Source organism: Cupressus sempervirens, chromosome 8, assembly GCF_028749045.1.
Source record: "Cupressus sempervirens isolate cs-2001-9-10 chromosome 8, ASM2874904v1, whole genome shotgun sequence".
In the NCBI taxonomy this organism is placed as follows: domain Eukaryota; kingdom Viridiplantae; phylum Streptophyta; class Pinopsida; order Cupressales; family Cupressaceae; genus Cupressus; species Cupressus sempervirens.
This window is the reverse complement of record NC_143125.1, coordinates 321,040,019-321,112,107: the sequence shown is the minus strand read 5'-3', so window position 1 is coordinate 321,112,107 and position 72,089 is coordinate 321,040,019.

The following is a 72,089-nucleotide window of genomic DNA, read 5'->3' as shown; positions in this document are numbered from 1 at the left end:
TAAATGGGAGACATGCCCATGTATGACATGAAAAACCCTCAAAATTGAGGTAATTTAACACTGTGGTGAAGTTTTCTCATGCAAGGGTACAAGCTCATATGATGTGTAGAGTTTCCTTATGCAAGGATATACTTGATGCACATGAGATTATAAAATCTTGCACCAGATTTTGAACATGTTGGGGTTAGTTAGATATAGAATCACATTTTTTTTTGTCCTACTTTGCATAATTGTAGGTTGTTATATCATGTTTTTAGGATGTACGAATTGTAGTAGTATATGATTGCCATATTTATGTTGAGATTAGATACTAATCATGTTATGTTGTTTTCATGTTCATAGGTTGACTTTCTAGATGTAGAATTTGGGTCACATTATCCTACCATTAGGGTGATGATTAGGTAGCTAGATGCTGTGAACCTTACACATATTAATGCACTTGGTTTCTCTCATCTATGTGATATCCCTTATCTCCGAGTGAATCAAAAATTGTTGATAGCTTTGTTAGAGTGTTTCCATTTGGAGATGAACACTTTTCATTTTCCCCTTGGAGAGATGATGATCACCCTAGAGGACATATAAAAGATACTCTAGATCCCATTTCATGGGCCCTAAATTAAGTAAAACAAAAAATCATGACATGGTATATTGGAACTGAGGATCATCTTCCAAATTGAGATCGTAATGGGCAAGGATATTCCTTGGGAGGATTTGGTGCAATTATATAGGCCTACACATAGATTAGTAGTGGTGCTTGATGCATTCCTTGGATGTTATCTAATGCTTAATAGAGATCAACATGACCTAGAGTGCGGATGGGGTCAGATGTTGTAGAGGATGCTGGAGCAACTAACACACTTTTGTTGGGGTTAGTGCATGATTTTCCATATGTTCCACAAGATGCATGGGAGAACCTAACCTTCATGAGACTGATATGTGAGGACCAGTGTCAGCCTCACAAGCCATATAATTCTAGGTATTATAGGTAGATGACCTTGACTACATTCGATAAGACTAAGAAGTGGTGAGTACAGTTAGATGATCTTATAGCATTCATATGGTGGCCCTAGTGAGAGATAGAGGCATGGGATGATTCTTGAGCACACCTTAGTTATATGTTTACCTCTTGACCACTAATTGGTTGACTGATTTAGGTTATTGAGTAGTTTCATCTGAAAAATGTGTCAAGGTAGTATGGTTTTCTACAAGACCTTTTAAATGAGTATTACACATACACCCTCTTAATGGAGGAGGTGAAGAAGGGGTGGTTAGTGAGATTAACCCTAGCAGGTCGATGATCAATGTGCATGGTATTACACCAACCCATTGAGATTAAATTTGAGTGATAGCAAATGGAGGGGTAACTCCAGAGTATAGGGAGAATTTTGTTAGTCACCCCTTTCTACATTTTAAAGATTAAGTGGGGATGGTAGTACGAGTGCAACTAGCCTAGGCTTCATAAGGACCACATCAGTAGGGTCCTCAATAGAGGACTACATAGATTTTGATCCCTCCACAATAGATGAGAGTGGATTTAGGTGCTAGTGGGAGTGGTTCTAGGCATAAGAGACCATAGGGAGAGATGGGAACCTTGGATTATAGTGGCAGTGAGGTGTAGAATAAGAGATTGGATGACTAGCCTCCATAGTAGGATGAGAAGGGCATAGGTGATGAGGAGATGCCAGATCAGACTTTTCCTAGCCTCCATAGTAGGATGAGAAGGGTGTAGGTGATGAGGAGATGCCAGATCAGACTTTGCCTAAGCCAAAGGGTAGAGACATCCTAGCATATACACAATATTCTCTGAGGAGGTTGAGGGACCAAGTGAAGATAATGCAACAACAAGTTGGAGTTACGAATGTAGGTGGGAGTATGTGATACACACCTAGCAGAGTGAGATTGAGAGATTAGCGAGCTTTGAGAGAAGCTAGAGTGCTAGTGGGATGAGGCCTAAACATAGACAAAAATAGTGGCATATTATTATGTAGCTTATGTTGGCATAGTTCCTGAGGTAGAAAAGAAGGTACCTTATTTCTCAAAGTACACAAGAGCCTCAGAGGGTGCACAACCTCCAACTAGAGAAGATATGCCTCCTCCTCCTCCACCTAGGGCTGAAGGAGAAGGATGTAATTAGTTTACTTTCTTTTTTCTAGTTCTAATCATGTATTCTATGATGTATTAACATCTTTTTGTATCATTTTTGAGATCGATAGTGCTTGAGTAGCACTTAGTTTTGTATCGATGTAAATTTTGACTCCATTAGAGATATACATATAAATACATGCGCACACACACATGAGCTCTTGTTTGTTACCATTTCACATGTCACACTTTGTTTCTCTTATGATTATTAATACATGAGATGTGTAGCTAGATGATGTTGATTAATATAAATGTATATGATGTATGGATACATAGCATAGATAACATGGATGCTATTATGTAAATGTGATTAATGAGATGTGATGTATGCTTATGATATGACATAATGATATATAGACGAATGATATGGTAATGTAAAATGTATATGTACTAACATCTCATGAAGGTTTTATACTTGTTGGCTCATGATAGGTGCTCCAATAAATTCATAAAGATTGACCAAGGAATTGTATGCTTGTGTTGTCAAGATGAAATATGATACATTAAAGAGATTAAAAACCTCTCAAGTTGAAACATTCAAGTAAAGAAGTAACTAGAGTGATTCCCTAATGAAAATTGAGTATGAAATACAATTGTATGCTAGATGCAATCCCTAGGACTAGTTACTAAATCTATGAGATAATTATCATCATAGATCATTTTATTTAGACCCTCAAATAATATATAATTCGCACTAAATTGAAATCATGAGAATATCAATATGAAATGTGTCTTAGTTTTGTTAGGATAAGATGTAAGAATTAAGGCACTAGAAGCCAAAATGACCAAAACTTTTGTCCCTTTTAATATAGCAAGCAAACATAAGCATCAAATCATAAATGCTAGGATGACTAGAATGTTTCTTGCATGCAAACACAAAAACACAAGAGAGATCCTTCTCATACTAAGTAATCAGTAAATATTATGTCCATAACAACCCTTGCATTTGTAACCTAAGACAAAAGTGCACCAAGTATACTTGTAGTGACCCATACATTTAGTTAATAGGATGATTATTAGTACTATAATGTAGCATAGACAATTCAGACAAATACTCAAGGAGAAGAATCAACTTCACTAAAGTGTTCAAATAAAATGAGTTGAGGTACACATGGCTATTTAACATGAGATAGAGGCTCTTATAGTAGACACCCCTTTTATATATATCCTTCAAATCATTGGAACTAAACCATTAAGAAGAAAACCAAGAAAAGATCATGCCCCTAGTCCATTCTTATCTAGTCAAAATAGACACCCTCAATTTTCTCAAAGGGGAATGACAAACAAAAAGAAAAACACAAAAATAAAAGCTCATCATACCTCAATAATTTTAGTATTTGTTAATTCAATTTCAATTTCAATGTATTGATGTCAAGTGTTGATGTTTGGAACATATACGTAAGAAATCTCTTTAGTAGTAGGACAATGGTAGACAAACTTAGTTAGGACAACTAGTGACTGACATGAAAGAGAAATCTTCATTTGAGAAGAATCTTAGTGGGAGACTAAGGGATAGTAGATAGACACAATTAGAACAATAGGTGACTGAAATGAAAGAGATCTTCTTCGAGAGAAATCTTAGTAGTAGAGTAAGGGACAATAGAAAAACACAGTTAGAATAAATAGTGGTTGACACTTAAGAGATTCTCTAAAAAACCATACGGTTTTTCGCCTATATTTATGACCAGATTCAATCCATGTAGATATTAGGAAAAGTCCCAAATGTAGTTGAGAGCATATGCATGAGCAAAAGCAAAAGACTAAAGCATGAAAGCAACTGTATAGTAGTGAGAAGATGCGCTATAGGATTTATCATTTCAAATAAGAGGAGCCTTTTTATGAGGTTTTCTCCTTCTTAGTAGAAATTCTATTTTTTCTACCACGATCCTTGTTTACTAGGTTTTCATCAATGGCACTTTTCTTGCTTTTCAATTTTTTTGTATTTTTGAATTTTTTCTTTTTTTATTATTTTTGACTTTTTATAATATTTTTGGTATTTCCAAGGTGGCTATTGCTAGGTTTTCACTAGGATAATAGCTTTTTTAAGAATTTTTTTTGTAAATTTTAGACTTTTTTTAGGACATTTAGATATGTACAAAGAGCTTCAAAAGCATGTTAGTTGTAGAACCTTTTCAGATGAAGGGTATTAATTGACTCTGTAAGTGATTCTCCTTCAATAGTTGAGAGTTGATAAGCATTAGATCAAAACACTACAATGACTATGTATGCACTGAGCTAGTTGGGTTCAAACTTCTTTTTCAATATTTGTTGTTGTTGATTCTTAGGGTTTTCCCTTAGGATGAGGTCACCCACTTGGAAGTCACATGGTCTAACTTTCTTATTGTATCTTTTGGACATTCACTTTTGATAAGCTCATAGATGATTCAATGCCACTTGCTAATGTTAATCTAGTAGTTCTATCTCTTTTAGCTAAGATATTCTATAGTCATCCTTAGTGATGAAGCCTTTCAAAGAGATTCACAAAGTAGGAATCTCAACCTCAATAGGAAGCACAAAATCCACTCGATATACCTAAACAAAGGGCCTTGTTTTCACAAGAGTTCTAGTACTTGTTCTATAAGCCCATAGAGTTGGATTGAGTTGAAGGTGCCAGTTCCTTCTAGGTTTATTGACTATGTGATGTAGGATCTTGAGAATAGCCTTATTGGATGCTTCCTCTTGTCCATTACCTTGAGGGTAGTAGATGGAGGACCAATGTTGCATGATTCTAAACTTTGAACACAACCTTTTGAGATCCCTTTTTTTAAACTATCCCCCATTATTAGTAATGATGGAGGATGGTACACCATACCTATAGATGATGTAGTTGAGAATGAACAAAGCTAAAGTTCTTCCATTAGCCTTAGAAATGGGCACTTCTTCTACCCATTTTGTAAAGTAGTCTATACCTACGATGATGAACTCGTGTCCATTCAAAGAAGATGGATGAACTTGATCCACTAGATCAAAGGCCCATTGTTGAAATGGAAAAAGTGTGATGAAAGGAATTAGCTCTTTGGCTAAAGCATGAATCATATTTCTATAGAGGTTGCATTGTTTATAGGACTGGGTGCATTTAATTTCCTCTTTCTTTATTTCTAGCCAATAGTAGCCAGCTCTAATAATTTTGTTAGCTAGTGTCAAGACATTTGAGTGTGATCCACAAATTCCTTCATGTACCTCTATTAATGGAAATTTTGACTCATCAGATTCTATAAGAATTTGCCTAAGGGAAAAATTCACCCAAGAACTAAGAACTCAAACACAAGCACACAGTAGACCAAAGAGAGATAGAGTATTATCAAAATGACAATATTCATTCAATAAATGGTTGAGAGTACACTAGGAGTGCTTGAATATAAAGGCCTTAGAGATACATCTAGAATGTCTCATAATCATCACCATGACATGTTATACAACCAAGCACATGTCCACCAGATATGGGTTATGCTCCATTAAGCATGAAAGTAAGTGCGGTGATGAGAGGATAAGCCTACAAGGGTGTGACACACAAATCAGTTTTCTAGACACCATGTGCTTAAATAGAGTTGTGTACTCCTATGTTGTCTACATGACAACTCAAAAAGGTGCGTAAACTCCTAAGTGTCACATAAATAAAAATAATAAAATAATGCAAAAAAAAAAACTAATGCATTAACCTAAGTAAACTTAAGTGTAAATAGTAAAGTACATATTTACACCAACACCCCCCCTTAAGTGCAACATAGGGGAAAGCCCTTAATCTTATGGACTAGGATGAAGATGGATAATGGGTCCCAGCTACTAGGCCATATTAGGTACCCATGTACATAATGATATGCAATCTCCCATAAAGCGAGGAAAGAGGGAAAACCTCATGGGAAAAACCCTCCCCCAAAAAGAGAGATAAATAAGGATGTATTGATGGATGGAGTAATCAAGACCCCCCCATTACGACATACATTTAGTATATACAAAAGAGAATGAGAGAAGGAAGAGAGACAGAATAGGCTTCCCCCCAAAAAGAAGAATGCCAACAAGTGAAAGTTGCTCCAATGAAGAAGCTGGTCCATGAATGTAGAATTATGTTCCTCCCCTTAGGAAGAAAAAATGGAAAAGGTACACTATTGAAGATGTATGGGGGCCCTGAAACCTACTCAAGTATCCCTATATTGATGCTGAAGTCCAACCCTTCCAACCATGCTGAAAAGAACGAATGCAGATCAGTCAAGGATGTCTATTGAACTTGTTCCACTGAACCATATATCTCCTCTATTGATAAAGAGACTTCCACTAATTGTCTTTCATAAGGATCCACAATCACACCAACTTGGGAAGATTTATCCTATAGAGAATGGACATGAGGGTCAGAGTGAACCCTCACAACAACTATAGAAGAATCATCATCAATGAGAAGATGTATGTCCCCAAGTCTATCTCCCAAGTAAACTGCAGCTAGAGCTGGAAGACGAGATGTACCATGATGTGATGAACCTTTCATTATGGAAATGTAAGCATGTGGTCTCGATTGATGTGACTTCTCACTACAACTATCGATAGAACCCCACGTGTCTGAACCTATTGAAGCACTATTGTTGGTGTCACTATCAATTTTCATTGTGTATGATCTGCGAAGAGGAGTAGAGGATAAGCTTGGTGAACTCTCCTCAAAGTGAACATCCTTCTCCACCAAAATCTCATGACTTTCTGGATCCATCAGCCTGTAAGCCTTCACATTGTCTTCATAATCAAAGAAGGTACAAGGTCTAGGTTCCAATGCCTTGCAACTCCTAGAAGATAGGTTTGCCCATGCTAGACAACCGAAGACTCTAAGGTGACTCACAACTGGTTTTCTACTGCACCATGCCTCAAAAGAAGTCTTTCCATCTAAGGCTGGATGAGAAGACCTATTAGGTATGTGAGTAGCATTGATAATGGCTTTAGCTTCAAGTGTAGGATTGAGAGACTTGGCCTTTATCATGCAACTTGCCATGGTCTTGAGAGTCCTAATCCTCATAATTGCAACATGTGTCTTGTGTGGACTGAATGCTGGTAAGTTCTAAAGATCAATCCCCTCAATTTTGCAAAAGTGCTTAAGCCTTTAGTCTACATATTTGTTCTCATTGTCCACTCTAAGTACTTTGATGGCTTTCCTTGACTTGTGTTCAACATGAGTCTTGAAGTATTGAAGCTTATGAACCACTTCCTTCTTGTGATGAAGGAAGAAGACCCAAGTGAATCTCAAAAATTCATCAACAAATGTGAGTATGTAGCGGCCTTGGCTGACTAAAGTCACTGCAAAGGGTCCTGCTAACACCATGTGAACTAGCTAAAGAACAATTGGAGCTTGAGAAGACTTCCTTTTATCATACTTATCCTTGAGATTCATATCCATTGAACAAGATGAACACTCTCCCTTAGAAAAGATAATATTAGGTAGACCTTTGACCATACATTTTGAGCAAAGTAGCTGAAGAGAGCGGAAGTCAAGGTGACCAAACTGCTCATGCCATAAGTTGATGTTTGAAGTAGAGTGAATTAACAAGGCTAGAGAAAGACTCTTAGGCATAAAGTGGGAGAAGGAGTATAACCCCTTGTCATCATTGACTTTCCCCATTGCAACCAATGAAGCATCTTTGAGACTTCACACCATCACTAAATCTGGAAGGAACTCAACCTTATGACCATCTCTAAGGTGAGTGATTTGGTAAACTGATAGGAGATTAGAGCTTAGATTTGGAACATAGAGAACATCTTTGAATTCCCCATTTTCCATTTCTACATGTCCTTTCCCTTTAACTTCCATCTTAGCATCATCTCCCACAAAGATGTGTGGCACCTTTGACTACTTCAATGAAGAAAAATCTTCTTTTGAAGAACCCATGTGATAAGAGGCACCTGAGTCAAGTATCCATTTCGAAAAAGAATTTGTGTTTGCCATAAGTGCTTGACCTTTACCTTTTGAAGAGGTTGGAGTAGAATCCTTGGAAGTACCTGCCACTTGTATCTTGTTCTTCTTGAGTAGAGTTTCTAACTCATTGATTCTTTTTATCTTGCAATGATGTTCATCATGATTTGGCTTTTTGTAATATGCACAAAAGAGTTTTTCCTTCTTTTCATTACTTCCCTTTTTGTTTGAAGAAGAACCACGTTGTTGAGAGGAGTCATGTTGTGTCTCAGATTGTGTTTTCTACTTCCACTACTTCTTCTTATTGTTGCTGTTTTTCCCCCCTTGACTTGATTTGTGATCATCACTAGCCACCAAGGCATTGGTCTTAGATGACTTTAGAAGTCCAAAATCCACCAAGTGAGATTGTTCAACAATCAACATGTCTACAAATCCATCAAAGGAAGGCTTCTAGTAAGTAGATCCCATGGTCAACTTGTGAGTATTAAAACTTGAAACAAAGTTAGCATACTCAGAAGGTTGCCTCTTTAGGATATGATGAATTAACCTATCATCCTTCATGGGATTTCCACAATCTTTAAGAAGTGCCCTATACTCATTGACTTTAATGATGTAATCCTGAATTGTGTCATAATTCTTAGGATCCAAGAGAATTAGATCATCCTCAATTTGAAATCCCTTTTCTTCATCCACTTTACCATACAACTGTTCAAGTTTATCCCAAGCTTCTTTAGATTTTGAACAATTTTTAATGTGGAAGAGAAGATCCCCATGTACACAACTCTTGATAACACCTAAAGCCTATTGGTCTAGTTTTTCCCAATCAATGAGTTCTTTAGCATTAGTAGGTTTGGTAATTGTACCATCAACATATAGACTATATCCTTTTTTCATTAATCTACTCCATGCAATATCTTTCCATGTAGAATAGTTGTGTGAAGTTAACGGAGGACATTTAAAACCCATGATGCATAAATGAAAAGAGCACAAGAGAGAGACACAAAAAACATAGTACACAACCCCCCTTTTCACTCAATCAAAAGACCCCTCCAAAAAAGATGTTGTTGACACTTTATAAGTAGCGCATTTACAATGGGCCACTTATCATAATGAACAAAGTGGACTTTCTAATTTTTCTTTTACAACTACCTTATAAGGCTGAAATCTATCACTTAAGCATTGTAGCTTAGTTTTACAACAATTCTTAAAAAGAATCAAAGCTTTATAGTGAAAAAGAAGGCCTAGTTCTAAAAGTGAGAAATTGGTCCACATAACCCTAGAATTTTACTTTAGATCTAGAAAGTAGATGAAATAACAAAACCTAAAAAAGTGATCAGATGTGCCCATATGGAGCTTCTGAAGTTGCAAAATGCAGGTAGAATCACCCAAAAATGTAATTTTTGCCAAATCCATGCACCAAAAACAAAAAATAACACCACCACTAGAAAATTCAAGAAATTCTACCTAATTTCAAAAAAAATTTCACTTGAATCAGAGTCCGGATGTCCAAGATATGGGCTCGCAAAGTTAGGCTACCAAACTGAAAAGCAATTTGGAGAGGGGTCTAGAAGAGAAACTAGGAGTCTAAATTTGATGGTCAAATGATCGTCACTACACTTATAAAATGCCTAAGAATGACGGTCAAATGATCATCAAATTTAACTTTAGGAAAAGATAACATCAACAAAAAATTAGCAACTGGGGTGACGTGGTAGCTGCGCTGTAATGTCCGTATTGTATGGAGTGACACATGGTAGAATTTGTACTACTAACATTGTAGTGACCGGGTTACACGAGTGACATGGTAGTCCCAAATGAGTTTGCAAAGAATGAATCAATGTGCTAGATGAGGTACAATCCATGTGTCTCAGTTGACGTGTCACAGGTTGTAGAATTTAAAAACTACCATGTGTCTAGGTACTGGTGATTGGGACTCAGCACCGGCGTTGGGCAGGAGTTTTAAAATTTGCATGCCAAATTTTTTTTGAAACCCTTGTTAGAATTGCAGCAAGTCACTAGGAAAAGCACAGAGGGTAGGAAGCTGGGTAGGAGAATGATTGGTTGGGAAAGTTTGCAGTGACATCGAAAACTCTTGAGAGAAACCCTATCACGCGCATGGAAAATGAAGTCTGCAGGTGTAGAGAAATTTGTGGGTAAAGAGAAATCTGTAGGTGGGAGCTCAAAAAATAGGTGCCAGACTTTGTGTATTCGATGTCAAAAAATCTACCAAATGCCAAGATCTGTGTTTTCGCCACCAGATTTTTAAAGGGTGTTAGTCCCACATGCAACATGTAAAGACTTTCCATAGTTTTTAAAAAGCTCTTCCAATAGCCTTAATGTAGACTTAAAGGTGTTAATGGTGGAGAGTGTGGAGGGGGCTGGTGGTTGTGTCGGCTAGAATCAACTATTTGTGATCCAAATTTTTCAAAATGTCATCGGGGTTATATGGAATAGTCCCACATTAGTGGGATGGTAGTCTGCGGAGTGCTTAAAATGTAAAGCCCATGTGAGTTGAAACAAAATACCTATGGCTACTTCGGTGGGAATATTATGTAGCCAAAAATGTTAACCGCAAGTTGGGTTTGTCTCAGCATGTAAAGTTTCCAGTTCGCTTGTAATGTGCCCGCCTTTAAAAATTATTCCCTGCGACCAACCAATAAACCCTCCAAATGGCAGATCTGGGGTGTTCACTGCCTGGGTCTACTAAAAAAATTTTCTCTACTAAGCAAGAAATTTCTATGAAATATACTGATGGGAAAAAATATAGAGAAAAAAAAAAATTTGTAGATTCAAAATTAAACAAATAAATCAACAAAAAAGACCATACCCATACCGCAAATCGGGGCCTTTGGGTTCCAATTTGCAAAAAACATTTGCCTCACGGTTGACTTTGGGCCAAGGTAGCTGAGTTTATAGTCAATTTTCACTGGTTCAACATTTTGAACATAATGGCAAGGTCAGATCTAGCTCTGGATGCTCCCAAATTCACCACTCTAGATGAGAAAGTCTGGCAAGCATGGTCTCAAACGGCTATGTGATGAGAAAGTCTCCAAGTTTCTTTAATACCATGTAATAAATTTCCTAAGGGAAAAATTCACCCAGGAACTAAGAACTCAAACACAAGCACAAAGTAGACCAAAGAGAGACAGAGTATGATCAGAATGACAATATTTATTCAATAACTGGTTGAGAGTACACTAGGAGTGCCTGAATATAAAGGCCTTAGAGATACATCTAGAATGTCTAATAATGAGCACCATGATGTGTCATACAACCAAGAACATGTCCACCAGATATGGGTTATCCTCCATTAAGCACAAATGTAAGTGCGGTGATGAGAGGATAAGCCTACAAGGGTGTGACATGCAAATCAGTGTTGCAGACACCATGTGCTTAAATAGAGTTGTGTACTCCTGTGTTTTCTACATGACAACTCAAAAAGGTGCACAAACTCCTAAGTGTCTCACAAATAAAAATAATAAAATAATGCAAAATAATAAACTAATGCATTAACCTAAGTAAACTTAAGTAAGTGTAAATAGTAAAGTACATATTTACACCAACAGATTCTAAACACCTAAGGATTGTACCACTAAGACCTCTCCTAAACAAGTTGTTAGCAATGATGACATACCATGAAGAATTTCAAATAATGTGACATTTCTCATTCCTAGTTAGATTTTTTAGAATAATTTGGCCACATAGGTAAGAGTAGATATGATGGTAGCAAGATGAATTATGATCTATGATAGAACTTACCATTCAAGATTCAAGTGAATCATAGGAAGGGTAGGATAATATCTTGATTAGGAACTCGTGTCAAAATTCATTTTCTGGCATTTTTAGCATGGAAGCATGAGTGACCATTGTATCAATTGCCTTGTTATTTTCCCAAGGAATTTTCTAAAAAGCGACATGTGCAAAGTACTTTTTTAGATTATCAACCATTCTCTTGTAAGGTGTCAACTTCTCATCCTTTGTCTAATAACTATCATTGACTTGATTAATCACTAATAGTGAGTCACCAAAGATATTGAGTTTATCTACCCTCCATTCAATTATAGTTTTCATGCCATTAATTAAGGCTTCATATTCTACAATATTGTTTGTACAAGGAAATAGTATCTTGTATGCCTTAGGTAAAGGATATTTTTGTGGTGTTATAAATAAAATTCTAGCACTAGATCCTTGTTATTTGAAGGATCCATTAAAGAATATCACCCATGTTTAGTGTGTTGGCAATAAAATAGATTCATTAAGGAATTCAATAGTTAGTGGTAGAAGACTTTGCATTGGTGTTTCTACTCATTGATCACTGATTTCTTGTCCTTTGATAGCTTTCCTATTGACATATTCAATTTCAAATTCACTTAGGATCATAACCCATTTAGCCAACCTTCCTATCAGAGTGGCCTTGCTAAGAAAATACTTTAATGGATCAATTCTTGCAATCAGTCATGTAGTATGAGCAAGCATGTAGTATTTCAAATTTTGGGAAGAAAAAATAATTGTTAAGCAATATTTCTCAATAATTCTATAGTTCATCCCATAGGAGATCAATTTATGACTGAGATAATAAATAGCTCATTTCTTATTGTTGTCTTCTTGAACTAGTAATATACCTAGAGACAAGTTTATTGCAAAGATGTACAAAATGAGTGGATTCACATGAATAGGAGGCATCATATTTGTGGATTAGCAAGATACTACTTGATTAGTGTTAAGCTTTGATCACAATCCATGTTCCAATCATTTTTCACACCTTTATGCAAAGTATCAGTGAAAGGTTGTGATTTATCCACTAACTATAATATGAATTAGTGAATAGATTGACATCTTCCTTGTAGCCCCCTCATTTGACAAATGTTGCCATGTTGATACATTTACATTATAGCTTGAACCTTTTCTAGTTCCACCTTGATTCCTTTTGTAGAGAAAATGTAACCAAGTAGCTTTCCTAATGTGATACTAAAAGTACATTTCTTAGGATTTAATATGAGGATAAAGTTTTTCATGGGATCTAGGATAGGTCCCAAATCTTGAAGATGATTTTTTCACTACATACTCTTGAATAGAGTATCATCATCATAGTCTTCCATCATTTTATGCATTATATCATGAAATATGGTAGTAACCTCTTGTTGATATGTTACACTAGCATTCTTTAAGCCAAATGGCATTACATTCCATAAAAGATACCCAATGCACAAGTGAAAGAAGTTTTCTCTTGGTCTTTTGGTGCAATTTTGATTTGATTATAACCATAAAAATTGTCTATTAGTGAGTACATTTCATATCCTTCTATCATGTCCACTATCATATCAATATTGGGTAGTGGAAAGTCATGCTTGGAACATGCTTTTTTTAGATCTCAACATTCAGTACAAACTCTAATAGAATTGTCATGTTTTGAGATTGGAACTATGTTTGAGATTCATTCAACATAATCAATGGCACAAATGAAACCAGCTTTTAAGATTTTTTCTAGTTCAGCTTTAACAAGTAGTTCCACATGAGGGTGCATCTTCCTAAGTTTCTATTTGATGTGTTTCACCCCTAATCTAATAGAAAAATGATGCATTATAAGACCAAGATCTAAGCCTAGCATATCTGAGTAGGTCCATGAAAAGTTAATCTTCTTTTCCCAAAAGAAAGAAACATATTCTGCTTTTTCCTCTATAGATAAAGAGTGTGCAAGATGTATAATATGAGGGTGTTCCTTAGTTCCTAGACTGATTGGTACATTGGTTCTATCTATAATGATGATTGCTCCTAAAAGTGACTTGGAAGTGCATTGAATATCTCACCCTTAGGTGCCTCAAAGAGATTTTCACCTTCAAATACTATCACAATGTGGTTTTCACCATCGAGACATCTATTTTTTAATTTTGATTGTATGACTATGATATTTTATGTCAGCTTTATTCAAATTAACACTATGTTCACTGATAGAAGACATTATAGATTCATCAATGCATAGATAGAAAGCAAGAGTGTAGTCATTATAGAACATGGCGACTTCACTAGATATAGTATTTGAGTTCCAGTCTATTATCTCTAGATAAGTGAGTGAAATATTAGAGCTAGATTTGATTGCACTTACAATATAGTCAACAAATACATAGAAATGTAAGTTGAGACCTAACATAATTTCGTCCAAAGGTATGTTCAAATTCATTTGAGTTTTAACAACATCAATTGAAGAAACATTGACATTAGTAGGGTGAGACTTATTAGACCAAAACCTAGATTGATCTCCTACTTTGAGTTGATTTTCATATGTGTGAAGTTGATTGACATCCTTATCAAAAGTCTCCTTTGAGAGATAATCAAATTCATATTCTCAAGAATCGGTGCTACATGGAGTCATATTGTAGAATTCCCCAATAGTTATGGGTATGCATTCTCCACTTTCATTATCATTTTGATTTTTTACAAAGTCATTCAACAATGATGGTATGACTAGACTCACCCTATTCCTATTGAATTTAGGGAGTCTTAGTAGTATTCTCAAAGGAATCACTATCAACTTTAGCAGTGCTGACAAGTGGTAGAAAGTTATCTGGTACTAAAAAGAATGTAGAAAGTGGAATACAATAAGGGAAAGTAACCTCATCACAAAACTTTCTACTTGATTGTTAGACACAGTTTGTGACTCATGTTCAGATGAACTATTAGATTTTGGTACAAATTTATTGATCCTTAGATGAAAAGGAACTTTCTTGAAGCCTAGATCTATTGTGTCATAAGACCTTCTAGATGTTTCTTTAATTGGATCAATCAATCCTTTGTTGTTACATCCTATAGGACCATTTTCCTTTAGCCAAGGTGTTTTATTAGTTTAAGACCTAGTCCATACTTTTCAGTAGTTATCTCATGTGATTGGTCTTTGAGATCAGCTAGGACTACTTCTTTGTATAAACATGCAGTTATGGTGGTGTTTTCATCTTCATCTTCTAGAGGTATAGTGGCCTTTACAAAGGCACCATTGAATATAGTCTTAGGTGATAACACAAAAGGTACATTCATTTCAAATGGTCTCCCACAATGACAAGCAGATTTAGGAAGAGATGGCAAAGAAAAAATAGGTTCAAAGAGATATTCACCCATTCTAGTTTCTATTAACAAGGATCACACTAGAAAAATTAGCCTCCTTCATAAAGAAATGCAGATTGATAGACCCAAAGGTCTTGAATCATGAAAAATTATGCAAAAAGGAAGGTGAGTAAAGGAAAAATAGTCAAGTTTTGATTGAATTTGAAGAGATTCTGATAAGTTCTAGCAAATTTTGGATAGAGTACCAACATCATTTATAGTTTTTAGTCAGATGTGGACATTCTTCTAAGATTTTAACACTATTTGGATTGTTTTGGCAAGTAGACAATTGATTTTTAGACAAGGGGATACAAGAAGTAGTCCTAAAAAATCCAACCAAGGAAAAAGAAACTCAGAGGGATGAGGTAGTCTTGATCTTTTTGTTTGTAAAATTGTAGACTCAAAAATGACACTCTTTTATCCCAATAACTAGAACTGGTAGAGGTAGAAAAACCTTTGTCTCACAACTTATGTGCATGTGTTCACCTCACATAGCTATGTTACCCCACTAAACGATGCCCTTCTTTTTGGTGTATTCCAAGGACTTAATAACATATACTCTCAATGATCACCCTATTGGTAGGGGTCAAGGGCATAGACCACCTTCTAGCATCTAGATACATGCCTATGATGAGGATCTAGAGGAGAGGTTATCTTCCCTCCTTGCATAAAGATTATGCCCCCTTTTAGAGATGAACTAGGTACCAACTAGCTATGAAATTTTTAATAGTCTTCTATTCACATTAATCCTCAGTGGCCTTGCGAATGAGGTTAACACTAACAACCCATACCAACACCTAAAAGTGCACACAGTTGACTAACAAGACTAGGGTGTCATTGTCCAATGCAACAAACATAGCATCCTCTTCCTATGCAATATGAGAATCAAGAAGAAGATATTAACATAGCTTTAAATTTTTTGATTCTATAAATCTTCTTTATTATAGTGAGATGGAATCACCAACATTAGGTGTGTACTCACTTGGGTCATTCCTAGAGGTTGGATTTATTTGGCAGGACCTCTAAAGGTTGACTCAGACTATAGCTTAGATTCAAGGGTCCAAGTTTCTTATTTTCCCAAAGGGAAAAGAGCATACTCCTCTACCTCATCACCTTACCCAAACATGCAAAAAATAATCATTGTCAAGCTAGCTTTTCAATCCCAACTTGTCTTTTTCCAAGATTTTGATTTTTCTAAAAGGAAAATAACATCATCCCTTCATAAAAATATTTTCTTCAGAAAAAAAAAACTACCTTTAATGCCTCATTTGGATACCATCTTCCAAAGGTTTCTAGGTTTCTAATTTACTCTTTGACATCACCTCTAAGTAGCAAAGGGCATACTTCCCTATTCCTTTGTCTAGAGCCTGATGAATTTCACAAGCCCTATTAAACTATGCGTATTGAAACTCATGAAAAAAAGCCACATCATTTGAGTAGGTTGAATTTTTTCTTTGACAAGCATCTTGCAATCAAACCATTAGTACCATTTGCATCTTTATTTTAAGGTATCTTCAATAATCATCCTGCAAACCATTGTTAAGTTATTTCATAAATAAAAAATTCATAAAATGAATACTTCAAAAATAAAGGTTAGAAAAAAAAGAAATAAATGACACACTTAAAAAATAAATCTTTCATACTCTATTGTCAAGTCTCACACAAGACTATGCACCATACTATGCGAGGAAATAGTTTGTGCCACATGAGAAAGTACTTTCACTACACGAGCATATGCTATCCCCCATGAGGAAGTATAAATAATGACATAAACTTTTAGATTTCTTGCATGAAAAAACTTCTTTGGACACAAGAATTCACTATTTTGTATGGAAAAAAATTCTAGAATGTAAAAAATGAATAAGAATGAGGCTAGAAAATTGATTTCTCGACCCCATAGTGGGTGCCAGAAATGAAAGTGTTAAATATGAGCCTCTAATTCAACCACACACTTCAACATGATCATTCTTTGTTAGTAACATCTCAAAATGAATATGAGATTATTCATTTGGCATGTCTACACAAGGAAATCTATTGCCTTCTAACTAGATGGGGTTTTACTATATACTCTCAAAATTGAGAGTTTAGTAACTACACCAAACTAGTATAGAGGATTTGAATGAATGCAAATAAAATATTAATATATGTTTTTGATTTTTTTTTATGCAAAGATATGGATTAATCTAGATGATTTTCAAATTAATCTAAGAAAAATCAAAAGAAAATTAAGCTAAATGAGTGCATTGTAATCTAGCTTATGAGCATGTAAAAGCAATAGAAATTCAAATACAAGATGCTTGAGTAATCAATCCACCAATGATTCGATACTCTTCACTTACATCCTCCCAAATGAGAGGTTTTGGTCTCTTTTTATAGAATCTTAAATCCGATCAATGGTCCAGATTAAATTGAGTGTATGGTTTAAATTGAATGTGAGATTGAGTCCTCCATTTTTTATGGAGTTGAATAAGATGAAATAGGGGATAACATTGATCCATTCAAATATGAGCTCATAAATATTATTCTAATTAATTAAACAATTAGTTTCAACAATAATGATGAGCATGTTTACATAAATCAATATATTTAATTCCTTTTTCATATGGGATGAATTAGGAAAGAATATTGATTCCTTTAAACATGAGATCATAATTTAATATTCTAATTAATTAAATAATTAGTTTCAACACTTATGATATATATATATATAATTAAATAAATCTATTTAATTCCTTTTTTATGTGTATTAGCAAAAGAGGGTGGATTTAATTTAGTTAAAATGCTTAGGACTTATAATTAAATTAATTAAATTAGGAGGTTAATTTATCCAATTTCAATCAATATTTAGGAATTAAACAAAGTATGTGATTAATATAGGTTAGGGATTTTTTGCATTTGACACTTACGTCAAGTAAAGATGATAAGAAGTAGAAACACCTAGTACAATAGGACTTAATTGATCAAGAAATAGATGTTGTAAGATTGATGCATTGAAATTGGTTTAGAATGCCAATGTGCCAATTTAGAGGTATTACAATAGTCACATTGTAAATCCTCTAACGAGGTGGCATTTCAAGATTAAACTATTTGAAGACCTCTAACAAGCTGATGCAGGAGCATCTAGAGGTATAAGGGCAATCCTCTGTCACCCAAAAAAAATGTACTTAGACTTAGTTTCTATTTCATGTGTTTTTATTTTTGGACACCAATTTGGGTCAAATAAAGGTTCCAACTCTCACAGTTCCACTATTAGTGTGCTAGTAAATCTTGAAAAAATAGGAGTATGAAATTGGGCCATCATTTTGGTAAACTAGAAGGTTTGAATTGGCCAGATGAATGTAATTGTGATCTAGAGCATTCTAGAAAAAGAATCAGGTCAAAAGGCCCCACGGTTCGAAAGTTATTGCAGTTTTTTGGGTTTTGGAGACCTCCTAAGAATGCTTCAAAGTTAGGTTAGAGGCATTAAATGACCTCAAAAAGGTCCAAAAAATGGGGGACGAGCAAAGCTATCCATAGGGCTATAGAGTACTTTGAGAGCTTTCTGGAAATGTAAACGGTTTGTCAATCGAAGCTACGGTTCAAAAGTTATGCCTCCCGAAAGTTCGTTTACCATTTTTGGATTCTTCTAGATTTGTACCAACTTCTAACATAGCTTTTGAAGCCTTCTATTTGGTTGGTGGATGCCTACTAGCACTTTCTAGAATGTATTCCTAGTCCTTAACCCTTTGAGGTCTATCTAAGGAGATTCCAGGCATTGTAGAAGGCAGTTCGGAGTGGAGTTTGAGAGGAGCTACTGAAGGGAGAAATTATCTCCACATTTATGCTATTGTAAGCCCTTAGGGCATGTTTTGAAGTTTATTTTCTCTATACTAGATGTACTAGCTTATTTTTCCATTAATACAATTTCCCTTTTTCTATTGTGTCCATTCTGTTTTTGGGTTGTGTCCCCATCAACTGGTATCAGAGCTGGTTTTCCTAAGTGTGTAGATAGAGTGCCAACTATGAGGTAGTTTGCACCAGGATTATGTGGTTGTGAGTTTGAGTTAGAAGATGCCTCCATGAAGAGAGTGTGGTAGAAAGGCTAGAGCTATTAATCCTAAGGAGGTTAGAGCCCTCCAAAGGCAGGTACAGGCATTGCAAGAGGAGCTTCGTAGAGGAGAAAATGTTGCCGCAAGTGACGATAGTGAGGATGACAATGAAGAAGAAGAAATGGGACTAGAAGGGTAATTTTACAAGGAAGTTCTAAATCATGCAGAGGAAAGGCTTTTTAAGGCCATTACTAAGTTTGGGAAAAGACCCACAATTGAAGTGGGTGTATTTTCAAGAAATCTGAAACCAAATGAGTTGATCGATTGGATCAATGAACTGGAAGAATACTTTGAGTATGAAGATATCATGGACCCAGATAGGGTTAAGTTTGCAAAGGCCAAACTAAAAGGCCATGCCAAAATCTGGTGGCAAGAGGTTCAATTGGAAAGAAATAGAAGAGGAAAGGAGAAGATCACAAGATGGGATCGCATGGTGGACAAATTGAAGAAGCAATTCATTCCTGTGGACTACAAGCTTGATTTGTTTAAGAAGATGCATGGGTTAAAGCAAGCAGAAAGATTAGTCCAAGAATATACAGAGGAATTTTATCAACTCTTGATTAGAGCGAGGAATGTAGAAGAAAATAAGGAGAAGGTTGCTCATTATATCAGTGGGTTGTGACCTAGCATCGAAGAGGAATTAAGTCTAATAAGAATGAACAACATTAAAGAGGCATACCAGTTTTCCCTACAAGTTGAAGAGAAGCTAAATAAAAGGTTTGAAGGAAGATAAAGAGGGCATGTTCAAGGAGGAAGGGGAAGCAGTAGATCATCTGGAGGCCGCAGTGAAACCCAAAAGAAAAATGAAGATGTGGGTACTAGCAGGAACCAGAGGAATGAGTGGTTCAACTGCTCCCATGAACAAGACCTTGGAAATTAGAGAGGAAGAGGTAGAGGATGTAGACAAGGAAGAGGAGGCTTTCGTGGTACCTATTTCCATTGCAATGAAGAAGGTCATCATGCCTTTGAATGCCCTCAATGACAAGGAAGGACAGATGGGAGAGCTGAGGGCCAAGCTAGTGTTTCTCATGTGGATGAAGATGCACAAACATCACATTTAGAGGATGCAAAAAGAGGAGAGACCTTGGTAAATGAAAGATTCCTACTAAGTGGTGAGATTGAACCAGGACAACGGAGGAGTTTGTTCTATACCAGACGCAAGTGCAAGGATAAATGTTGTGACATGATCATTGATGGTGGTAGCACAGATAACTTGGTATCAGAAGAGATGGGCTCTAAGTTGAAGCTCAAGAGGGAGAAACATCCCTAGCCCTATCAGATTGCTTGGGTAAAAGATGATCATAAGGTCCTAGTAAGTGAACAATGTTTAGTGAAATTCAAAATTGGGAGTTACCATGATGAAGTTCTCTGTGATGTTATTCTGATGGATGTTTGCCATCTATTGTTGGGTAGACCATGGAAGTTTGATAGACATGTAGTACATGATGGACATGCAAACACATACTCTCTGAAAAAGGATGGAGTTCACCACAAATTGAAACCCATGAAAAAGGAAGGTGAAAAGGTATGTAGCAGTGCTAGGATTTGTCTTGTTGATGAAAGGAAGGTTTTAGATGGCATGAAAAATCAACATATGTGCTATGCTTTGATTCCTAGGAAAGATAAAGAAGGTAGTAGTGAAATACCACTTGAAGTCTTAGATTTACTAGGGGAGTTTGGTGATATTATCTCTAATAATGTTCCAGATGGATTGCCACTAGTAAGGAAAATCAGTCATCAGATAGATCTGATTCCAGGAGCTAGTTTGCCTAACAAGGCTGCTCACAGGGTGACTCCTACTGAAACAGAGGAGCTAAATAGATAGGTTCAGGAGTTGTTGAGGAAGGGCTTGATTCGAGAGAGCCTAAGTCCATGTGCAGTACCTATAGTACTCGCACCAAAGAAGGATGGAGAGTGGAGGATGTGTATAGATTCTCAAGCTATAAATAGGATAACCATCAAGTATCGATTTCCTTTGCCAAGGATGGATGATCTTATGGACTGCTTGAGTGGAGCTCAATACTTCACAAAGATAGATCTCAAGAGTGGCTATCATTAGATATAGATTCGAGAACGAGATGAGTGGAAAGCAGCCTTCAAGACCAAGGAGGGTCTTTATAAGTGGTTATTCATGCCCTTTGGATTGACGAATGCCCCAAGCACCTTCATGTGGCTCATAAATGAGGTACTTAAGAAGTTCTTGGGAAATTTGTTATTGTCTATTTGGATGATATTTTAATTTTCAGCAAGACTTTGGAAGAACATTTATTGCATATTTGTAGTGTCCTTGAAAGGCTAAGGGAAGAGAAACTGTTAATTAATCTAAAGAAGTGTATCTTTGCAAAAAGGGAGTTAGTCTATTTGGGGTTTGTTATATCACCCAAAGGTCTCAAAATGGATCCAGAGAAGGTAAAAGCCATCTTGAAATGGCCTACTCCAAGGTCTACTACTGAGGTAAGATCATTTCATGGTCTGGTTAGTTTTTATAGGAAGTTTATTAAGAATTTTAGTGGCACATGTGCACCCCTAACTGATACAATAAGAGGGGAAAGAAAAGAGTTCAAATGGACTATAGTAGCTGCGAGAAGTTTTCAATTGTTGAACAAGAGGGTAATAGAACAACCTGTGTTGGCACTTCCAAATTTTAGAAAGGTTTTCCAAGTGGATTGTGATGCCAGTGACAGTGCTATTAGGGTTGTATTAAGCCAAGAAGGTAAGCCTATTGCATATTTTAGTGAAAAATTGAATGATGAAAAGAAGAAGTATTTTGTTTATGATCAAGAATTCTATGCAATAGTTCAGGCCTGAAAGAAATGGAGGCATTATTTATTGCCAAAGGATTTTTTTTTTTATACTGATCATCAGGCATTACAGTACCTAAATAGCCAAGGTAAATTGAATCAGAGGCATATGAAGTGGGTAGAGTTCTTGCAGAGTTATACATTTGTGTTGAAGCATAGAAGTGGAAAATCTAACAGGGTTGTAGATGCACTAAGTAGGAGACAGTTGTTGCTTACAGTGATGTAGGTTGAAGTAGTTGGGTTTGATGAACTCAAGAATTTGTACCCCAAGGATCCTGATTTTGCTGAAGCATGGAAAGCTTGTAAAGAACCTATTGTTGTAGATAGAACCAAGTGGTTAGACTATTTGATTCAGGATGGCATGTTGTTCAAAGGTAGTCAATTGTGCATTCCAAGGAGTTCCATGAGGAAAAATCAAATTAAGGAGGGAAAATCTGATTAAGGAGAAACACAGTGGAGGGATGGAAGGACATTTTGGTTGAGATAAGACCATTGCCATTCTTAGAGAACATTATTTTTGGCATCAAATTTCACAGGATGTGAAGAAGTTTATACAGAGTTGCCAGGTTTGTCAAGTTGCCAAGGGGTTTAGTCACAATACTGGCCTATATCAGCCATTTCCTGTTCCATCAAGGCCATGGAGGAGATAAGTATGGATTTTGTTCTTGGATTTCCAAGGACACAAAGGGTTAATGACTCAGTATTCATGGTGGTTGATAGGTTCTCCAAAATGGCACATTTCATTCCATGCCACAAAACTCATGATGCTGTCCATATTGCAGACTTGTTTTCCAAAGAGGTGGTAAGACTACATGGTCTTCCAAGGAGCATATTTTTTGACCAAGATACTAAATTTGTGGGGTATTTCTGGAGGACATTATGGAAAAATTTAAGAATCAACTTGAAATTCAGTTCCACACATCACCCACAAACTAATGGCCAAATAGAAGTTTGGGCAATTTGCTGAGATGTTTAGTTGGGGATAAGCCCAAGGGATAAGATTTGATTCTACCACAAGCAGAGTTTGCTTACAATAACTCTATAAATAGGAGTACTGGAAAATCAACATTCCAAATTGTATATGGGAATAGCCCAAGGACTGCACCAGAATTGAGGAAGATAGAGCAAGGGGAGAGGACAAGTGCTGAAGTAGAAGAATTTGTTGAACATATCAAGTGTCTACATGAGGAGGTTTAGGCACACATTACCAAGATGAATCAAGAGTATAAAGCTAGGGCTGATCAAAGGAGAAGACATAAAGAATTTCAAGTAGGGGATCTAGTCATGGTGCACTTACGAAAAGAAAGATTTCTAGCCGGTACTTACAACAAGCTGAAAATGAAGAAATTTGGCCCCTGCAAAGTTTTGAAGAAACATGACTCAAGAAATGCATATGAGGTGGAGCTACTAGATGGTATTCACATTTCTCCCATTTTTAACATTGCAGATTTAACAGAGTATCATGATGATGGTGTAGATGAGGAGCTAGTGTTAGAGCCATGTCCAATTCCTGCTTCTAAGAAGGAGGAGATAGAAGACATTCTAGATCATCATGTGGGTAGGAGTACCAAAAATAGGTAGTATGAAGAGTATTTGGTCAAATGGAAAGGACGACCGATCGAGGACTCAACTTGGCTTTCAACAGTTGATGTTTCCCATTTGGGGTTTCCTCTACCATTCATAAAGTGACAGGGTCACTTTTCAATCTACCTTGGGTGTCTGATGCAGAGCATCCAGAGGTCTAAGGGCAATCCTATGTCACCCAAAAAAAATGTACTTAGACTTAGTTTCTATTTCATGTGTTTTCATTTTTGGACACCCATTTGGGTCAAATAAAGGTTCCAACTCTCACAGTTCCACTATCAGTGTGCTAGTAAATCCTGAAAAAATAGAAGTATAAAATTGGGCCATCATTTTGGTAAACTAGAAGGTGTGAATTGGCTAGATGAATGTAATTGTGATTTAGAGCATTCTAGAAAAAGAATCAGGTCAAAAGGCCCCACGGTTTGAAAGTTATTGCAATTTTTTGGGTTTTGGAGACCTCCTAAGAATGCTTCAAAGTTAGGTTAGGGGCATTAAATGACCTTGAAAAGGGCCAAAAAAATGGGGGATGAGCGAAGCTGGTCCATAGGGCTATAGAGAACTTCGAGAGCTTTTCAAAAATGTAAACAGTTCATCAATCGGAGCTACAGTTCAGAAGTTATGCCTCCCGAAAGTTTGGTTACTATTTTTGGATTCTTCTAGATTTGCACCAACTTCTAACGCAGCTTCTGGAGCCTTCTATTTGGTCGGTGGATGCCTACTAGCACTTTCTAGAATGTATTCCTAGTCCTTAACCCTCTAGGGTCTATTTAAGGAGATTCTGGGCATTGTAGAAGGCAGTTCGGAGTGGAGTTTGAGAGGAGGTACTGAAGGGATAAATTATCTCCACATTTATGCTATTGTAAGCCCTTAGGGCATGTTTTGTAGTTTATTTTCTTTGTACTAAATGTACTAGCTTATTTTTTCGTTAATACAATTTCTTATTTTCTGTTGTGTCCATTCTGTTTTTGGGTTGTGTCCCCATCACAAGCCCACTCATAATAGAGTGATATAAATCCTCTAAAATGGTCATACTTAACAATATTTTTGTAACTTTTAATAGGGTTGACTCCTAATAGGGCTTACTTCATCAAAGTGAAATATATTGTGACTAGTTGCAAGGTTCTTTTTCCAAATTGGGTTTGCATGTTAAATATCAATATCATTTGTGTTTATATTTTTTTCTTATTCTTTATTTTTTTGCAACTAAGTTCCTAAAGGTTAAAATAGATTAATAATAATAAGTTTTTGACTAATCAAGTATCAATAATATTTTAGTGTTAACTGAGTTGGATAGTATTACATGATTAGTGCAAGATGTTGGAATTTTTTAGAATAATTGAGAGGGGATGTGAATCAGTTATTCAAGGTCTAGATGTCCAAATAAAACTTTTACAATTCAGTGAACCCATAAAACTTTCTTAGCCATACATGCATTCATTGTGTGTTAATCAAAATTGATATGTTACTATTAAACTAACATGCAAAAATGTAAAGAATAAAAAACAACACATCCATCAATACACTTGACACAATGATTTAACATGGAAACTCAATTCAGGAAAAACCACTAGTAATATAATACTCCTTTTTTGCTTTTCTGAAGTGATGACATGTTAAAGGCCAACCCTATTAAAGGGTACAACACACACTGTTAAATGTGACCCAATTAAGGGATTTCAATCACCCTATTAAAAGTGAGCCTTGTTAGAGGACTTTAGGTCATTCACTTGGAATGCCACCCTATTAAAATATTTTCAAATGACTATTAAGTCAACCTTTCTCCAAAGGATTTTATCCTAATTTGATACAATTGTTAGAGAGTAATAGTAGAGTTTAATCTGACACAACTTACAACCTTACTTGCAGATTATAGATCACTATTTCATCCTTAACTCTGCTTGGCTTCCTATCTTTGTAGTTCTAATAGCTTGTTCACCCTTCAAGAATTCATCCTTCTCTAGCCTTCTTTCTTAGCTCGCCATTGCAGACTTCTCCTCTTAGGCTACTTGATGAAGCAAACCCTCTTTCTTCATCTTGTTAGATTTTTGCATCCAAAAACTCTTTGACCTCTTACCAACCTTGCTTCATGAATAGACATCCCTACATATTGGGAATTAGAACTCTTTTTCCCACTCATTATCCATCTCAAAAATTAGTGTTTTTGATGGATTAGGTAGGATACAATGTATCTATCCCATATCTTGTCTTCTCTAGAAACTTCTCCTAGAATCCATTTGGATTCACCTCCAAAATGGTTTACATAAGATTTTGTGCCTCTAGCTCATCAATCTTATCCTCCTAATTTACAAGTTCCAAGAAAAAAAACTTGTTAGCTTTTATTTGGCAGATCTTCAATCCTTTTCATAATGTAGCAGCTCGACATTATCAATTTATTAATGCTCAACTCATACTGTGTTACTCAACATCAACTAGATTTTATTGGTGCTTGGAACATATTGAAAATCACTCAGAATCTACTAACTTGCTTGACATCTTTTAGTTTTTGTAGCATCCACTAGAAAATACTTTCACTCAGCTCCAACTAACTTTTTTCTCGACTTGCACTAACTTTTCTTGGCACCTTCTATCAACTCAATCAAGCTTAAAAAATGAACTTTGTCCAACCTTTTTCATCTGATATTTATAAGTGTAGCCAAACATTTTGTAACCCCAAGTAGATTATTAATACATTATGTTATCATTGTCTTAGCTGATTCTTGCACTTCAATAAATAATCATAACTCAACCTTTCCTCTAGGTACTTTTGTTACATCTTGTTGATCAAATCCTCTTCATCAGTCAAGTAAGTGATAGTGCTTGAAACATTTAAGCAATTGTCTTACCAACATATAGCAGGTTTGACATCAGTGACAAAAAAATGATTGAAAACACTTCTTCAACAATAACAACCTTTCTACTTCAAATGATCTTTTTCAATTATATGTCAACAATCTCCCTCTTTGACATTAATGGCAAACCAAACTAATCAACTAGTCAAACAAATGATAAACTAACTAGGTTAAAATAGTAAGGAAACACCAAAAATAAATCTTACATATAAAAATTCTCCCTCTTATTAGCAACTCCTTCTTAGGTTAAAAAATATAGCATTCTTTTCTTCCATGGATCAGCAAAATATCAAAATATCTCCCTCTTTTGTTTTTCTGCTTTATCCCTCTTTCTTTCTTTCAGTCTTCTGATCTTCTGATGATGTATTCTCACTTCATCACTCCTCTTGTGCATGGTACTTTCATTCAATGTGATTTCTCCCTCTAACTTTATTTTATGCTTTGATCATCTTCATCTCTTGAAACATATATACACTTGATCAGTTTACTAAACATTCTACCTCTTTGACAACAATACCAAAGACATGTACTCAACACTTGGTATCTTTATATATGTAGACATAGGCTTTTGTAGGCTCTTCAATTTTCTCCCTCTATTAACTTGCTTGTGACTATTTTCAAATTCTATCTCTATAATTAATTTAGGCAACTTGCTAAAGTAAGATCCATTGCATCAATTTGTATGAAATGAATGTTAGCTTGTTTGATGCAGGGTACTCCCTCTATGTTTTACATAGCCTTTGATAGGGGTATCACCCCTAATTTACCTCTCATATACTCATAAGCATCCTTAGGTAATTCTTTGGTGAAGATATCAACAATTTTCTCCTTTGTGTTAATATATTCCATTTTCACCTCTTTGTCTTGAACCAACTCCCTTACATACTGAAACTTTATTGCAATGTGCTTTATTTTTGTATGCCTAATAGGATTCTTTGATATATTTATAACACTTGTATTATCACAATAAAGTATCATTGGTTCAGTTATTTCTTCTTTCATTCCCTTTAGTAGTTGTTTGATCCATACAATGTTTGTGCAATTGATAGCAATAGCAACATAATCTACTTCAGCAGTAGATTATGAAGTAAAACTTTGCTTCTTGCTTATCCATGTCATAAGTCTTCTACCTAAGTCAAATGCTCCTCCACTGGTGCTTTTTCTATCATCATTATTTCTAGCCCAATCAACATTAGTGTAGGATTTTAGCTCAAAATTTTCATTTTTCTTATAGTATAAGCCATACTCTTCTATTCCTTTCAGGTATTTCACTATCCTTTTCACTGCCATCAAGTGATTCTCTCTAGGGTTAGTATAGAATTTAATAACTATCCCCATAGCTAATGCAATATCAAGTCTATTGTGTACTACATATTTCAATTTTCCAATCATAGATATATAATGTTTGATTAACCTCAGGTAATTCATCATTCTTTGATAGTTTGAGTGTCATTACCATAGGTTTACTTACTAGTTTTGAGTCCTCAAGTCCAAAAGTCTTAAATATCTCCTTGATATATACACCATTCTTCATTTGATATACTTGTAGTCTAACGAAGAATTTGATCTCACCAAACATTGACATTTCAAACTCTTGCTTCATCTGATTTGCAAAATCTTTACATAGAGCATCTTGTCCTCCAAATATTATGTCATCAGCAAAAAATTGTAGATAACAACATACCTTTTTCTTTGTCTATTTTTATGTACAAATTGTTGTTATCATCTATTCTTTCAAATCCAATCTTAACAAGATAAGTATGAAGTCTATCATACCATGTTCTTGGTGCTTGTTTCAATCCATACAGGGCTTTATGTAGTTTGCATACCATGTTTTTATTGTTTTTGTCCATAAATCCTCTTGGTTATTATATGTAGACCTCTTCTTCTAATATTCCATTCAAAAATGCATACTCGACATCCATCTAATAAAATTTGAAACCTTTTTAAGTAGCACAAGAAAGTAGATTTCTTACTCCTTCTATTCTTGCAACAAGGGAAAATGTTTCACCATAGTCAATTCCTTCTTCTTCTGCATACCCTTTGCAACATAGTCTTGCTTTGTTCCTTGTCACTTCACCATTATCATGTAGCTTGTTCCTGAATACCCCTTTTATGCCAATTAAATTTTTGTCTTTTGGTCTAGGAACTAGGGTCCAAGTCTTATTCTTTTCTATCTACTAAATTTCTTCTTCCATAGCATTGTACCAATCATCACCTTCCAATGCATCTCTCACTATCTTAGGTTCCTTCATGCTTAGCAAGCATGTTTTACTTCTCAACCTATTTCTTGTCATTGGCCTTGCATCTCTATCTCTATCTCTATTTCTTATTGTTGAAACTTGTTGTTGACTTGTTACATGATTTTTAAGATCTTCTTTAGTAGGCATTCCTTCATAATATTATGCAAATGTCTTGTAGTCTTCTAGTTCTTTTGTAGGTTTAGCTTCATGTGCTTCTGTAAACTCATCAAAATTCACATTTGTACTCTCCACAATTTTGTTAATATTAGTAATCAAACAATTGTAAGCTTTACTTCTTGTGGAGTAACCAAGGAATATACCTTCTTCACTCTTTGCATCAAAATTTCCACTCCTAACATCTTTGTGAATATAGCATTTGCTTCTAAATACCTTAAAATATTTCACATTAGGTGGATGACCATACCATAGTTCAAAAGATGTTGAGTGAGTACCTTTCTTTACTTGCATATGGTTCAAAGTGTATACTACAATACTTATAGCTTCTCTCCAATATTTTAGGGCAACATTATTCTCCATCATTAGTGTTCTATCATAGTCCATTATTGACCTATTTCTTCTTTCAGCAATTCCATTTGTGGGGGAGTCCTAGGTTTTGATATTTTTCTCTTAATTCCTTTGTCATTGCAAAACACTTCAAATTCATGTAAAGTGAATTCACTTCCTCTATCTGATCTCAAGAATTTCAAGCTCTTACCTATTTCTTTCTCAACTCGTGCCAAGTACCATTAAAATATTTGAAAAGCATCTACTTATTACTTTAGGAACATAACAGTCATCATCCTAGAGTAATCATCAACAAGTAGCATTATATACAAGTCTCCTTTGTAGCTTTGTACTTCAATAGGTCTACACAAGTTAGTATGAACAATTTCAAGTATTTCCTTAGAGTTACAAGCTTTACTTTTAAAGCTTGACTTTATCATCTTGCCTAGTTGACATTGTTTGCACATTATGTTTTTTGGTTTCTTCAACTTAGGCAAACCTCTAACTCTTTTCATGTTACTTAAACTAATTATATTATTAAAGTTAACATGACATAATCTCTTGTGCCAAAGCCATACATTACCAAATTTTGCAATAAGAAAAGTGGCATCTTCTATATCCAAATATAACAGATTACTCCTAGTTTGATCACCTTTTCCAATCAAGTTTCCATTTGTATCATATATCTTGGTTGATTTATTTTCAAACTTGACTTTGCAACCTAGATTATTCAATTGTGTCACACTTAATGAGTTATAATTCAATCCTTCAACATAATAAGCATTGTCACATGAAATCTTATTTGTAATCTTAATAGACCCTTTTCCTTTTATTGAATATGGTGCATCATTACCAAATCTTACACTATTTCCATCATAATAGGTTAAGGTAATGAACTTACTTTTGTCTCCAATCATGTGATATGAGCATCCACTTTCAATGATCCATTTTTCATTCTTGTTCACACAAGTCATAAGTGCACTAGCCTCATCCTCATTTGATTCATCCTTAATTGCAACATATACCACTTACTCATCATTTTCATCTGTGTTATTTTCATTAGCAATGTAGCATAACTTCTTGTCTTTATCTCTGTGTGAATTTACCTTTTCCTTTGTGAAATCTTCTAGCCAGCAACACTTCCAATTGATCAATGTCTTCCTCATCTATACTACTTTTACTAGATGCATACTTTTTCTTTTCTTCTTCTTTGGCTCTACCTCCTTAGAATTCTTGCATCATTTCTTCCTTTACCTAATTTTGCACATCTACATCCTCCATTCCTAGTGTTCTACTTTCAACTTATTACACCTTTCCTCAAACTTTTCAATGTTTTCTCTCTAGTAAAATTGGTAGAAGGCTCTAGTTTTAACAAAATTATCATCAAATAAGAACTCATGACTAGCCAATTCAATTACAGTGTCTAGCTCCTTCCTCTATAATCTGGCACTATTACTTCTAAGCTTGGCATTGGAGGTTCCTATAGATTTACCTCTTCTAATTTAGCTTGTGTAATGAATATTCCCCCTTGGGACCCTAACTGCTCCATCTACTGCTTGGTGAGTTTTTCATCTCCTATCTATAATGGAGACTATGTAGGTGAATATTCCTCAATGGGAGGTATCTATTCCCTTATTATTTTCTACCTCTTGGGTGAGGGCTCATTAGGTCTTTCTTCTAGGACAACACTAGTTGATCCTACTATCTATTTACTTTTATCTACAGTGGCCCTTTTATTTTGAATCACATTATAGCTAGGTCTCTTCTAGACAACCAACTACCCTATTCCCATTGTAGGAGTAAATGCCAATTTTCTCATGACCTCTCTGGATTTTTCTAGAAAAGAGTTACTAAAAAATTGTTTCTTTTCATTCGTGGTCTCCATAATTGTAGGAAAAGTAATCATGAGTTTATTTATTCTGTCTATCTCTATTTTTGCACCATCTAGAGGCTTGCAATCTTTATCTAAACAATGAATAAATTCCAGAATTATAGAGAAAATTCTCCATTTTTCTTTCTTAATCTCTTGTTCTTACAAAGAGAACTCATTTGTTATCATATCCTTAGGGAAATTAGTTTCATGTTTTTTGGAACCAAATTTAGCCCTTAATCTAAAGATATCAAAAAATCCCTCAGAATCACAAAAATGGGGATGAGACACAACCATCTTGTACTGATCCAAAAATTTATACAAAAGAAATCATCAACTTTTTCTAATTATGAAATGTTGGGCTATAGTACATGTGGGGAAAATTGAGCCTCTATTTCTTCTAACCAAATATGTTTCCTCTAACCCTCGTAGCTGCTACAATATCTTTGCTATCCCTACTTTCAAAGGCACTTGGTAGAGTAGTACATGGGGAGTCCCTTGGAAACCATATACCCTAAAGACTATTGAAACAAGGTATGGTATGATATCAACCCAATTATGTGACACTTTTAAATCAGATGAATCATCCATTAGTTTGATAAAATTCATTAATGCCCTAGGGATTCTAGGATTGTCCCTTAATAAGAGGCTTCTTAATTTAGAGGTAAAATATTGATCAAACCTAACAAAACTAGCCTTTTTCTGCATCCTTAGTCATATCTGCACTCCATAATTGGATTGGTAGAGCCTCTCCTTTATCTTCTCTATTCAAAATCATCTCCTTCCTAAAATATATTACTCCCTTAAACAAGAACATATGCATCAACAATGAGTAATGGACAAAATTCTTTTCTACATTACTTTTGGCAATTCCAACTAGCCCTATATGGATTTCTTCTACTATATAGGATGAAAATAAAAAATAATATCAACACCAAAAGAAGAAATTTGATCCATCATATACATAAATTTAATTGGCATAAAACTCTGCTCATCCTTCCCAAGAACTCTACATAAAGTCATATATATTTCTAGGGCTTTCGAAGTGAAAAATTCCTTCATAAAAGGCTCCTTTTTAGATGTTATGACCAATGGAAAATTTCCAATTGACACAAAGTGTGCCCTTAGTGCACCTTGCCTGACCTTATCCTTCTTTGATAAGTATTCCTTTCCTAGTCTTGGTAGGTCAATAGTTATATGGTAATTTTAAAAGGGTTCCAAACCAAAGACCTTTCAAATTTCTTCAACACTTATACTCATCAAGGTCTCCCCATCTAATATTCTTATTACTCTAGCTATAGGGTCATAGTTTTGGGCAATGGTCATAAGTAGGTCAAAATCCATGAATACACTTGGGACTACTAGTTTTCCTAAATCAAAGTTCGAAATGTTTCCATGGGGAGCAAACAAATTTCTCTGTAAAAACCACTTCTTAAAAAGAAAAAGCCATGATTTGGTAGTAGTAGCATCCCTAATCGATTTCCTCTATCATATAAACCATCTACAATCTTGAGCCTAAGGTTTATAGAAATTGACTTCTTCATCTGGGTAGACTCATTTGTAGACTTAAGAAATAATTCAAGAATGTCATCATGTATGTTTCTGCTAGCATAATCTACTTGTCCGAAGAATACTTTCTTTGGAGGCATGATGGATAAAATTTTTAGAATACTAGAAAACTTCTATATATATGGTGAATATAGAAACTTACTTGCCTTTTCACTACTCTTTCACTACAATTCTGCAACACACTATGAATATTATAATTCCTTTTGCACTTTAATCACATAAGGTAGAATTCTTCAATGGCTTTGAGCTCTCTAAAAGTCTAAAATTTGTTTTTGTAGAGAAGAAATGGTTAAATATTTGCAATATACTCTTTTTCTAGTTTGCACAGGGAACCTTCAATCTTCATAAATGAATTGTAAGGAAAAAACAAGGTGGCATCACCTTCTATTTTTAAAGCACACTATTGATTCCCAAAAATCTAATGGTCTGGGGATGAAATCTTGGATGACTAATTTTCCTCTTGCTAGGTTGGTAGTCAATCCAATAAAATCTCTCAATGTAAACCTTTCCCTCTCCTATAAATAACTTGCTTTGGACCCACTAGCCCTCAAGGACACATGTCACACTCTTGCTATGTCACTATGCATAAACATTGAGCAAATTTTGCATGTGATATAGTGACCACCATTGATTCTTCCCTAATCTAATGATGCATATTTCATAAGTTCTTTAATGCAATTATGATGGGTCCTTTTATTTTCCCTTTGGTTGTCATGTCGCTACTTCTAAAGATCAAGTGACTTCTTATAGCGACTTGGCACCCATAGTCGATGCATTTTTGATCTAATAGTTCTAACTAATCATTTGTCTTTCCTCTAACTAGAAATCCACATAGCATATGACACAACATCAATTTGACATGCTAGAAAGGCTTTCATATTAATTAACCTTTTGGCCTTGCCTTTTAAACTTAGGTTCCACCATGTTTTGTTTTCATGGAAAGGCACTATGTCATTACCAGCATGAACCAAGAGTTTTCTGGTTGTGACATGGTGACCACCATATTCTTTGAAGGAATCCAAAAATATTAAATGTACATGTACCCTTTGTTATTACTATATTCAATGCTCTTGATATTCTATAGTGGTCATGTGGGTCACTACTGATAAACAATTTTACAATGCCTATCTTATGTGTTAATCACACCATTTTTTCACTTTTATGGGAAGGCACTATGTCATTACTAGCCAAAATGATGAATTTCTCAGTCATGAAATAGAAACCATCATTGTGAAAAGAAAAATAGGACATTCTTTTTTTGGTTCTTTCTTTACTACGCTTGAGACATCTACCAACTCACCATGTTGGCAGAACTCATTTACAACAGCCAAGATCTCAGCACCATGTCTACTTTTGGGCTTGCCATGTTTCACTTTTGCAGGAGGTCACCATGTTGCTACTAGTGAAACCCTCTCATTTTCTGGCTGTGACATAGTGATCACCATTGATTTTAGAGGATCCAACAACTTAGGTGAAACATATTAAAATTATATTAAATACTAGCTGGGTCCCAGGTGTAACACCATGTTTGGTCACTATGTCGCATTAGATAAAGTGACCAAATTTTTTTGTTCTGATATAGCAACCACCATGGATCTCAAAAAGATCTGATGGTGTAGGATTTTTCAAGAAATTATGGAGTTAAAAAAAAAATCTTAAAAGGTTGCCACAAATTATAACCTTTTTAAAAATGATTTTCTCCCACTCAATTAATAGGTGACAATGTTATGACCTAAGGGGCTCATTTAGGGCACAAATTTTGTTTAGAATAAGGTTCTTTCTAAGGGTTAACCAATATTTGATAATACCAAATCCTAATTTTCATACAAGACCAATAATTCACAGTAGGATATGTTCATGAAGGCATGGGGCAAAAAACATGACCAACAGTGGCTCTGTCTAGGGACAATGAATATGCAAAATTTATATGACAACTTACAGTCCCTAGGAGAAGTAGACCACAAACTTGACCCCAAATCTTACTTGACAACTATGAAGAGAGTGACAATACTACAAAAGGAATATACAAGAACTATACAAAAGACACAAAGGATATACAAATTGTACAAAAACCCTAAAACTATTGTTCATGGAAGAAAGAAGTACTTTTACAAAAATACCCTTCAAGAATTGTCCATAAACTGGTAGTTCAAGAATATTACCTAATAGATCCTTCAAAGTATAAGAGTCCTTTCCCCATGTGGCTTCAATTAGATAAGGGCCTAACCATTTAGGATCAAATTTACCATGTTTTCCCTTATCCTCAATTCTAGCATTCCACATGAGGACCAAATCTTCAATTTCAAATTTCCTATTTACTATTTTTCTATCATAGAGGATTTTGACTTGCAATTGCAACTTCTGATTTTTGAGTGATGCTTCTTTCCTAGTCTTAGTCAGCCCTACCAACTCATCCAACCTTTCTTGTACATCATCAATGATGTCTTCATCATACATTTGAATGTAATCATACAAACCCACTAGGTTGTTCTAAGGAATCGTTGCTTGGATCCCATATACAATGTCAAAAGGTGCCACACCTATGGCTTTCTTCATAGTCACCCTATCAACCCATATTGCTAACTGAAACTTGGAATCCTAGGCCTTCTTGTTATCATCCAAGGTTCTTTTTATTACTTTCAACAAGCTTTTATTTGTGGATTCAGCTTGTTCATTCCCTTGAGGATGATAGGGAGAAGATGTTGATCTTGTTATCCCATACTTATCACAAAACTTTATAAATTCCTTACATCTAAAACACATTACATTATCTGTCACAATTTTTTGTGGGCAACCAAATCTTGAAATGATGTTATTGAGAAGAAAATTGTTAACAACCTTGCTAGTTGCATTTCTTGTTAGAATTTCCTCCACCCACTTTGTGAAGTAATAAGTGGCAGCCAAAATCCATGAATAACTAGTGCTAGACTTACTAGATATTTCACCTATAAAATCCATCCCCCATTTTTGGAATAGTGCTTAAACTTCCACTAGCTTTAATGGAGTGTTACTTGAAAATTTTAGTTTACTCGCAAACCTTTGATAGGCATCACATTTTTGACCATTATATAAGCATCTAAGAAAAGGGAAGGCCACTAGAATCCAACTCTCATTACTTTGTGTGCAGTGGTTTTGGCCATATAATATCCTCCACAGACTCCAACATGCATTTCCTTTAGTATCTCCTTTGATTTCTCTTGATCAACACACTTTAGTATCACTCCTTCAAAGTTTCTCCACCACAAGTTCTTCTCAACAATGATCTATCTAACGGCTTGTAACTTTATGCTTCTTTTCTTATTTTTAGTCAAATGGGAAGGAGCTTCCATATGTTGTAGATAATGTATAATATTAGCATACCACTTACATTGTTTCATATCATATAGATCTAATCATAGGTCATCCATTACTAAATTTGTTTGATTAGCATCCAAGTTGGACTGAGCCACAAGCTTAGCTAACCCTTGACCTTATACTAGTTTTGTGATTTGGATTTCAATGTTAAATTGATGAATCCTATTGACCCATCTACACCTTCTTCTTGACACCTCCTATTGAGAAAATATGTCTTTAACAGCTGCACTAGGTACAAATGCAACAACAATGGATCCTACCAAATAGCACCTAAAGGCCTTAATAGCTTCTACCAAGGCATAAACGTATTTCTCATTTATTTCATTTTTCAATTCAGTAGGTTGCAAGGATTTGCGAAAGAATACAATTGGTTGCTGATATTCTTCTTCATTCTTTTGTAATAAGACTGCAACTATAGTATAAAAGGATGAAAAAGAGAATATGTACATGGGCTTAGTGTAATATGGGGTCCTAAGGAATGGAGCATTCTTTATGGCTATTTTAATGTCTTGGAAAACCTATAAAGTTCACCATCCCAATTAATAGTAGCTCCCTTCTTAAGCATTTTAGAAATAGGCCTACTAATTTCTACAAAATTTGTAACAAGACTCCTTAGAAAATTAACTTTCCCAAAGAAGGATTATATTCCCTTCACATTCTTGGTTTAGGCACCTTCTCAATCACTACCACTCTATCAGGATCTATCTTTACTCCATCCTTTGATACTATATGTCCCAGCAGTCTACCTTTAGTCACCCCAAATGTACATTTCATTGGGTTTAAGGATACTCCATATTCCAAGGCTTTGATGAAAATCTTTTCCAAGTGTCTACAATGGTCTTCAGCCTTCTTGGAATAAGTTGTAAGGTCATCTTGGTATACTACCATAAACTTATTTATCTATTCATGGAAGGCTACATCCATAGCCCTTTGAAAAGTTGCACTAGCATTAATCAACACAAATAGCATTTTGATATACACATATGTACCCCATGGAGTTGTAAAAGCTATTATGAATTTTTCATTCTCTTTCACAATGATTGTACCTTGAGAATCCATCCATCATAGACATCAACTTAGAACTAGTTACCTATTGCAACATAGCCTCCATGTTTGGAAACCCATAATTATCCTTTACAGAAGTTATATTCAGGTTTCTAAAGTCTACGTAATATCTTATCTCCATTCTTTTCTCTAACAAGCACCAAGTTTGAAACCTAAGTAGAATGCCTAATAGGTTTGATTATCCCTCCATCCCTTAGCTTTATCAACTCTTCTTGCATTTTAGGGGCTAAGGTGGGATTTATAGGTCTTTGCTTCTAGCTAAAGAGTTTAACATTATCTTTGAGTGGAATAACATGTTGGAATAGGTCTTAAGATCATCATAAGACCATGTAAAGACATGCCTATATTTTCTAACAAAACAATCAAGGGTTTTCTAATTTTAGCTGACAATTTTTGACCAATATAAACTTTCTTTGGAGCCTCATCAATACCTAGGTTTATCTCTTCAAGTTCTTGAGGCTTATGATCTCTAATTCTAGGAAAACATGGTTATCACACATGTTCTTTAGAACAACCAAACCTTTAGGTACTTTATTAGTCTTCAACTGTATGATCTCTTGACCAAAAATTGTTTCCTTACCATCTATGGTTTCAATTAGATCACTACAATCTAACTCTTGACCATGATACTTGTCTTCACTTAGCATAAAATTCAAAATATCTTTATTATCCTCAAAGACTTTCCAATGTTCAATATTGTTAGGTATTGAAGGCCTATTCTGAACCTCAATCTGTGAAATTCCTACAAATGACATGTCCTCATTCGCCAATAGGTCAGCCATTTTATTCTAAATTCTATCCGTCCATGAAATACCAAATGCATCAAAAAAATCAATCTGATCCCAAAAAACATTTATATACTATTTCGACCTTTTATTTTTTGAGGAATAAGTTTCCTTTATTTGTGAAATAACCAATTCAAAATCACCTAAGACATGCAACTTTTTGATTCCATGATGGCTTGCAACTTTCAATCCTAATAAAAGAGCCTCATATTCTACTATATTGTTGGGACAAGAAAAATTCAAGGTGAATGAATACCTAAAAGTATTCTTTTCAATAGAAATACAAAATACTCCTACCACTGAACCTTCTTTAGAGCTAGTCCCATCAAAGTACATGGTCCACAAAACTAGTGAACTCATACAACATTCAACTTCATGCTCAATTATAGTAGGAAATTTCTCAACTTCTTGAATAATTAGCTCTACCTTAAATGTATTTATGCTAGTTTCAAATAAGAAACAAGTAGAATCTTTGAAAATTTCTTTCCCAAAAAGGTGATTGACCCTTTGCTCTTTGTCTACTTTAAAAACCTTATCTCCTATATGAAAAGTTTCGTAAGATAGATCACATTGTAGATTACCTCCCATAGTAGCACTCCATTTTCTAGAGAGCAACATTCCATAATGTGGAGGAATATCAACTACAAGGATTGACATAGTCAATTCTACCTTAGGTTATGCAACTAGCTTAAGTGGCAATGCATTGATAGTACCAATGATGAGCACTTCCCTAGCATCCATACCTCTACACCTACCTTGTTTTGTATCTACTTTTAGACCTATGACTTCCATTACTTTGAAGTGCATAATGGTATTAGAGGCTCCTAAGTCTATCATGCAATTTTTTAAGGTTTTCCTTTTATAATCAAATTGAGAAAGAATGGGTCAATATCTTCTATATAGGCTATTGATGAATCATCCAAAAAAATTTGAGGAATTTGGGATATAATACCACTATCTTCTATCACCACTGGGATTTGTTGAATGAAACTTTGCTCAATAATATTGCTATTATTTCTTATCCCACCCAACCATAATAAGGCTTTTCTCTTATGTTCATCAATTCTAAATAATTTAGACAAAGGTACTTTGGCAATTATCTATGACAAGATAGAAATCATATCAATAGGTTCAAACATAGTGGGCTTTACAATAATACCTAGAATAGAAGTGTTTTCAACATCAGGCACTATCACTTGCTTGACAGTATCAGATCCTAACCTCTTCTCTTACACAATTGCTTTCATTGTCTCATTTGTTTGGAATTGAACTTTCTTCTTGGATTCATACTTCTTGGTCTAACTATCTTTAACCTTAGCTATCTTTGCATTGGTCTTCTTACTATCATCCTTCATTTTATGTGTAATGTCCTTTATGAATATACCAGAAGGTTTCTTAGTATCATTATTAACTATTCTATTTCTCAAATTATAATTACTATGAACTTGAGAAATCATTTCTACAGTGATTCTATCAATATCCTCTTTAGAAGGCATCTTTAAATTTAGATGGCTAACTTCAAAAGATGTAACGCATATATGATCTTCATCATAACCTTCATTATTTGAGAACACTTGCTGATGATGTAACTGTTAGGAAACTCTCTGATTTGTTATATCATTTTTAGGTTCTTCTAGATTATAATCTAAAAAGTTATCACACATGCTAACCATATTATAGCTTACATCTTCATGCCTTTCTTCTTCTTCTTCTTCCTCATTTTGTGCATTTTGATCTGAAGCAAATGACTGAGCAAACACACAATAATCTGAAGAGTGAGGTGATTGACATATGATGCTCCATGGTACATCATCATTCATATTAATAGAACTTCTTTGTGGAGGATCTGGTGTACCTTTATCCTTTACATTTTGGGTCTAATTTGGAATTGGTTTACCATCCTTCCATTGGGTGGTATAGGGGGTATTTTGCATCCTGGGTTGTCTATTTAAATGGTTGTTATTCACTGGGGCCTTCTCACCAACATTATATTTCTATGTGCTGAAAGTAGTTGGGTTCATCTTTTTCAATAAGTCCAACACTTGACCTATTGTGGGTTCTTCAAGCTTCTTACTTGTAGGAGCTTTATCAATTTCATTTTTATTGTTCTTTGGATTAAACAACTTTGGGTCATCTATCCTCCCAAGCTTACCAGATGCCTTTCTATTATTTTCAATGTTTACTATAATGTTATAAGCATCCCTCAAAGTCTTGGGATCTTTATCTCTCAACTAATAAGCCATATTGCTATTAAAAGCATTAAAATATGTTGTAAGGTAGACATCCTCATTCAATCTCATAACCTGGAACAATTTGTACATTCCCTTTTCAAATATTACATTTAAATCAAATGTAGATTCATTAAGATTTTTCTTGATATTATTGAAATCATTTAACATAAACCCAACATTATTATTGTCTCCATATTGTTCTTTAAACAATTTTTCTAAATCATTCCATGAACTAATGCTATTATCAAGCAGTCTTCTAAACCAATCCCTTGCATCCTTAGTCAATGAGTGAACAAACAAATTCATCACTACATCTTCATGTTCAACTTCAAAAGAATTTAGCATGTCTATGAAAATTCTCAAGTGTTCCTCACCAGTAACAAAATTATTTCCAAAAACATTGACAACTTTATCTCTTAGGTCAAATAATATTGGGTGTGGAGAACCAAGAATAACTAGGAATGACATCTGTCTATATTTCTCCATGTAAATGGGTTTCTTCTAAAAACCAACAACATTTGAGGTGCTTGCCATATCAGCTTCATTATGAAAAACACTTTGAGACTATTGAGCTTGAACATTAAGGATTTGAGGGTTAATAGTAGATGATGAAGTAGGGGCTAACTATGACATAGTTTGATTAGAAACTACTGATCCAAAAGCAAGTATAGAAGTTATAGATTGGGTGGAAAAATTTGGCCATGAGGCTAAGGAAAAATTAGACTTGATGAATTGAATATTTCTATAGCTTGAAATTCATTTTTCAACCTTTTCAAGCTCTTTGGAAAGATCTTTCTCCCATTTCCTGGCTTTTTCTAGGTCTAGATCTAATTTGGACATGGGTGGATTTATAGACTTACTTGACACAACTTGACACTAATTTATTTGGATTTTTATAGCCTTTCCTTTTCCTTTATCTATCTATTTGATATTAGGTTCTACATGATCTATTTGGATAGGCTTATAGGGTTCGATCTAGGATATAACAGGTTCCTACATTTGGCTTAGAGATTTTTCTTGTTCTTGAACCTTGGATCTCAAGCTATCTATGTCCCAAATAAATTATTATGGAGGATGGAATTCCTTTCTTCTAACTTCTTATTTTTTTATTTTTAGGCAGCCATCAAATAAGCACTAGCTTCAAAACCTTAATTGATTTGCCACCCTATTCTAGGGAAAATATAACAATAAAATATCTTTTGTCTTCATGGTAAGGATACAAGATAATATCAAAATATTTGACACATAGAGAAACCAATCACAAAGATTATAAGACTACAATTCTTGCTTGATAGATAAGAGATAAGACACTTCATAGGGGTTGTATATGTCAGTGTACACCTGTGGTACTAGGATTTTTCTTATTTCTTTTTAAATTCTCAAGGTTTTTCACTTAAACAAGTCCACTATAACCATGAGAAGTAATAAAAAGATTTGACAAACATGTATAAACCAAGACCAAAGAAACTATAGTACTTCTTACACATAAGCATGTATTAAGCAACTCCTTAGCAGAGTTGCCATTTTTTTGGTGTTTTTCAACTATTAAGAAAAAAAATGCTTAATATCAAGATAATAAAGAATACAATAAGCTAAGGATCAACTAATTCCTATAAATAGTTACTTGTTCTTCAAATTTGAACCCAACTTCAACAAAATTATAGGAGATTTTCTACTCTTTAGGCTCTGAAAAACCAAAGCGAGTGCACTTGAGGGATAATTTTTTAAAAAAAAAATTTATATTACATACATATTTTATTCATCTCATGAGATTTCAAAATAAAACACATCCCCTAAAGCAAATTTGGTTATAGTTCTTCTTATATTTACAAACAATTCTGGGCAATAACAACTCACTACAACACTAAAATTTGTAAGAATTTGGTATAGCTCTGATACCATGTAAGAATTTGCCTTAGGGAAAAATTCACCCAAGACCAAGAAGCACAATAACTATCAAAAAATTCTAACATAGTATGATTAGAATAACAATATGATATTCAATTCAGTTGTAATTGATATGAAATGTACACTAGAGGTGACTATATATAAAGGCCTCTATGATGCATCTAGAATGTCTAGGAGTTAGCAATATGATAAGCTCCACAACTAAGCACATGTCCACCAGGAATTGGTTATCCTCCATTAAGCACATGATTTAGTGTGATCATGAGAGGATAATCATAAAAAGGTGTGTCATGTAAAATTATATTGTAGACATCATGTACTAAATTGAGAGTGTGAACAACTATGTTGTCTATATGATAGCTCAGTTCATTATGCAAACTCTAGTGATGTAGACACCATGTGTTGAATTAGAGTTGCTTACTCCTATTTTGTCAACATGACAACTCATATGAGTATGAAAAATCCTAGGTGTCTAACCTAAGAAATCATAAAATAATGCATTTATCCTAAGTAAACTTAATTAAAGTGTAAATAATAATTATTGACACTAACACACCCTCAAGTGCAACTAAGGGGAATGCACTTGAGCTCACAAAAGCTATGATGAAATGCATAATGGGTCTTGGCTACTAGGCCATATTAGGTACCCAAGTACAAATGCAATGTCGAAATGTAGTAAAATCTCTCTACAAATGGAGAAAGAGGGAAAACCTCATGGGAAAAAGCCTCCTCCAAAAAGATAGAAAAGTACAATAAAGAAAGATGCATGTATGGATGGAGTAATCAAGACACCCCATTATGACATACATCATGCTTATATAGTAGAGAATACCTCGATGAAATCCACTCCTTATAGAAGGATCTTTGAATGATAAATGTTTGTAGATAGAAAAAAATCCAATATCGACAAACAATGTTTCTCCCTCGAGGAAGAAGATACACCAAGTATAGGTGCAAGTATGCTTCCCACTATGGATAGAAAGATGGAAGAGGGATATATATGTATTATGTGGTGGATGTTGCCTCTAAAGTTTTCTCAAATGTCAACAAGTCCTTGATGAAGGAGGATGCCACAAACCAATCTACTGGATGCCCAAAATACGGTGGTAAAAAAGGTAGTACATCTATGTATGAAGCTAAATCAAACTTCAGAGATAATGAACCATCAAAATAGAAAGATGGAGGAAGAGAAGCAATATCACATCCCCTTAATGATGGATTCACACCCATGATAGAAGCTCTTTGATGACGGAAAAAGTTGCACCATGAAAGCTAAATGATGGTTATCCTTGTAGGAAGAAATGGTGCCATAGGTGTAGTAGAGAATGCTCCCCAACTAATAGGATGAATCCTCAAAAAATATGATGTCTGAGGAAACTAGAATAAAATGTCCATAGATTGATATGTCTCCTCATAAGTGAAAGAGTCCTCCTCCAACTATTGTAAAGAAGCCACAATCATGTTAGAACAATCAAGTGGTTGAGGGTTAGAGTGTTCCTTCTCAATGAGTGAAGAAGTATCCTCAACAAAGAGAAGATTGATGTCATCGATGATGTCTCCCACATTTTCAATGTGAGACTCCATGAACATCCCTACAATGTTTGGAAGGAAGTCATCCCATGAAGCTGAAGTAGGAAGACATGGCAATTTGTACTTCACTAAATTAGGAGCATCTGAGGCTAGAATTGGATCAATAGTGTCAACAAGAGTATCAGGAGGTGGGATCTCATCTAGAGTTGGAGGAACCATAACTGAAGTGACTAAAGATACAATGTCTATTGGAAAGGAAGAATGGATCTCCATATGCTTCCCAGAGACCTATCAAAATGTCAAAAGGATACATGAACTTGTCAATGACTTTATGGAAAGAATGAGTGACACTAAAATAGATGAGGTCCAAAAGTCTTGCAATAGGAGGCTCACTGATAGAAGAGACTATTTCATTGGAACATAAATAAGGAAATACTTCCTTATGTTCTCTCCTTAGATGATCAATGGTTAAGGCACTCTATTTCTAATAGTTCCTCTTTGTCAACCTTGGTCTAAGACCACCTCAACATGGGGACAAAACTCCTTCATGAGATCAATGAATGTATACACCCCCAAAATATAAAAATAATCAATCAACCCACCCTAATGAAACATTTTGGCACTTTATACTTAGTGTGTTTACAATAGCCACTTGCCAATTTGGCCTTAGTGGACTTTTGATTTAATATTTACAACCTCCTTTTAGATTCTAAATCTGAAACTAAGCAATGTACAACAATTTTGAAGCAATACAATGCAAAGAAAGGACCTAATTCTAAAAGTGATATCTATGTCCACACAAGCCTATAATCTAATTGCATATCTAAAAAGAAGACAAAAAAGTATGTACTTTCAAAAAGAACAAAACCTAATTTGGAGTCCAGATGAGCCTGTATGGAGCATTTTAAGTTGCAAAATGCAGGATTGGATAGGTATAGTCACCAAAAATTGAAATTTCTAACAAATCTATGAACCAAAACTAGAAAATAACTACACCACTAAATTTTTTAGAAAATTCTACCCAAAATAAAAAAAATTGCATTTGATTTGGAGCCTGAATGACTGAGATATGGCCTCCCAAAGTTAGACAGTCAAATCAAAAATGAATCTAAAGAGGGGTCTAATAAAAAAATGTGAGGTTAAATTTGATATCCAAATGATAGTCATAGTAACTCAAATTTTCTTCTAGATGATGGTCAGATGACCATCAATTTTAACATAGAAAAATGCTTATATCAACAAAAAATTGGCCTCCCTGTTGATGTGGTAGGTTATGTCAGGATGATGTTACCAAGGTATGGATCCTATGTGTCAAGTATGATTGTATGGAACTAGTGATGAGGATAGTTCTAACATGTTGTATGGTAGGGTCCTCACTATTTTTTGACTATGTCAAGTTCGTGACTTTTTTTGATGTGGCTAGGAGTGCATACATGGTAGGTTGCTACTGTGAGCAACATGTGGTGTCCTATGTGCACCTACATGGCCATAGATGAGTATGCACTATCTAGGGTCCATGTGGAGGTAGTTGAGTCTTTGCTAATGTAGATCTTCACTGACATGGCACTGGAGGCTGGAGGACTATTCAGAGCACAGGCAATTGGGAACTAGAAACTTTTTATGGGCACTATGAATTAGAATGTTGACATCAGAAAGTTATTTCATTTGACAAGAGTCATTAGAAGGCATTGCCAAGTTTTGGAGTTACCGTGGACACTGCTGACAAAATTATTTTCAATGGAAACTATTTGAAATTTCCAGTAGGGGGAGGTGGACTTATTAGTCCCACATGCAAAGAACATAAAAGTTCTACCTTATTTTAAAAAGAGAACCCATTGTGCTTGAAATAAAAGGCAACTATTGGAGTATGGTAGTTGCCCAGACAAAATGTGGTCAAGCTAGCTTGTGGTTTTCATGTGCTAGCTAATACCTAGATGTTATGGGGTGTTTTGTCATGTCCTCTTTTCAAATAATTAAAAAATAATAAACTTTGCTAAGGCAGGTAGGCTCCAAAAAGGTGAAGTTTCAGAAAAAGGGGCTAATCTTTGGAAACTAGTGGACTAATAAATAAAAATTATTATTAAATTATATTTTATTAACCCCTCTTGGATGTGAGTTAGGGTTATGCCCTCTTTTAAGGGGGTTTGGAGGCATTTTGGGCTCATTCCAGAACTTGATTTTTGCTCATTTCTTTGTTGTTCTTCAGAGGCTGCCAAACCTATGGAGAAGGAGACCCAAGAATGGGAGTTTTTAGGTTTCTAGGAAGGATAAGGATGGGAGTTTAAATCCATTCCAAGTGCATGCTCATGCAGAGTTTTCCTTTGTGCTAAATAGTACAGATTTGTGGATTTTTGGGTGTGTTTTTTGCAAGAGTTTGGTGTTTTCGGTTGAGTATTTCATATCAGTTTGGGTTGATGTTGTATATCAAACATTTAGATGTTAAAATAGAGCTGAATATATGTATTTTTTCATGAATAAAATTATATGATAGATTATCAGTGCTTTTGTGGTGTTTCCGGCTATTTTGTGTTGTTTTTGAGAGCTCGATGAGCATTGTTTTTGTCCTCCGTTTGGGAGCTGTTGTGTAAATGTTAGAGAGATCTGGAAATATCATTTTGTAGGCTGTTATGCTACTAAAATTTCTACAGAAAATTTCCACTTTCAGATTTATTAATAATATATGAAGCTTTGAAGTTTTTGGCACTATTTCCGGCATAGCCGATTTGGGGTTTATTGAGAAATTGGTGGATCTTTGAAATATTGGTTGTTTGATCTTAAAGATCTAATTAGTGGCTTGAAATATCATATAAAATCAGAAAAGGAAAATTTCATGTTTGTTAGTTGCTTAGTGCACCAAAATGGGGTGTTCATTGGTTTCTTAGTGTGCCAAAAATGTTGATGAAGTCCACTAAATATGGAAGGAATATTACGCCCACAGGAGCTAGGGTTTGATCGCCTAGTTCTTGCAAACAAAATTTCTCTACAGGCCCTACTAGCCTAAATCTTTTTCCAAAAAATATAGAAATTCAAAAATAATTGCAAAGAAAATTGAATATAGATCTAAAAAATAAAATAAATTATAGATCTAATAGATCAGACTACATTTGTAAATTAGGCCTTCGGGTGCTGGTTTGCAAAAAAAATTTGCCTCAAATTCGACTATTGCCTAATATAGGAAAATTTATAGTTGATTTTCACTAAATCAATGCTTCATATGCAATGGTGAGGTTTTCTTTGACTCTAGAAGCCCCCAATATCTATGGATTCTCTAGATTTGGGTCAAAGTGTCCTTAGAGAGGTGAAGTAAGATTGGTCTCCAATGGCTATGAAATGATGCCTCTATGGCTTTGATACCATGTAAGAATTTGGTATAGCTCTGATACCATGTAAGAATTTGGTATAGCTAAGATACCATGTAATAATTTTTTCTTAGGGAAAAATTCACCCAAGACCAAGAAGCACAATAACTAGCACAAAAGACCAACAAAGTATGATCAGAATAGGAATATGATATTCAATTCAATTGTAATTAATATGAAATGTACACTAAAGGTGGATATATATAAAGGCCTCTATGATGCATCTAGAATGTCTAGGAGTTAGCAATATGATAAACTACACAACTAGGCACATGTCCACCAGGAATGGGTTATCCTCCATTAGGCATAGGAGTTAGTGTGATGATGAGAGGATAATCCTACAAAGGTTTGTCATGTAAAATTATGTTGTAAACACCATGTGCTAAATTGAGAGTGTGAACAACTATGTTGTCTACATGACAACTCAGTTGATTATGAAAACTCTAGTGATGTAGACACCATGTGTTAAATTAGAGTTGCTTATTCCTATGTTGTCAACATGACAAATCATATGAGTATGCAAACTCCTAGGTGTCTAACCTAAGAAATAATAAAATAATGTATTTATCTTGAGTAAAATTAAGGAAAGTGTAAAGAATAATTATTTATACTAATAGAATTAAATGTAAACAAGTGTTGACCAACATTGACATTCTTCAAACAATAAAATAAAATTGATTTCAAATTTAACCTTAATGCTTGTTCATAATCTTTCCATCTGCAGACTAAATAAATAGATTAGTGTCTTATCCACTGGGATTTAGAGTCTATTCAATTTCTAGATGTAATTGATTGCATTACAATCAATACTATCAACAATTCTCACTAAAAATCATTCTTACAAACATCCTTCCTATTAGGATGGAAACCCTATCAACCTCACTGGAGCATTTACTCAACTCATTAAATTAAAAGCAATAGTGAATTGACATACAACTTGATTTAGTTTCATTCAATTGAACAAGCTTTGCTCATACAACTTCAAAATTACCAAGTAATAAAAAAGGGGACAAGATTCAACAAGAACAAATATATGGATAGTTCATCTTTGTATTAATTTCTTTTGAAAATTGTATACAATGGGAACAAAACTTAGAATGACTCAAGATAAGACCTCAAGATCTTGCAAGAACAATGTATTCTTAGATATTTGTAGAGAAAGACATCATAAAGTTTTCATCAAGAAATTGGATCAAACAAACTTATTAAAAACTAATGTTATGCAATAATTCAAACCCTTTCTCTAGCCCTGGAATCTCACTTATATAGGGTGAGATGAAACAAGCTTCAAGCATAGAGAACTAATAGCTATCCTTTATAAATTGGATATTTACATTTATTACTACCATAAAAGACAAAATTTTGTACAAAAAAAAAAAAAAAAAAAACTTGACATCATAATATTCTCTTTTGGTGGTCCTATTTTTTATTATAGTTTCAAATGCTATACATTCCATGATTTGTTTTGTATTATTCTAAATCCTTGAAATATGTAGCCATCAAGTTTGTCAATGATGTGTCTAGCTCTGATCTCTACAAGGTCACTTCAACTAGAGGCTCTGCACTTTCATCATCATGAATTGTTAAAACAATAGTTGTTTCTGAATCCTCGATTGCCACATTAGTAGTTGGGACCATGGTGCTTTCCACTTGGGCTAGTTGTTCTTCTTTGTCTTCTTGTGCATGCACTAAAGTGCCATCTATTTGGTCTTCATTAGGGTCCACATCCTCTTCCTCTATTTCCATTTGTTTTGAACAGACAATATCATCCCTCCATTTGTTGAAGACTATATCATTAGGCCAATCAAAGCTCAAGATTTTGCATTGCCTTTTAAACACCCAATCCCCTAATTCATTTATTTCAAAAAATCCCTTTCTGAGGGAATTGTAAAATAGTTTTACTTTAATAAATTATTCATTTGTCCTTGCCCATAGCACATGCCCTTCCTCATTACTGACTTCATTTACTCTTTTACACAATAAATCATTTAATTATTTTCTCCACTCTTTTTTCTCTTTTATTATATCAATGTTTTTGAGTGCCTAGGGAAAGAGCTCAAATTTCTCCCCTAAATATATTGAGCAACAAATTATTATTCTTTTTTGCACTACCTCCCTCTTATTTTCAAAATCAAATAGACTACGAGTTATATCAAAAGTGTTTTTCTATCTATTCACAAGATAAGTCAATAACTGAAATGCATAAATAGGTGATATCCTTATCTCTTCCATCCCATTTACTTATTATAGGTTTCAAAAACTCCTCAGCATCTTTGATTTCTCTCCACATATCCAATATATTCACCAATTGCTCATAGAATGTTAGCAAATCAATCTTATCTACCAAATATACGATTTCTTTTCTAAGTTTTTCTCTAGACTAATAAGTTAATTCATCTTGCAAGGCCCTCATCTTACCCTTCTCTTCCTCCAACTCCTTAGTAGTATAAAATTCTAGCATTTGTGGAGTATCAAGGATCTCAATGAAGGGAGTGGATCTAGAAGATTCCATTGATGGGCAAGGATAAGTGGTTTGTGGCCTAGTGGATAGTCCTATCACTTTATTCTCTAGTTCAATCCTTCTTTGAACATTTTAATTATGTGTAGCCAAAAGTTTCTCATATCTATCTTGCAATTCCAACCTTGCCTTTTCATCTTTTTCAGCAGTGGCTAAAGTAAAGTGGGTTGTTCCAACACCTAGATGTGTAGCTTCTACATTAGTAGTTTCTTCTACGATGTTCATAATTAGGTTACCTATTAATCCAGCATCATTAGACTATGAAGAGCCAGTCCTAGATCCTTTCCTCAATGACTAAATAACTAATGTAGCCTATTCCTCACTAAAATTGGCACCTTTTATTTCTTTCTTCACTTGATCATCTAAACTCATCTTGTTTGCAATAGAATTAAAAACTAAAGCATCTGTTATATCCCAATTGGATAGCAATAAAACATTAGATGCCTTTACCATTTGTCTCCCCTCTTTAGGGGTCATGCTTTGGAATTCTTGCATCATTTTTTTTATTACCTAATTTTGTACATCTACATCCTCCATTCTTGGATGCTCTGCTTTCATCTTATTAAACCTTTCCTCAAACTTTCCAATGTTTGCTCTCTAGGAAAATTGGTAGAAGGCTCTAGTTTTAACAAAATTGTCATCAGATATGAACTCATGACTAGCCTATTCAATTATAGTGTCAAGATTCTTTCCTCTGTAATCTACCACTATTAACTCTAAGCTTGGCATTGGAAGTTCTTGTAGATTTCCCTCTTCTAATTTAGCTTGTGTAATGAATATTCCCCCTTGGGACCATAACTACTCCATCTGCTCCTTGGTGAGCTATTCATCTCCTATCTATAATGGGAACTATGTAGGTGAATATTCCTCAATGGGAGGTGTTTGTTCCCTTATTATTTTTTGCCTCTTGGGTGAGGGCTCATTAGGGCTTTCTTCTAGGACAACACTGGTTGATCCTACTATCTATTTTCCTTTATCCATAGTGGCCCTTTTATTTTGAATCACATTATAGCTAGGTTTCTTCTGGACAACCAACTACCCTATTCCTACTGTAGGAGTAAATGCTAATCTCCTCATGACCTCTTTGGAATTTTTTGTAAAAGAATTAATAAAAAATTGTTTCTTTTCATTCACGATCTCCATGATTACATGAAAAGTAATCATAAGTTTATTTATTCTATCTACCTCTATTTTTGCATCATCTAGAGCCTTGTAATATTTATGAAAACAATGAATAAATTCTAGAACTCTAGAGAAAACTCCCCATTTTTCTTTCTTAATCTCTCACTCTTGCAAAGAGAACTCATTCCTTATTATATCCTCAGGGAAGTAAGGTTCATGTTTTTTGGAATCAACTTTAGCCCTTAATCTAAAGATATCAAAAAATCCCTTAGAATCACAAAAATAGGGATGAGACATAGCCATCTTGTACTGATCCAAGAATTTATAAAAAAACAACCATCCACCTTTTCTAATTATGAAATGATGGGCTAGAGTACAAGTGGGGAAAATTGATCCTCTATTTCTTCTAACCAAATATGTTTCCTCCAATCCTCCTAGCTACCACACTATCTCAATTATCCCTACTTTCAAAGGAACCTAGTAGGGCAGTGCATGGGAAGTCTCTTGGAAACCATAAACCATAAAGATTGTTGAAACAATGCATGGTATGATATCAGCCCAATTATGTGACACTTTTAAATTAGACAGATTATCCATTGGTCTAAAAAAATTCATTAATGCCCTAGGAATTTCAAGATTGTCCCTTAATAAGAGGCATCTCAATGTAGAGGTAAAATATAAATCAAACCTAACAAAACTGGCCTTTTCTACATCCCCTAGCATATTTGCACTCCATTATTGGACTGGTAGAGCCTCTCCTTCATGTTATTTGCTCAAAACCATCTCCTTCCCAAAATATGTTACCCCCTTAAACAAGAACATATGCAACAACAATGAGTAATGGCCAAAAGTCTTTTCTACCTTAGTTTTGGCAATTCCAACTAGCCCTATATGGATTTCTTCTACTATATAGTATGCAAAATAAAAATATATATCAACACCAAAAGAAGAAATTTGAGTGATCATAAACATGAATTTAACTGGCATAAAACTCTGGTTGTTCTTTGCCAAAAAATCTACATAAAGTCATATATATTTCTAGGGCTCTCGAACTGAAAAATTCCTTCTTAAAAGGCTCCTTTGTAGACATTGTGACCAATGGAAAATTCTTAATTAAGGCTATATGTGCCCTCAACGCACCTTGCCTAACCTTATCCTTCTTTGATAAGTATTCCTTTCTAGTCCTTTCTTCAACACTTATACTCATCAAGGGCTCCCCATCTGATATTCTTACTACTCCAGCTACAGGGTCATGGTTTTTGGCAATGGCCATAAGTAGGTCAACATCCATGAATACACCAGGGACCACTAGTTTTCCTAAATCAAAGTTCCAAATGTTTCCATGGGGAGCAAAAAAATTTCTCTCTAAAAACCACTTCTTAAAAAGAAAAAGCCCTAATTAGCATCCCTAATCCAATTTCCTTTATCATACAAACCATTGACAATCTTGAGCCTAGTGTTTACAAAATCTAACTTCTTCATCTGGGTAGGCTCATTTTTAGACTCAAGAAATAATTGAAGAAGGTCATCATGTATGTTTGTATTAGCATAATCTACTTGTCCCAAGAATACTTTCTTTGGAGGCATGATGGATAAAATTTGTAGAAAACTAGAAAACTTCTATATATATGGTGAACTAAGAAACTTACTTAGCTTTTTGCTACTTGTTCACTACAATTCTACAACACACTGTGAATACTAGAATTCCTTTTACACTTTAATCACATAAGGCACAATTATTCAATGGCTTTGAGCTCTCTGAAATTCTAAAAATTTTTTGTATAGAGAAGAAATGGAAAAATCTTTGCAATATACTCTATTTCTGGTTCGCACGGGGAGCCTTCAATCTTCATAAATGAATTGTAAGGAAGAAAAATAGTGTGGTATCGCCTTCTATTTTTAAAGTACACCATCGATTCCCAAAAAATCCAATGATCTAGGAACAAAATCTTGGATGACTCATTTTCCTCTTGCCAAGTTGGTAGTCAACCCAATAAATTCTCTCCATGTAAACCTTTCCCTTTACTACTAAGAACTTGCTCTAGACCCACTAGCACTTGAGGACACATGTTGCACTCTGACTATGTTGCTATGCATAAACATCAAGAAACTTCTACATGTGACATAGTGACCATCATTGATTCTTCCTTGATTTGATGATGTGTATTTCACAAGTGCTTTAATGCAACTATGGTGGGTCCTTTTTTTTTCCCTTTGGTCACCATGTCACTACCACTAAAGATTTAGCAACTTCTTATAGTGACTTGGCATCCACTGTCAATGCATTTTTGATCTGACAACTCCAACTAATCATGTGTCTTTCCTCTGAGTGCAAATCCATGTAGCATATGACACAACATCACTTTGACATGTTGGCAAGGCTTTTATATTAATTAACCTTTTGGTGTTTCTTTTTAAACTTAGGTTCCACCATGTTTTGTTTCCATAGCGAGGCACTATGTCATTACCAATGTGAACCAAGATTTTTCTAGTCATGACATGGTGACCACCATAGTCTTTGAAGGAATTTGACCATATGAAATGTGCACATGCCCTTTGTTGTTACTATATTCAATGCACCTAACATTCTATAGTAATCACGTGTCTCACTTCTGATAAATTTTTTAATGGTGCTTGTCTTATGTGTTAATCACACCATTTTTTCACTTTTATAAGAAGGAACTATGTCATTACTAGCCAAAAAAATGAATTTCCTGGTCACGACATAGCAACGACCATGATTATATAGAAACCATCATCATGAAAAGGAAAACAACACATTCTTATTTTGGTTCCTTCTTTACTGTGCCTAACACATCTGACAACCCACCACACTAGTAGAACTCATTTGCGATAGGTAAGATCTTGGTAGTTTGTCCACTTTTGGGCCTATCATATTTCACTTTTGCAAGAGGTCACCATGTCACTACCAGCAAAACCCTCCCATTTTTTGGTCACAACATAGTGACCACCATTGATTTTGGAGGATCCAATGGCTCAGGTGAAAAATATTAAAATTATATTAAATACCAACTAGGTCCTAGGTGTAACACCATGTTTGGTCACCATGTCACATTTGATAAAGTGAACAAAAATTTTCATTTTGATATAGCAACCACCATGGATCTTAAAAAGATCTAATGGTGCATGATTTTCTAGAAAATTATGGAGTCACAACAAAAATCTTAAAAGGTTGCCACAAATTATAACCTTTTTAAAATGATTTTCTCTTGCTCAATTAAGAGGTGACAATCTTATGACCTAAAGGGCTCATTTAGGGCACAAATTTTGTTTAGAATAGGGTTCTTTCTTAGGGTCAACCAATATTTGATAAGAAAAAACCCTAATTTGTATAGAAAACTAGTAATTCATAGCAGGATATGTTCATGAAGGCATGGGGGAAAAAATGTGACCAAAAAAAATTAAGATCAAATTTTGATCACTAATTGGAGGAACATAGTCTTAAGTCTAATTATGCCTCGTGATCTTCTCAAAATGATGACTCTCTTGTCACCAAAAGATAAATATGAAATTAATGTTAAGATGACCCTTTTGTACCCCTTATATAGATCTTGACCTAATTTACAACTATCTTTGATTTATAAAAGAATTACAACATTTCTTACTTTCAATTCATTGAATCCATTTTTAATATCAAAATCAAAGTTTAGAATCTTCTTGGTTGTTAGAATCAAAATTTAAAATTCTTCTACTAAAACATAGTTGACGACTCTTCTAAAATGCATCTTTTTCATCAAAATTTGACAAATTCATTTGAAATTATTTCAAATCACTTAATTTGACCAAATATCAATGCCACATGTTAGTTTTTGGTGCCTAATCAAGGAAGTACTATACACTCACCATAATTCTTTGAGAAGATATTTTTGGGGCTATTTTATTGGCTATTTTTTCCAAGGGCTGACATGTTGTAATTGTTCTAGCCTCAATTTTGTAAATAGAAAATATTTTTTAATAAATTGGCCTAAAGTTAGGGATTTCCTAGTCTGTGATGAGATAGCTTCCTCTTGTAGTAATATCAAGTTGTAAGGGAGTACAGATTGTAGTCAAGTTGTAATCACTCGATAATAAAAAAATATTGGACTTGTTTGGTGGACATAGCTTAGGGATTGGGTGAACCATGTTAAATTTTTGTATCTTATGTTCTCTTCTATGAGCATTACTATTTTATGATATTGGATATATTTTCATGTAATTTTTATTTTCTATCTAATAAATCCTAACACTAAATCATTCCAGTCAAACTTGGTCTAGACATGCTCTTCAAATATCTTTGAATTGATTATCAGTCATATTGAACCTTACCTAATCTCAATTTGATCAAATCTTTCTCATTTCTACAATCTACATAGTATAATTTTGATATTAATCCCAAGGGGGTAGGAATAATTTATAAATTGGTCTTTCAAACTACAAATTGATGATGGTATCACAATTAGGAGTATCTCAACTTTAGTGCTTGAAATCAAGTTGATATTCTTCAATCTTTTTCATGAGTGATTTTATCGCATCACATCAAATTTATTGGATTAATCTCACAATTCAACCAGAGGCATATCAATTCTCATCACACCACATCAATTTAGTATTGTTTGATCAATCATATCGGCCCTAATGTTCAATTTCATTGCTTCACATCAAACCGTGTATTCTAAATTTACCTATTGATTATAGTTTAATAAAATTCACTTTGGTGCAATTATTATTTTGTTCAATCCAAGTTTGGAATTAGTGCGATTTAAATTTTTTGACGTAATGTTCAATCAACATCAAAATCAACCAATCTCAATATCCTTCATTCAATCAAGTTCAAAGATAGTATCTATCAACTCAAGCTCACTATGTTATGTCCAATTTGGTTTGGAGTCAATTCTCTTAGAAGAGTTAATAGCTTTATAAAAATGCTTGACATCATCACACACTGATTGAAAGAGGGGCAATCTTATTCTTACATTTTTGGTCTAGTGAACTATAAGACCCCTTTTTAAGTAATTAAATTTAAATACTAAATCACTATTATACATTTAATTAAAATTTTCATAATTAATTAATCAATAATATTTGATCAAATCATCACATAATCATTTATTTGATTTTATCCTAAAGTTTGGCCACTTTATCCTAATTTTATTTTAACAAAGTAACATGTCACCTCTTATCCTAAGTGCACATGAAAAGGAAAATTAAATAAAAGAAAAAGAAACCCGTGCCACTTTAAGTGCACTTTCTAATGAGTGGGATCTTTGACTTTCATAAAAGGCTTTCTTTCTTATTTATCTCTACCACTCTCATTTTTCCTTTTTATCTTTGCCTTTAATTTTTCCTCTTAAGACACAAGCACTTCGATTAACCAATAATCAATATCTATCATTTCTCATTCTTTTCCTCTTAGTCATGATCGTCCACTCATTTCTATATCTTTTTAAAAGTAGGTTCTCTTATCATCATCTCATCCATGCTTACATTGTGCTATTGTTACGTGTTTGTTTGTCATTTGTGTATGTGTTGAATTTGATGTGGTATCTCAGCAATGCTTCAACATAGTCCTTCTATGGTATATTATTCATGAATGAATATTATATTAATCATCATGATAGACCTAGACATGCCAAATTATTTCCTTCTATCTAGTAATATTTTAAATGCTCTTAGAAACACAACATTCAATGGCTAGAGATTGTACTAGAATTGAGGATTTATGAAAATACAATCTAAGCTATCTTTTTCAATGTAATAAGATGAATCTAATCTAAGATGATATGAAAAAAAATTGTTAACCTTTATAATATAAATTTAATCTAAATGTATGATATTGGAAGGGTTAATGGAAAACAATATACTAATTAGGGGGGAGGGTGTGGGGGTGAATAAGGATCTCAAACTTTTACTTCAAAATCAAATTACTGAATTCATACCTAATTCATCTCAAATCTTAGATCTAATATTAAAACTATAATTCTAAAACATAAATTAAATACATCATATCCATGAAATATTAAATGCATAACACTATGATTTGGTAACCTAGAAACACTTCAATGTGAAGGTGAAACTAGAGTGGGGATGAAACCCACAAATATTCACTATTGCACCAATAAAGTTAACCTATTAGGGTTAAAATATTTGATCATAAGATATGATCCACCCTATTAAGGGTCTACCCTATTAGAATATTTAGAGACTATTAAATCGCACCTTGTTAAAGGATTTTATAGTTACAACAAAGTAAGGACTTTGTCAAAAGGTTTACATAGATCTGTTAAGACCACTCTATTAAGAGATTTACCTTGATTAAATTAACTATAATTGATTCAATACCTAGCCCTTAGTTTTCTCTATAAGTTGGTCTTGGGTCTCCTCTTTGTAATGTTTCTGATCTGATCTCCTAATCTGATATCTTTGTGTAGTCCTTCACTATTCTAATTGCTCTTTGTCTAATCTTCTATTAGATTAGTCTTTTCTCTTCACACATGCATACATAAATTCATTCCTTCATTCATGAATATTGATTCTAGGGTTAGAATTCTCCTTAAATATATATTCTATGAAAGTTCTAGATCTTAATCAATAGTTTACAATTCACTATCTTTTGTCATTTCTATCTGATTTTCTAATTTTTTGGAATACATTTCTTGGGATGATTACCTTTTGTAATGATGCATGATCATCTCCTTGCATGGCCCTATAAATATTAAATATCATACAAAAGTCAGCCAAAATGGTTTACATATTTTTTTGTGCCTTTACAAATCCATATGAAAAAAATGATCTGCTCAACACTTGAATGGTCTAACACTCGATCATGTTGACTCATTCACATTGTCGCTCAACTTCTATATACTTACTTTCTCAAAAATTGTTAACTTTTCAATATACTTGATTCCAATTATATTGTTAAATGCGTACATGTGCTTGGTCTCAACTATATTGCTCAGCACATACATGTGCTCAGTCTCAATGGAATACTCAATAATCACTATTCTAATTGGTATAAGCCTTGTATACTCGACCTTTACTAGATGACTCATTCATAGTGATGATCATGTATACCTTCCTAGTAAATGAATAAGTGTTTGGACACTAATAAACAACATAGGCTTAGAGATCAATAATCTCCCTCTTCGACATTAGTGGCAAAAACACTTTGCCATGAATGATCATTTTTGTCAAAATGAACACCCCCTTGAGACCATAATTTGAATCTATAAAATTTGATGCCTAATTCCACAATTTATTCACTGCTTATTTCCTCCTTTTCTTCTTATTTTTTATATCCCCCTTTCTATCACTGATGGCTTGGGGTTGTTGGGGCTAATTTTTTCTTGTCAAAGCATTGTTGATGACTTTCCACAGTATTGGCATAGCCTTTATTTTATCCCTCCTTAACTTGGTTTAGAATTTGGGATTAAATTTGTAGCTTGACAACTAGATCAATAAATTGTGCAATATGTGAAAAATGTGTATCTTTCTTCAACATGTTCTTGGCAATAGATACCTCCTTTTGAATGATTTCCAAATAAGCTAGTAACTGAAGTTGAATCATTCTCAACTTATTCCTAATTTTTGTATCTTTAGCCATGGGAATGACTATCCTCTATTGATAAGATGTCAATTCATTATATAAAGATGATCTTGAACTTGTGTTCTTTCCTAATGAAATTATAACACTTTCTCTCATGTTTGCATTTAGCATTTCTAATGGGAATTTAGTATCCACTATAAAGAAATAAATATCACACAATTTCATATACAATGAATGAATAGTGTGCAAAATTGTTTCCAATTATATGACTAATGTAGAAAGCTTAATTTGTTTATGTACAAGCTCCTATGAGACTTTCTCTAACACTTTATGCTCAACTCTTCTTTCAGACCATTGTAACAATTTATCATTGGTTTCTATATCATCTATCTAAATCTTATCAAAATATACTAACTGATCTAAAATTAGATGCTCATTATTCAAATCTATAATATTAGATGCATCTACAAAAATGTCTTTGAAAGTGTGTAATACTCGCTTCCTCTTCTACTCTCTTCTTAGTTGTTCTTTCTTTACCTTGTAGCTCAACAAAGTTCTTAGCTCTTGCATTTTTTCAAGCGTTAGATTGTTCAAATCATACATGGGTAATGTGATTACCTGGTCAAGACTCATTGAATCGACTACCTCACTTGATTAAGTCACATCTTGAGATTGTGAGGGTGAATCACTTAGTAGTGATAGTTGCAACTATTTTCCCTTGTCATTTGATCTCAATATTGACTACTCCTCTTGACTAGGAATCACCTATTATAAGGGTTTCTTAGTTGTAGTTTCTACAACCTTTGCACTTGAAAATTGAATAAGACCTTGAGTGTCCTCTTTATCTTTGTATGTTACCTATTTTTCTACCAATTCCATGCATGAATCCTTTACAAAATTTTCCTCTACTTAAAAAATAGGCATACAAGTAAGTGGTGTAAATAAAATTAAAGCCTTACCAAGTCTCTCAACACTTGTATCCTCTGTAACTAATGTCACATCAAAAACACTAGTCCTCTTATTGTCAAGCTTTGGATAATCTACAATTTGTATCAAATTTGGGTTAGTGTGGGGCTTTCTTGAATCAGACAATAAACTTTGAATGTCATCTTTAGTTAGTATATTCAAATTCTATGGAGGGGTGTTAGTGTCATGTTCAATTGTGACAATCTCTCTTTGTTCACATTAACTAACTAGTTGTTGAATTTCCTCGATTAGCTTGGAAATTTCTTTCTTGTAGGAATCTTCAAACTCTATTGCATCTCTTCCTTCCCCTACTTCCATAGATGGAGTAAGAAATCCAAATGCTTATTTCCATATCCCAATGCTATCTTTCTTAGGTTCATGAGAATTGTTTTTTTAAATCTTATTTACACTATCTCTTGGCATACACTTCTTTACAAAATCCTTAAGGATATAAACATATGAATCTTCCCCATATCTAGCATATCTTGTGCCAATGTTGTTTCTCTTACTTATTTCTTGATGGCCAGTGCCCACTTCCATTTTGAATAAACTTGTTTACATAAACCCGCTTGGAAATAATCTCCTAATTCCAAGGGTGTACATCTAAACTTGATCATCATGTCAATCATTGCTTCTTCAAGTTTGACTTCATCATTTTTATTCAAAGAATTATAATTAATATCTTTGAATCCTATAATTTTTTTTATTTTCTTAACTTTTTACATCCCTGATATATAGTCCTTAAAGGGAGTCTCTTCAATATTCAAAATTTTCTAGATTCATTACACTCAGTCTATTTATCATCTTCCTCCTTCTCTTATGCTATGATCATTTTCCTCTTCAGCTTCTTAGATGTTACTTGCTTTGGTATTTCAACCGGATTCCTCTTGTTTGATGGAATTCCTCTAAATTTCTTGGCAAGGGACTAAGATGTCTTTGACCTTGTGATAATCACCTTTCCCTTTGTCTCTTAAGGTATCACCATCCCTTCCACATCCTTTGTCAAGTCAACCTCTACCTTAGGCTCAATAATAACAAACTTTGTGTACTTCATTTCCTTAGGCTTTATAACAACAAGTTTTTTTTCTTTTCCTTCCTTTCTCCTTCATCTTTATTATTATCATCGACAATCTTCGTTTTTCATTTCTTCTTTGTTTGGGCATGTTGGATTTAATAGTTAAATGAAAATTCCTATATTATACATGCCAAATTTCTAAGACTTGCATCTATCTCTTCAATGAAAAGTACAATCACTATTGTAGTTACCTCATTTATATTCACTTTTTAATTCATTGGCCTTAGCCATGATACCCTTGGCAAAACTATTTGAGCATAAAAAAAATTTGTATCTACAATATAACATATTTCATCATAATACTTATCTACTAGAAAGACTTCAAAATTCTCATCCCGCTTCTCATCTTTATTTTGAACTCTTCAAAATAGTTATCCATTATTGCTCCAAGATTTTCTTCCAATCTACTAATTAAATCATTTATCTTATCCATTGTTGGTCAATTCCTATCCCATGAAATTGTTCCAATAGTAGGAAAATAATTTTAAACATATTAAAATGTACGAACTAATAGAGATCCAAACTTATAAGATGTATTATTTTCTTTGCTTATTGCCTCTAAATTATTTGTAAGTTGGATAAGTTCTAGCTCAAAAAGGTCATAGGTATGATCCTTCTCCACAATCTTGTAGCCCAAATGCATTACTATACATGGTACAATGTTTAACCTACTAGACTAATAAAAAATTTGTCCAATCACATGAACAAAAAATTTACCTAATGGGTTGTCAATTCTATCAATTGATATTCTTTTACCATTCCACTTACCTTGGTCATATTTTCAATTTTGTTCTTTGTTGTAATTCTTATACTTTTTGGTCAATCCAAAGTAGGGTATCCATTTGCTCTATTAATGAAGACCTTTTTTATCTTTATTGGACCACCTTCTAACCATATTTTCATGTTTTAAATACAGCTAAGAACAATCTTTGTCCATTCAACTTTAAAAGCCTTTAGAAAACCTAGGGCATAGGTAAGCACTTTCTTGGAAATGATCTTGTATTTGTCCTTCAAGACTCCATTAACACATAGCTTCTCATAAGATTCTCTAATTTCAAAGTCTCTAACTTCTCCTACTTTGCATAGATAATAGGATCTTATATCCTAAATAGTCAATGCCCTAGGCATAATTGACAATAAAGCTCCAATATCATCAACAATGTTTTTTAGGTCTACGTAATTTTGAAAATTAGGTAGAGGACTTTGGTCATTTCTTATAATGCGAGCATTTCTACCCTTCAACATTTCACTTCTAGATGAGATAATGAAATAGGGTTTTGTAATAACAAATCTATTTGTAATATCTCCACTGAATAATCAACTCGACACTAAGAGTAATACTTACTTTGTTTGATAGATTCATTGATATTCTACTATGATTCTCTCACACTAGTTGCTGAAATTTCTTTGATTTCGTTAAAATATCTTGTAAACTCTTTCGATCACCTATTGAATAAAAATGAATGTTCAAATTTAATGAATACCTTAAAATTTTCATTTTAGGTCTATAATTAATTTCCTCATACTGGGTTGGTGAATGATAGCTAGCTTGGTCTCTATACTTGCTCAGTCAAGATTATTTCACTCAACTAACACTAATTCATTTAGTCAATACATAAACTTCCTTGATCATTCGGTCTATACTGCAAAGCTTGGTCAATATAGACTATACCATTGATGCTCAGTACTCTATGTAATACATGATTTTTTTTATGTTCTTAATACATCTTTACTTATGCTAATATAAAATTTTGGTACATTTATGCTAAAAATGGTTGTAAAATACATTATTGACTTACAATTCCCACATACCTTCTTTATTTGGTTGGATGTGGAGTGATAACCTAATATATCTAATTAGGTGATCACTTCTTTGTTGGCTCCATTACTTCCAACTCTCACTATCTCTAACCATCTCTTCTTCCCCTCCTCTTTATCATTTCCATTGGTTGATGTCATAATACAAGGAGGGCATGAATAACTAGGGCCAAAGTCACACCCAACAATCCAGACCAACCTTGTAGAGTTAACACAATGGAAGAAAAAACACAGAGAGAACAACACCATAGAGAGAGAACAAGATACTTTTATTGATTCATGAAATAATCGCCATACATGCCTAGCTATAAGGCCTTTTGGGTTACAACTAGATGCAAAATACATTCAAGATCCAAGATCCAACTTTGAATTCGCACTTCCAAACACATATGTAACCAACTTTCAAAAACTCCTAGTTCTCTCTACACTCTCTAAAATCTACCGTAACTCTAAGCCTAAACACCCTATTTATACTTGCCAAAATGGCTTATAGAGAATTCTATATCATTACATAATAGAAAGGCCAACCCACCAATAGTTTGGACACATCCCAAGACAAGATCTTATCATAAATTTCATGATCAAAATTAATCCTCCAAGTTGGCTTGCACCAAAAAATTAGAAAATATGTCCAAAATGCTTACACTCGACATCAATAGGAACATTTGACACATGAAGGATCACTTGGTACATACTGGATAACTTAGCACATGAAGGATATCTTGGCACACACTATGGAACTTGGCACATACTGTAGAGTGAGATGAGATAACATCCTAACCTAAATGTTAACATCACATGGGATAACTTCAACTTGGCTCAAACTACAAAATTATTGGCACTCGACAATTTCTACAACTTGGCAATGATTGAAACTTAGAAACAAATGGAAGAATGAACACAAATGAGCAAGATAACACATCAATCTAAGATGCTCCTACATTAGACAATCATGGTAGAAATAAATGACTCTCTTGAGTCGTGCAAGTGTTACAACCTGATTTGAATCCAACTCAGATTGAGAAATCCATTTAGCATCTTCAATTGGTCTATTTTTCCACTTCACCAAATATTCATAATAGTCTTTTCCTCTTGTGCTTTTACCAAACTCTTTGATCTAATATCTATTCCACCTCTTCAATCTACTTCTTAGAATAATCACCAAGCTAAGGGACCATCCTTCATTTCTGATGCACCTACTGATCAGAGGAGATCTAACTCATCATACTTATATAGATCAATGACATTGAGTATAGGAGATATATTCATGTCATCAGGTAACTCAACTTCATAAGCATTTCCATTGTCAAACTTCTTCAAGATCTTACAAGGTCCAAAATTCTTCATCTACAACTTACCATATGTTCCAACCAAAAAATCTTCCTTTCTACAAATAAAACATTACCTCATCACCAACTTTAGAAACATGATGTCTTATAGACTTATTAGCATTCTCCTTGTACTTCTTGTTGGGACTCAAAATTGAAGCCCTAATTTTGAGTACCATTCACAAAAAAGCCCTATAAGTGCTTTTAAATGCATGTGTACCTAGCTGTCCATTTGAGGCCTAATAGGTGTTTAATGTTTCTAACACCTTGCAATCAATATATCCACTCATCCCATAAAGATAAATTTTCATTTTGAGTCATTTTGTGAAGTTTTTTTTTGAGCAATGTCCAAATTTTTATTTTTGTCTAAGTGTCAAATAGTGATAGGAGGCCTTGTTTGCAAATGAATATTTTGAACCCAGTAATGTTTCATGACTCGCTACTTTGGAAGTGTTTAGCATCCATAATAGAGAGCCTATGTTTCATATTTTAAGTCATTTCAATATGTTTTTACTAGGTTTTGAATCCCTCAAAGTTGGTCATTTATTATTTTCATGTAGATGCTAATTGTTCTGAATTCTGGGAGGCCTTGTTTATCAGTATTAACTTTGACCCAGTTGACCAAAACAATAAAATTCCTTTTGTGCTACTTGCTAAGGTTAGATACTTGTTATGTTTCAATTTTGAGCTTATGACACATTTGTTTGATCAATTTTTGAATGTGATTCCAAAAGCAATTTGTAAAATTTTACTGGTGTCAATAATTGTAGATTTGTCAGTACCCCTATTTGTGATGTCATAACTTAGAATCCATGATAGGTGTGATGAAATGGATTGTACCATTATGTTCTACTCTAAAAAATATTTAAATGTGAAAATTTTTAAGTCTTGATGAATCCGTCTGCACACTTTCCCATGTCCATTCTATTTGCAAAAATCACCTTTCTTCTAGTGTTTCCAGTCTACAAATTTTGAGTAGCCAACTTTGGTTGCTCGCCAAATTTTCTCTGTTATTCATCATGAGCCCTAATCCTAGATGTATGTTGTCCTTATAATATTAAATAAGATCCCTAGATTATATGCCCCCAATTATCCATTTGCCTTGTTTCAAATTCTGAATCTGAATGCATTTTATGGTTTCCTAACATGTTTGTTCATAGGCAATTCTAAGAAGGAAACTTTGACATTAATTATATTTTGACCCTAAAGTTATCATAAGATGAGATTTGGTAGAGTACAAGATTTTTGAACAAAGAATTCACATGTTTGGTTTCAGAGCTCGATCAAATGTTTTTGCTAGTTTCTAAAGCCAATCAAAGGCCCCTCTGACATGAAATTGAAAAGTTACAAAAAGAGGTGGATTCAGTTTTAAAAAATAAAATCAATGATGCAAACTAATTGATTCTTGATCAAATCGATACCAGATGTTCAGTAGATCAATTTGACAATTCAATTGTTTGAAAATGATTTTTTTTAGTTGGACCTACTTTGGGGCCCAACTAAATTGTATCAGACTGATAAGTTATATTGGGGATTAAAAGTTTCCTACTATGAAAGGTGTTGGTGTAAATAAGTATTTACTTATTGCACTTACTCAAGTTTACTTAGGTTAATTCATTAGTTTATTATTTTGCATTATTTTATTTGTGAGACACTTAGGAGTTTGTGCACTCTTGTGAGTTGTCATGATGACATCACAAGGGTCCACACCTCTTTTAAGCACATGTTGTCTACAACACAAGAATCTTCTACACACATATGACACTTTGTCATTCTTATCGATTCATCTAGAATGTTGGATAAGGTGCTTAGTTGTCTTATCTTCTTGTTGTTTCTAGAGACATTCTAGGTGCTTCCTAAGAGGCCTTTATATAGAGGCACTTCAAGTGTACTCTTAATCATGGCATATTGAATACATTGTCATTCTGATCATACTCTCTCTCTCTTTGGTCTACTATGTGCTTGTGTTTGAGTTCTTAGTTCCTGGGTGAATTTTGCGCTTAGGGAAATTCTTAGATGGTATCAAAGCATAGAGAATTTCTCATCAAATAGCCATTCGAGACCACACTTTCTTTAGCACCTCAGCTCAAATCTAGTATACTATAGAAATTGGGAGTGTCTAGAGCTAGATCTGACCTCGCCATTATGTTTGGAATGCTAAATCAGTGAAAATTGACTATAAACTCAACTACCTTGGCCCAAAGTTGACCATGAGGCAATTTTTTTTTTGTAAATTGGAACCCGGAGGCCTAATTTGTAGTATGGGTATGATCATTTTTGGATCTAATCAATTTGATTTTTAGATCTGAATTTCTTTGTGATTTTTGGAATTATTTTTTCCATCAATTCTATAGGCAGAGAAAAAAAATTTTGCCGAATCGGGTAGTGACACCCCAGCTCGGCTTTGTGATTTTCATGGTGAAATTAATTTTTCATAGGTATTTATTAAATCCCCTTTGGGAATCCGTACTATGGATTAAATCTACCAAGTTTTAGCCAGTAGTGAGCAAGTTAACTACACTAGGAAACACCACACAAATTACTATCAAGCTCGTTGCCCAATTGGCAGCCAATTTTGAAACTCTCTGGCAACTTCTTTATTTGTTTCTATTCACAAAATGTTTCTTTTAAATAGGCCAAAGCCCTCTCCCACATTACATTTGGGATATCAGTTTCCAATTCCTGGCCTAATTCTCAACTCCTGGCAAGTCCAAATGCATTTTTGGCATGCTATTTTTGTTTCTAGCATTCGATGAAGCATTTCTAACCTTGCATAAACTCAGAGAGTAGATTTTTAAAATTTGGCACATAGTGATTGAAATCTAGCAAGGGTTTCATATTTTGGCATCATTTGGTGAACTCCTAGCACCTGTCAATTCTCTAACCCACAAATAAGATTCCTGATAACCTGCCATGAAGACCTTTTTGACCATCAACAGAATAAAAAACTCACAGAGCTTAAAAACTTTGGTTGACTATCTTTTCCCACCCAAGGACAACATAGATGAATAAGAGTCACCATGTGGCCTATTTTTATTTTTTAAAATAGACCCAACCTACCACCTCAGATCGCTAAGTAGTCTAGTGCAAAGTAGACACATCAGCACAGTGACACACAACTTTTTGAAAAATCAGCAACATGTTAGCAAAATTAGGATAGCCACATCATCAATGGAACCTGAGTCATTCCTACCATGTATAAAATTCTATATGGTACAGATGCCACATCACTAGTACAAATGGTATAGACATTTTCCATGTCAACCTAGGGCACAAATTTTTGTTGATGTCAACAATACACTCTTGAAATTGACGGTCATTTGACTGTCAAACCTAGTCAATTTACAACTATAGTGATGACTATTTGACCATCAAATTTAGACTCACAATTTTCCTTCTAGACCCCTCTTCAGATTGCTTTTCATTTTGGCAGCCTGAATTTGCAAGCCCATAACTTGGACATCCAGACTCTGATTCAAGTGCAATTATTTTTGAAATTGGGTAGAATTTCCTAAATTTTCTAGTGGTGGTGTTGTTTTCTAGTTTTGGTACACAAATTTTTTAGAAATTGCATATTTTGGCAACTATACCTGCATAATCCTACATTTTGCAACTTTAGAAGCTCCGTATGGGCATATCTCGTCACATTTTCAGGTTTCATTTTTTTTTGAAAGTGCATATTTTTTGTCTACTTTTCAGATCTAAAGTCAAATTCTAGGGTTGTGTGGACAATTTCTGACTTTCAGAATTAGGCCTTCTTTGGCATTGTAAAGCTTTGATTCTTTTTCAAAATTGTTGCAAAACTAAGCTACAATGCTTAAGTGATAGATTTCAGCCTCATAAGGTAGTTGTAAAAGAAAAATTAGAAAGTCCACTTTGTTCATTTTGACAAGTGGCCCATTGTAAATGCACTACTTATAAAGTGCCAATAGCATCCTTTTTGGAGGGGTCTTTTGATTGAGTGAAAAGGGGGGGTGTGTACTATGTTTTTGTGTCTCTCTTTTGTGCTCTTCATTTTTTACATCATGGATTTTAAATGTCCTCCTCTAACTTCATGCAACTATTCTACATGTAAAGATATTGCATGGAGTAGATTAATGGAAAAAGGATTTAGTCTTTATGTTGATGGTACAATTACCAAACTTACTGATGCTAAAGAACTCATTGATTAGAAAAATCAAGATCGATAGGCTTTAGGTGTTATTAGTATTTGTGTACATGGAGATCTTCTCTTCCACATTAAAAATTTTTCAAACTATAAAGAAGCTTGGGATAAACTTGAACAATTGTATGGTAAGGTGGATGAAGAAAAAGGATTTTAGATTGAGGATGATCTACTTCTCTTGGATTCTAAGAATTATGACACAATTCAAGATTACATCATCAAAGTCAATGAGTATAGGGCACTACTAAAAGATTGTGGAAATCCCATGAAGGATGACAGGTTCATTCATCATATCCTAAAAAGGCTACCTTTTGATTATGCCAACTTTGTTTCGAGTTTTAATACTCATAGGTTGACCATGGGATCTGCTTACCACAAGCCTTCCTTTGATGCATTTGTAGAGATGTTAATTGTTGAACAATCTCACTTGGTGGATTTTGGACTTCTCAAGTCATCAATGACCAAAGCCTTGGTGGCTAGTGATGAACACAAATCAAGTCAAGGGGGGAAAAGAAACGAGAAGAAGAAGTAGTGGAAGCAAAAAACACAATTTGAGACACAACAATCCTCCTCTCAACAAGGTAGTTCTTCTTCAAACAAAAAGGGAAGTAATGAAAAGTACAAACTCTTTTGTGCATACTACAAAAATCCAAATCATGACGAGCATCATTGCAAGACAAAAAGAATTGATGAGTTAGAAAATCTACTCAAGAAGAACAAGATTCAAGTGCTAGGTACTTCCAAGGATTCAACTCCAACCTCTTCAAAAGGTAAAGGCCAAGCACTTATGACAAAAAAAAGTTCTTCTTTGGAATGGATACTTGACTCAGGTGCCTCTTACCATATGGGTTCTTCAAAGGAAGACTTTTCTTCATTGAAGCAATCAAAGGTACCACACATCTTCATGGGAGATGATACTAAGATGGAAGTTTAAGGGAAAGGACATGTTGAAATGGAAAATGGGGAATTCAAAGATGTTCTCTACATTCCATATCTAAGCTCCAATCTCTTATCAGTTTACCAAATCACTCACCTTGGAGATGGTCACAAAGTTGAGTTCCTTCTAGATTTAGTGATGGTGGGAAGTCTCAAAGATGATTCATTGGTAGAAGTGGGGAAATTAAATGATGACAAGAGGCTTTATTCCTTCTCCCACTTTGTGTCTAAGAGTCCTTGTCAACCCTTTTTGACTCACTCTACTTCACAAATCAACTTATGGCATGAGTGGTTTGGCCGCCTTGACTTCTGCTCTCTTCAACAACTTTGCTCAAAGTGCATGGTCAAAGGTCTACCTAATATCAATTTTTCTAAGGGAGAATTTTCATCTTGTTTAGTGGATATGAAAGGAAAATTATGATAAAGGGAAGTCTTCTTGAGCTCTAGTTGTTCTTCAACTAGTTCACATGGTGTTAGCAGGACTCTTTGCAATGACTTCAGTTAGCTAAGGCTACTACATACATTAGTTGATGACTTTTCTAGATTCACTTGGGTCTACTTCCTTCATCAGAAGAATGAAATGGTTCATAAGCTTTGAGACTTCAAGACTCATTTTTAACACAAGGCAAGGAAAGTCATCAAGGTACTAAGGGTGGAAAATGAGAATAGATATGTAGATAGAAGACTTAAGAACTTTTACAGAATTGAGGGGATCGATCTTCAGAACTCACCAACATTTACTCCACACAAGACAAATGGTGTAGCTATGAGGATTAGGAATCTCAAAACCATGGCAAGTTGCATGATAAAGGCCAAGTCTCTCAATCCTACACTTGAAGTTGAAGCCATTAGTAGTGCTACTCACATACTTAATAGGTCTCCTCATCTAGCCTTAGATGGCAAGACTCCTTTTGAGGCATAGTGTGGTAGAAAACTAGTTGTGAGTCACCCTAGAGTCTTTGATTGTCCAAAATGGGCTAACCTATCCTCCAAGAATTGCAAGGCATCAACACCTAGGCCTTCTACCTTCATTGGGTATGAAGACAAAGCTAAAGCTTACAGACTGATGGATCTAGAGACTTGCGAGATCTTTGTGGAGAAGGATGTTTATTTTGAGGAAAGTTCTCCTAGCTTATCCTCTACTCTTCTTTGCATATCATACTTAGTGGAAACTGATAGTTACACCATAGATAGTGCTTCAATAGGTTCAAACACATCTGGCTCTATCGATAGTTGTAGTGATAGGTCACATGATTATATGTCATAGTGAAAGGTCCATCATAGCATAGTACATCTTGTCTTCTAGCTCTAGCTTTAGTTGACTTGGGAGACAGACTTGAGGACTTACATCTTCTCATTGATGAAGTTGATGCTTCTATAGTTGTTGCAAGGGCTTACTCTAACCCTCATGTTCATTCTCTACATGATCAATCTTTATAGGTTAGCATGATTGTGGATCCTTATGAATAGAAATTAGTGGAGGTCTCTTTATCAGTTGAGGAGATAGATGGTTCAGTGGAATAGGTTTAACTGAAATCCTTGCTAGATCTGCATTTTTTCTTTTTAGCATAGTTGGAAGGGGTGAACTTTAGGATTAGTATAGGGATACTTGAGTAGGTTTTAGGGCCACCATACATCTTCAACAATGTAACTTTTCCATTGTTTCTTCCTAAGGGAAGGAACACCATTCTACATTCTTGGACCACCTTCTTCATTAGAGCAGCTTTCACTTGTTGGCATTCTTCTTCTTCTTTTGTTTTTTTGTTTTTTTTTGTTTTTTTTTTTTTTGGGAGGCGGGGGGGGGGGGGGGCACTGCTATTATGTCTCTCTTCCTTTTCTCATTCTCTTCTATATATACTAGATGTATGTCGTAATGGGGGGGTCTTGATTATTCCATCCATTGATGCATCCCTATTTACCTCTCTTTTTGGGGGAGGGGTTTTCCCATGAGGTTTTCCCTCTTTCCTCATTTTATGAGAGATTTACATCTTCATTATGTACATGGGTACCTAATATGGCCTAGTAGCTGAGACCCATTATGCATCTTCATCCTAGCTTTTTAAGCTTAAGGGCATTCCCCTAAGTTGCACTTAAGGGGGGTTTTTGGTGTAAAAAAGTATTTGCTTATTACACTTAGTTAAGTTTACTTATGTTAATGTATTAGTTTATTATTTTTCATTATTTTATTTGTGAGACACTTAGGAGTTTGTGCACTCTTGTGAGTTGTCATGATGACATCATAGGAGTTTGCACCTCTTTTAAGCACATGTTTTCTACAACATAGGAATCTTCTACACACATATGACACTTTTTCATTCTTATCCATTCATCTAGAATGTTGGATAATGTGCTTAGTTGTCTTATCTTCTGGTTGTTTCTAGAGACATTCTAAGTGCTTCCTGAGAGGCCTTTATATAGAGGCACTCTTAGTGTACTCTTAATCATGGCATATTGAATACATTGTTATTCTAATCATACTCTCTTTGTTTGGTCTACTGTGTGCTTGCATTTGAGTTCTTAGTTCCTGGGTGAATTTTTCCCTTAGGAAAATTCTTACAAAAGGAATACCAATAGGAATTTAACTTATTCATTGATGTATTCTTTCTAAAACTCCATCATGGAAAAATGCAACTTTCACAGCCTTCAGTCAAAAGTATTTAGCATATGGTGCCTAAAGATTCATTTCAATTACTTGAAGGACCATTTATAAGAAGTTCTCATATCAATGTTTTGATAGTGTTGTAATAACAAATAGATTCTAATAATAAAGTCAAGAACAATCTTATACAGCAAGAAAAAAAAAATATAGCTCCCTCAACAATAAATTATTTATGCCCCTTTTCTTATCTCTTTATATAAAAAAAGAATATAGATATTCAAAGCCTACTATGCACTAGATTCAACACCTAGACAAGAATTCTCTTGTTGGAAAAGGTCTTCTCATATTCCAGCCCTCCAATAGTAATAAAAATTCTTGTAGGTGAACCTACTACCACTAAATTCTATCTTGTTGCCATGTTGAAGAATAGAAATGTTTACTAGCACATTACAAGAGTAGTGCCCTCTACAAGAGTCACAAAAACCTCAACATTTGATGGAAAACTCCAAGGAGTACCCACACACATGAAGGAGTAGCTTTGGAAAGCTTTGAATTCCTAATGCTAAACAAGGATGCCCAAGAGTTTAAAAGGAGAGATTGGCATTTTATTATGCCTTACACTTTGCAAAATTAAACAAGTTGTTCATGACAACAATACAACATTTCAGGCTACCATGGTAAATGGGGAGTTACTGTAGAGATAGTATTATACAAAGTATTGGAACACAGAGCCTTTAAAGTGGATGCCACCATCATCGAATGCCTCATAAATGTTCTCCAAGATGAAGCCTTCAATTTTGGTCTCAAAGGAGAGGGCTTCTTTGATGTGATGGAGGATCTCCTTGTCATTGTTTCTTGTTCACCCATGGTAGATACAAAATCAATTTGGGTGGCTTCTTGTCCTTTGTTTTGTTCCTTGCTATTTTTGTCCATCCATTGACAACTAGGAAGAGCCCAAAATTAACTATGGGTATGTAGATTTCCACTAGCTATGTATTATAGTGGCAAGTGTAGGGTATATGTTAAGGAATTCATGTCAAGGTGATCTCCAACATCAAGCATGCCTTGCATTGATGAGAATTACACCAAGATATCTGTGATCAGTCGTGCTTCCTCCCTACAACAAGCTTGGATGAGTAATATTGAAACTCAAAG